Here is a 68,018-nt window from a genome sequence, read left to right as displayed (position 1 = left end):
AATGGCAGCGGGTGGCAAGGGAGGAGGGCAGACCCCAGCATAATGATTCTGTGGCCGAATAAAATTGCACTATGACTCAGTAATGGGCCTACACCCTGGGCCTGGGAATTGGGGGGGTGCACATGGGACATGGGGGCTCCAAGGGCAGTGAGGGCCTGTTGCTGGGTCTGCATATCTCTTGGTTCTATTCCCAGATGAATATCCAAGAATAGAGATACACTGCCCACAGCTTGCCCACAGCACACCACACGGCCAGGCTGTGTGTCTGCCACTCTGCTCCTCTCTCCTCCTGCCCCCACCCGAGCCTGCTCTGTCTTTCTAGATGATGAAGGCACCCCACCCGACAACCCCACTGGGCCTGCAGCAGCCTCAGGATACTTCCCTAACGGAGTTCTGTGGCTTGTGGGGGGAGATCCCAGTGCCACCCAGTCCCTTATATCTAGGTCTGCTGACCCCAGTGCCTCGAAATATGGGTTTGGGAGCTCCAGTCAGGTTCCAGATGGCTCTGCCATATTTAGGGCTCCCTAGCTCTGCAGCCAGGACTCGACCACTTCTCTCTGGTTCCACAACTTGAGCCCACCAGCCTGACATCCGCCACCCCCCACCCCGTGGCTCCCACCCACTCCCTCATTGTCCCTCACTCCCTGGGACTCAGGTGCCCCATAGCACTAGAATCTGAGTGCCTGGGGGAAGACTCCATTGGGAAAGGCCTCGAGACCTCTGTGAACAGGAGAAAGTTGATAATGAGGAAAATAATCCACCTGTGCCAGTGAAACCCCCTCATGTGAAGCGTATCCTCTTTCATAGAGCTCTAGCCCAAGGGCATCCATCTGGATCTCCCTCCTGTTTTTGCTAGCTGTACAATGCGAACCAGTTACCTCTCTGTGTGCCTCAGTTTCCCCATCTGCACCATAGAAAGAGGCAGCATTAGTACCCACCTCACAGTGTTGTTGTATTCATAGACAAACATGGCCTGGCACATGGTAAGATGACCAGTCATTATTATTCCATTTTGCTAGAACTGAAAGGACCTTAGGATCTCATCTAAACTTCTCACTTTGCAGGTGAGGAAACTGAGGCCTTGGGTGGGGAGGGTGTGGTGGTGGGGTGCTTAGCCAGAGTCACACAATTGCTTAGAGGCAGCGCCAAAAATAGCTCCAAAAAAATCACGGATCTCCGGAGGTGCTGGAGGAGACCTCAAGAGATCGTCTGGTGGGCTTTGGCCTCAGACGAGCAAGATAGTGAGAGCCACATCTTACAGATAAAGCGGCTGAGGGCCAGAGGGGATAAGAGACATTCTCCTGACACTCTCTCTGTCCCTTTGCTGTGTCAGCACAGGGCATCTTCTCTAGGCCATGCTCACGCCCTCCCCACAGAGGCACACGGCACGGGGCGGGCCTGCCAGTCCCATTCAGCAAGTAACCAAGGACTGTCGAGACACAAGACACAGTGCGGGCCAGAGTATCTCCCAGACCACCAATGTTATGTAGGCCCCTGCTGAGAAAGCCTGAGTTGGAGGTCAAGGAATAACTTTCTGAGAGGGGAAAGGCAGGATCCTCTCAGTCTCTTCTCTCTCTCCCACCCTTCCCCTTATTTCCACACCCCTAGCGGCAGAGACTTCCTATGTGTTGGGCACCTGTGTGCACCATGCCTGCCTCACCTAGGACTCAGCCCCTCTCCTGTCTTTGCCTCTGTGTCCGTCAGGCCCTCTCTCCTTCACCTGTCCCTGGAGCCTACTATCCCAAATCTGGTCTGGGTAGATAAATTCGAACTCGCTGGATGGTTTATTCCCTCACCAGTGGGCGTCCTGAAGTCATTAGGGGGAGGTTTCCGTCTCCACGGATGCCCAGGAGAATCCTGTACCTCGCTTCTAGCCCAGGGGGATGGGGTTGCATAAGGGGGGTTTGTACAGAACAGGGTAAGTGACTCAACCTCCGGATTTCCTCCTCTCAGCTCAAGACCACTGCCCCTTGACTTATTTTCAAGGTTTTGGATGATGGGATCTTCGGTTGCTTCAGCATCAGCCCGGAGCTGCTTTCCCACCATTCGGAACTGGGTCTCCTCCCAGCCCCCCACCACCCTGCGGCTCCTTGAGGCGGGAGCCTGGCACCAGGGCTGCAGAAGAGTAACGGCCCCAGCTTCAGAAAAGAGCACACCTGGTCCGTGCATGAGCACAGTGGCGAGCATGGCCCCAAATCTCTGGCAGATCACGTCCCAGGGAGGTGACAGGTAGTCACACTTTCTGAATCAGGCTTTTCACCTGGCCTCGACTGGTGTGGGCCAGAGTAGACTTATTCAACAAGTATTTGTTGAACATCTTTCCTCTTGTGGGCCCTTGTCGGGTGTCAAGAACACTGTGGTGACCGAGACAGACCCAGGTCTTAGCCGAATGGGCGGGAAGAAAAAGGCACCACGCTAGTGCACACTAGGTGTCTTCCTTTGCCCTTCTAGATCCCCTCCACCCCTGGTCATCCTGCTGTGCTCCAGGTGGGACAGGATGGTGCACGGAGAATAAAGTTGAGTGCTTATTCCCTAGCTCTCTCTTGTCGGGGACGGGCACCTTCCATTGTCCCCTCTCACAGATGCCACCCTTATGGCCTTGGGGGCAGTAACGGAGCCTGCGGCAGCTAGTCAGTGTCTTCATCTTTCCTTGCAGCTCTCCCTCAGTCCTGTTCCTTCACACCTCTACAAAGCACTTTTAGTAAATTCATTAATTACTCCACTCGGGAAAACCAAATACACAAGCAGGAAGGGAGGTTATTTCTGCTGGGGTGGTCAAGGACAGCTTCTCTGAGGAGGTGACATTGAAGTTGAAACCTAAAAAATTTCTGGGAGGAGGCAGACGTGCCAAATTGGCGGGGAGGCCTAAGACATCCGATGATCAAGAAAAAGAAAGGAAGCCAAGGAGCCTGGCTGAATGGAAAGGAGGAGGAAAGGGAAGAGCAAGAAAATGCCTTCCTCCATCTGGAATGGAATTGCCAAGAACTTTCTTTCCATTCCCTCTGCAGGAGAGCTCAGTCTCTAAGAAGCCCATATGGGCCAGAGAGCAAGATTCCAGTACCCAAGCCCTTTCTCCCAAGTTGCTGTAGGGAAAGAAGAGGCAGAAAGGAGCCCCAAGGCACTAGTCCTTGGGACACGGTGACTTTAAGAAACCAGCAAATCAAGATCCAAACAGCATACACATGCATTCCCATTGCTTTAGACTCTAGAGTGGGCTCAGGCCCAGTTTTCCCTCATGAGCTGAGCCTGGAACCCAGATGAGAATGCTGAGTTGAAAGTCAGGATCTCAGGCCTGGGGGAAACAGCGGAGGAGAAGGAAGGCTGTTTGGTGATACTGGGAAGAGAGAGGAAGCTGCCCAAGGTGAGCCAGCCAAGGTCAGTCCTGCAGTGGCTGCTTGTGAAAGCCGCTCCCCTGCTCGGTGCACACCTCCCACCCCACCCCCACGGATTGCCACATGCCTGGGCCCCCAGGGCCCCCATCCCAGTGTTGCAAGATCCCGGTTGGGGTTGTGGGGGTGGAAAGGGGCCTCTTCGCCTCCACCCCTACCCTGCGCCAGCGAGAGAGGGGGCTATGGGATGCAGGGGGCTGTATAGGAGATGCTGAAGCAGCGATAGCCAGGGCTGGCTGAGGGCCTGTGTGCCTCCTCTTCGACAGGCCAGTCACTTCCTGTCACCCTCGCCAGCCCCCAGCAAGCACACCTCCCCTTTCAGCCTGTGCTACTCCTAAGTGGGAATGGTCTAGCTCAGGCAGGACTTCTGACTGGCCCCTGTCAGTGCAACTTTAAGCAGGCCTGGTCCTGGAAAACCTTCAAAGGCACAGGAGGCCACCCCGCTGGAGATGTGGTTGGTGTTCTTAGAGGAAAATGGCTGCCACTGGCCACCAATTCTGACTTCCGGAAGAGCAGAGGGGTCCTAGGACTTGGGAACTGGCAGGCTTCCTAACAGGGAGAGCCCCACCTACAGAGTGGCGACCTTCCCTTTGGTTTTAGAAACAGAGATCTGAGGTAGGTAGAGGCAAGCCACATACAGAATGGCTCCCACAAGCCAGACTTGCTCCGAGGCCCCCAACTTGTCCAAGCCTATGTCGCCCCCTACACCTAGCACTGCTGGCCCTGGCCAGGTCATCCCACCCTGCTGCAATCGGGACGGTTTGCAAAACGTCTGCTCACTCCCGCTTTGTCACCATCTGAGGTTAGGGCTGTGCTTGGGAGATAAGCCCAGGCCCCACCCGCCATCCAGAGCGAGCCGGCTGGCCTGCTGCAATCGGGACGGTTTGCAAAACCCCAGCTCGCTCCCGCTCTGTCACCATCTGAGGTTAGGGCTGCACCCCAAGATAAAGTCTAACCCCGCCTACGGGCTGGGCCTCCAAACCTCTCAAGCAGCATGGCCAGGGGACAAGAGCTCCTGGGAAGCCACTCAGGGTCTGGAAGCCTCACGCAGGCCCACAGAGAGATGCCTCTGCCTGGTCTTCCTCTCCCCGCTTTTCCCCTCCATCCCTAACCTCACCTCTGCATGCCACCCATCCTCATTACCATCCTGTCCCCACACTGCCCATCTCCTCTCCTCACCTTCTACCTTATATCCCCACCTGCCCTCCCCACTCACATCCCTCCTGTCTGCTCACCATGCCCATTCGTGTATTCATTTGCTCAGAAAATAATTATAGGGGCGCCTGTGTGGCTCAGTTGATTAAGCGACTGCCTTCAGCTCAGGTTATGATCCTGGAGTCCTGGGATTGAGCCCTGCATTGGGCTCCTTGCTCAGCGGGGAGTCTGCTTCTCCCTTCAACCCTCCCCACCTTGTGCTCTCTCTTTCTCTCAAATAAATAAATAATCTTTAAAAAATACTTACAACACCTACTTCAGGCTGGACACTTTGCTTGTTATAGAAGCTACAGGATAAAGGTGGAGAGCAGTTCTTGCCCCAGTTACAGATCCATGAAGGGGACAGACACACACACCACCACAAATAAATTGATTATTCTAAATGGGCAGGGGTATGTGGCAAAAGCAAAGGGTGACTGGGATGGATGTTAACAAGGGCACCTGACTGAAAGGTGAAGGTCAGACAAGGCGTCTTTGAGGAAGTAACACACAGACATCTGCAAGGTGAGGAGTCAGACAGGCAAAGGGCAGGGGTTCCCAGCAGACAGAGAAATGCATGCCAAGGCCCCAGGCAAGCCCTTCCTGGTCACTGATGGACTGGGGAAGAGACCGAGTCAGAGAGGGGCTGAAGCCACATCTCCCACTGAAGGAATCCAGAGCGTGGGAGGGATGAACGACCTCCCAAAGGATGAGGATATTTCCTGTCCTCTGAGGAGAAAGAAGGGACAGCAGCAGCGATAGACACCAGTGCAGGGAGGATGAAAAAGGCGCGCCTTCGCCTGTTCTGTCCAGTGGCTCTGTCTTTACCAGGACGGAGGAGCCCAGTGCTAGGGACCGAGCAGAGGCTCGGAGGAGCAAGACCCCAGGTGCCGTGAGGGAAGAGGACTGAGATCTCTGACTTGAGGGTGCCCCGCTGAAGTCAATGATGCCAATGGCATGACCACAGGCTGTCCTCTGGGGTGATTGCCCTCAGTGGTCCTTAGCTGCTGGGGGCCAGTGTAGAGAAGACAAACATTCGGGGGCAGGAGGCACAGGACAGACGGTGAAGGAAATCCCTTTCAAAGGAGGGATTTGGTGATGAGCCTGGAGGTGAAGATGAAAAGACAGGAAGGGCCAGCGGTTCTTCCATGAGCCCCTAGAAGAGCGGCAGTAAGCCCACTTGAGCAAACCAACGGTAAGGAAAGGAGATCATATCAGAGCGGGTGATGTTTGATTCAGTTATTTCATAGGTGCTACAGTTTCTGGTGATGATAAGGCTCCCGGGAGTGGCTGGCTGAAGTGGAACAGAGAATGCTGGAGATGGGCCAGCGAAGGAACTGAGAAGTCAGTATGCCAGATGGAACATCCACACGGACCATGAGGTCACCGAGACATGCTCTGCTCGTCCCCATCCTCTCCCACTCCCCTCCTCATCCTAGCTGGCCTCTACCTCCTCCCCTTTCTCCTTAACGCCTTCCCTCCCTTCCCTGATTTCCTCCTCTAACCTTGTCCCTTCCTGTCCTCTTCACCTTCTGCTCTGTGGTCTGCCCACCCTCTGCCACAACTCATCCTCTCCTTACCCTTCTTCCCTCCTGTCTCCACCCGTTCTCCCTGCTCCCCCTCTTTCTCAAGCTGCTTCTCTGATTGATCAATCTTACTTTTAGTCTCCATGCTGTGCACTTGAGAACATGATAGCATGGTGGCTTAAACCCCACATTTACCACTGACCCACACTGCCTAATTTTGCTGTGCCTCGGTTGTAAAACTGGGGTAATTATAATCATTCCTACCCTGGAAGGTTGCCAAAAAGAATACATGATTCTAAAGCACTTGCAAGACATCTGGGCACAAAGGGTGTGCTCACATAACTGTTATTCTCACCCTCTCTCCTTACCTCCTCTTTATTCCCAGCCACCTTCCTACCTCCGTTATCCCTCTGTGCCTACTTAACACCTCTTCAAAGAGGCTCAGGCGAATCAGACTCAGCCCCTGCCCACAGTCTAGCAGGCAAATAAGCACAAAAATAAATGTCAGGAGAATGTAATAGCGCTACTTGAAAGACGTGTGAGAACTGGTATTGGAGGACAGTGAAGAGGCAAACCACCTCCACCCCCCCCCCCAGGTGGGGGTGGGTAAAGAAAAAAAACTCAGCAGGTGGAGACCCTCTCAGCTGGCTCCGGAAAGACTAGGACGAATTTGCCTGGCAGAAGCAGGAAAGAGGTATTGCAGCAGAAGAAGCACGAGCTGTTTCTAGTGCCGTTGCTGCTGGAAGGTAGAAGTTCTGCAGGCATGTGTGAAGTTCAGCTGAACTCCGGCCCGGCCGGGGCGCACCCTCCTCGATGCAGCCACAAGGGGGCAGCAAAGTACTAGGAGTGACAGCAGCAGGGTGGGGGCTGCGTGGGGGTACCTGAGGAGAGCCCCCACAGACTTTGACCCCCTTGGGCAAATCTGCCCGCCTAGCCAGGAAAAGGAGGGCATGTGATATTTGGAGGAAAAGGTTTGCCTTAGAAAAAGAACAGGAATCCTATAAAGATTGATACACGTGTCAAGAAGAACAGAGCTATTCTCCACTGAGTTGGAAGTGTAGAATATGAACCGTTGATGTGACTTGGTATTGAACATGAGCTGCAGGCTGTTCTCAGCACCCTACAAATCCTTTTTTGTTTTTTTTTTAAAGTAGGCTCCATGCCCAGCGTGTAGCCCCATGTGGGTCTTGAACTCATGACCCTGACACTTAACCTACTCAGCCACCCAGATGCCCCTGAAGAAGTCTTTGCTTCCTCCTCAAAGCAACCTTACCAGGGACATGCAGTCATCCCCCTTTTGCAAATGGAAGGCTGGAGGCATTGGACCAAAGTCACCTAGGTGGAAAGCGACTGAGTTGGTTTGTCTCCAGCATCTGACTGCTTCCCTTGTAACTGGTCGTTCCAGCCATGGGTTTGGTAATGTCCAAGTATAAAATCCAGCCTCCCTGGTAAATCAGCAGCTTTTCTGTAAACTCTTGTCCTGTCTGTAACTAATTAGCTGTGTTGCTTTACGTCATTTCACCCCTGACCTGTTTCTTCAAAAGTTAAGCAATGGGGTTAGGTTCTGTTCCTTCATCCACAAACTGAAGACTGGGCCCTGGGGACAGTGCTGAGCACTGCAGCTACCAAGTCAGCCAGGAAGCAGGCTTACCTGGAAGGAGTGAGGGACCGGAAGGATGGGAAAGCCACTAAGCCAGTGATCATTGCAAGAGAGGGGAGGAGATGCCCCTCCTGTGAAGTGGGCTCCCTTCCCCCTCCAAGTGTGGAATTTGGGCAGAAGGTGTTAAGCACAAAAGGCTTCCCAGCGTAATTATAGGGAAGGTAGGAATTGGCCAGGTGGGCAGGGAAGGAGGAGTGTATCCAGACAGGGGAAGCAGGATGTGAAAACACAGCATGAACAGAGAAAACAGGGAGTTCCAAGAGCTGGGTGAGAACATCCTTGAGCACATTCTATTAACGTCCATTTTAAGAGGTGACTTTCCCTTCCAGCATGACCATATGTGGCTCTGTGAAGCTTCATGGAGCTAACACAACAGCTTTTCCTAGGAGGGGTCAGTCAGCCAAAGTGTATTTCCTGAGCACCTACTAAGTGCCCTGAGTAGGTAGGAGAGGTGCATGAAAGCCTTGCAGTTTAGTTAGAGTCCACCCAGCTCTGAGAGCAGGGCCAGGGATGTGCAGAAGCCTCGTTTGCCCATCTCCAATAAGATAAGTAAGCATCTATGAAGCACAGAGTGTCCCCATGAACACCGTTACATTAACACTGATTTTGTAGTTCTGGGATGGTTCCAAGGTTATCTACTCAGAAGGAGGGCAACTAGGATGAGAGATTCCTGAATGAGGCAGGCTCCTCCCTGGAAAGATCAGCTGAGGCCTTAAGTAATAACACTGCCTTCCCCACCCCTGACATCTCTCTCTCTCGCTCGCTCTCTCTCTCTCTCTTTCTCTCTCTCTCTCTCACACACACACACACACACACACACACACACACACACACACACGGCTCCCCACCTCAAGCACCCCCTGGGGGTGGCAGCTTTGGCCCTTCTTCACATCCAACCTCCTGGTGGGAACTGTGGATGTGGATTTTGTCAACAACACACTCAAATCTTGAAAAGCTAAGTGAGAGAGGTGTGGAGGGGTATGGAGAGAGAGTAGAGAGGGGGAAGCGGGAAGTCAGTGAGGCAGGGAAGAGAGGAGCAGAAGACAGGATCCTGGCCAGGTAAAGAAGAAACACTTGCAAAATGTTCCTGCTGCTGCTGGTGGTGGGGACGGCTGTGAGCAGATGCCTACATGATGAGACGCAGAAGTCTGTGACACTTCTCAGGCCCCATCTCTCCCAACCTGCACCCAGCTTCCGCTTTTCCACCCTCACCCTGTCTGGCTTCCGTGAGCCTCAGCCCCTACGAATTCGAACCTACTCTATCAGAGACCCTGTATCAGATGGAGCCTGGGAGCCGGAGGGAGCCAGAATGAGAGGAGGACCACAAGCTCTGGCCCTGGCCGCAGCCAGACAGGCTGCTCAGCAACTCCAGGGGATGCTCACAGGTGAGTGGGGAGGCAACAGGGAGGGCTGAGGAGCAGAGGGTAAGGGAGGAAGATGACTAGAGGAAAGGAACTCTAAGATGTTGAGGTGAAACTGTCCACTCTTTTTAAGTCCCTCCAGTGCAAGGCCCTCTGCTTCTGAGTCGAGACCCCGCACAGTACTGCCACGCTGTTTGGGGGGACCCAGATGCCCCAAACTACCACAGGTGAGTTCGTGGTGTCGAGAATGTATATACGACCTCTTCAGGGTACCCAAAGATGGCTCCAGCTCATCTACAGATACTCACGCTTGGCAGGTGCAGCCTCTTGAACCCAGGGTACCAAGGAGAGAGTTGCCTGGAGGCAAAGGTGAGAGCAATTTCTCAGATTTGGGAATCCAAAGATCTCTAGCCTGCCTAGACTTCTCCAAGACTGTTAACATCAAAATTACTTAATGTGCTTCCTAACAAAAGTAACTTCCTGAGCCCCTTCTCCTGGCAGTTTATCAAATCAGAGACCTGGGGGTTGGAGGGATGGCAGGAGTCCCTATTCTGATAAAGACTGCCTGCTCCTCACTCCCAGTTTCCTGCTGTCCTCATCTGCTAAGCTAGATGCAACATTTCACTTCTGGACAGATCCCAGATGCCCATCTCCGTGGTTACGCATTGTGGCCCGAGCACGGTCCCCCACAACTGGTCCAGCCAGATGGACCCGGGGTCCAAGACACGGATTTTCTCCTGTATGTGTGGGTGGCCCACACTTCCAAGTGCCGTGGAGAGGTGAGACTCAAATCAAATCCTTTTACTTGTTCTGCCTCTCTTAATTTTAAATATCATGGGAAGGGGGAGAGAGCACAAAGGCAGCTTTTATTAACTTGTGATTATTGGAGGTGACTTGGTCATGTTGATGAAGTTTGGGTGGGAGCTAAGCCCCTTCAAAGCCTTCCCCTGGAGCTATCCCTGCTGGGTTCCCTGGGTGTCCGTTTTCAGGAAGAGTGCTTCTGTGTTCCCCCACTTCCCTGCTTTCCACCTCTGACCTTGTCCTGGCCCATCCACAGCCCTCTGTCATAGCCTACGCTGCCTGCTGCCAGCTGGACTCGGAAGACAGACCCCTTGCTGGTACCATCATCTACTGTGCCCAGCATCTCTCCAGCCCCAGCCTCAGCCATAGTGACATTGTCACGGTGACTGCTGCATGATAAGTAGGAAGGCGCAAACAGGTTGGGGAGAGGGGGCACGTCATTCAGCTTCCCACGAATGAAAGAATCTATTAAGGATGGAGGAGAAGGTGCCTCAACTCTAGGAAGAGCTGACTGGGCAGAGGAACTATCCAGTGGCAGGTCAACCTGCTCCACCCCCGGTCTCCCTCATCCTGCGGTCATTTGTCCTCAGGTCACTCTCCATGAATTGCTCCATGCTCTGGGCTTCTCAGGACAGCTCTTCAAGAAGTGGCGGGATTGTCCCTCAGGACCCAGTGGTAAATGGGAGGAATGAGGGCAAGCTTTCCCATGATGTCAACAAGAGGGGATCACTAGCCCCCCACCCATGCCTTCCTTCCAGTTCTGCTCCCCTCTTCCTAAGCATTCCTCACCTCATATTGCCTTCTTCCCCTTCTGTGCTCAGTTAGAGAGAACTGTTCTACAAGGCAACAAGTGACAAGGAGAGATGAGTGGGGACAACTGCTTCTTACCACCCCAGCTGTTAGCCACAGCCTGGCCAGACACTTGGGAGTGCCAGGGACTTCACCAGGGGTTCCCTTGGAAGAAGAGGTGGGAACAGGACGCCTGGTGGTGCTGGAAGGAAGAGGGAATGGTCTGGTGGCAACCAGCTCCCTCCTTCCTAGGGCCCTCTGTCTTCACACTGGGAGGCCCGACTGCTCCAGGGTTCTATCATGACTGCTACCTTTGATGGTGCCCGGCGCACTCGACTGGATCCCATCACTCTTGCTGCCTTCGAAGACTCCGGCTGGTACCGAGTCAATCACAGTGTGGCAGAGGAGCTGCCGTGGGGCCAGGGTGAGAACAGGGGAGACTGGCAGAGCACCGTGGGGGCAGTGAGAGTTTGAGGGGGGGGGATTTTCTGCCACTGAGGTGTCACTGAAGCCATGAGCACAGCTCAAGCTGAGGGACACTTGGGGCTTCTTTTGTTTGGAGGGCTCTTTCTCTTCCTTTCTCTCCAGCAGGATCTGGCCTGGAATTTGGCCTGGTGACTACGTGTGGGGCTGGCTCCTCAGACTTCTTCTGCACTGGCAGGTAGGTGTGCTGTGTGGTTGGGGGGTGATACAGCTGTTGGGGATCCTAGTGGTCAGCTGCCCTCTCTTCCACGCAGCGGGCTGGGCTGCCACTATCTGCATCTGGATAAGGGAAGCTGCTCCTCCGACCCCATGCTGGAAGGCTGCCGCATGTACAAGCCCTTGGCCAATGGGGTGAGATGACTAGAGAATAGAAAGGAAAGGAATGGAACTGGCCCAGAGCAGAGTCAATTCCTAAGGCATTTCGGCAAACACTTTTCTGCCTCCTGTCCCGCCCCTCAGAGCGAATGCTGGAAGAAGGAAAACGGGTTCCCACCTGGGGCAGAGAACCCCCACGGGGAAATTTACCATTCCCAGAGTCGTTGCTTCCTCGCCAACCTCACTTCACACTTGCTCCATGAGGATGAGACCAGGCATCCGTCTGAGATCCCACATCCGATGGAAGCAGAGCTCACAGGCCGCTGCTACTTACACCAATGCACAGAGAGAGGAGCGTATGAGGTGCGGGCTGAGGGGACAGCCTGGGTCCAATGCCTTCCCGGAAAGGCTATTCAGGTGGGTATCATAAGCAAAAAGCCACATAGTGCATTGGCAAAAGGAAGTCTAAAAGTGCGCATATAGCAAGCAGTACTATCCAACCTCTTCCAATGTTCTTTCATTTTTTACTAAGTGCCCACTGAGTCCATGACCCCGATCTAGATCGTACTTTTTCCTTAGAAGGGGGGCTTGAGCAAGCAACTGAGGTCCTAAATACATCCTGCCATGTATTTCGTTACAGATACCTGGGTACTCTGGTCTTCTCTTCTGTCCCCGGGGTCGGCTTTGTCAAACTTTCAAAGGTACGGGTGCTGTTACTTCCCCACCTGTGAGTCTTCCGCCTCAAGACCTGTTATTCCAGCTGTCTTTACAATTAGCTGGGCCCCCAGGCCCCTCGGTGGGGAAGGAAGAGCTGGACGGGCTGACCGAAGCAGTACTTCAGGCTCTGGTGAGCAGAGGCAACACCAGCAGGTAAAGGGACAGTTCAGGCTGAGGATTTATACAGTGGGCCACAGGAACGGCTTAAGTGGGTTACTTCACAACATTCCTCTGAACACTTTGTCCCACTCCTAAGCCTGCACCTGCTTCAGGAGATATACTCTTCCAGGGATTCCTCCTCCCTTAAAAAGATCCAAATGTCCCTATAGGTGCTATTTCCACAGCCCCTCCATTACCACTAGTCTGGTGTTCACGGTGTACATGAGCAAGTCCCCTGGCTGCCAAGGGCCTTCGGTTGGTATGCTGCACAGACACCTGACCCTCACTCTCCAGCAGAAGCCCCTAGAAGTACATTATGGAGGAGCCAGCTTTACCACAAGACACATCAAGTAAGAGAATATCCCAAGTAGTTTTCTTTCAAATTTCTGGAGTCCAGATGTTGGAAATTGCATTAAGCTCTCACTCATATGTAGTCTTAGGGTTATTTCGGAAGACAATTAATATGATCACCTCAGGTCTGTCACTATGGGACACCTTTCCCTCCATAATCATTGGACTTCTCCAAGTCTAGGACATAGGGATCCTAGTCCTCTTCCTCCCTTAAGTACTACTGGGGCACCATGTCCAGTCACCCAAACACCATAGTCTAACTCTTCCCTTAAACTTCCCCTCACTGCCAAGTTAGATCTCCTTCCAATAACTTAAGTTGCTGGGAGGCTCAGACCTTGGTTTTTTTCCTACTTTCAGGTTCTATATTCCTGACTTCCTTTGTAGCTTACTGATTGGAAGAGGCAGGCTTTCATGATCTCTGCGTATTAGGATAAAGGTGAAGTCCTTCACCCGTAAGCCTAGGCATTATTCCAAGACAAACGTTACTTCTGTGTTCCTAGGTTGCTGGTTACCTTGGACCATAAACCCTCTGTGACCCATCTAGCACTGTCCACAGGACTCTGCCTAACACTGCTTATCCTGGTGGGTGCACTGGGAACCATGGCCTATCAGAAACGAGCTACTCTTCTGGTGGCACCATCTGGCCCTTACGGTTCACCAGAGCTCCAAGATACAAGGGGCCCAGTTACAGGAATGAGGGAGGTGTGATGTTACCCAGAGAATAACAGGATAGATATGGAAGATTATTTCTTGGAAGACAACTGGATGGCAAGTCTACACTTCAGTTCTACTTTTCTCAAAATGCCTCTTTCTTTAGGTATCACCTCTGTACTAGCCTTGTAATGAAAAAAAAAAAAAAAAAGCAAGAGACATGGTTCTGAAGATTCATTCTTTATTCTGATACAAAAAATAAACCCTTCAACCTATGAAGAGTGTCACTTGTTTTTGTTTCACAAGCAAACTTACAGAATAGGAAATCTGTTATCAGCTCCAAGAATATCACATATGCTTTAGGAAAAGTCATTGCTATTTAGATTCAAATAAACATCAGTGTGGGAAAGGAGTAACGATTTTTCCATAATCTTACAAAATTATTACTAGGAAAGCTAATAGTTGGGATGTCAACATAATTATGCCAGAATCTGATAAGGGCAGTGAAACCAGCCATGTGAATCCAGTTAATCTACAAAAACATGACCTTTTTTTAATAGTCCTTCTCTCTGTTTCTGGAATAGGAAGGCTCTACTTTATAGCCCCATGGGCCAGCAATAGACTTGGGTTACAATGTGTAGGTTCCTTCTGGTTATACTTGCAAAAGAAGCCATGGAATTCTTGAGGGTGTGACATGTAGAAAGGAACAAGCTAGGAGGCAGACTGCTGATCTGGATTGACTTAGATGGAAAACATTCATATGAACAGTTCAGCTGATAGGCTGTTAACGTTGAATAAGCAAGCCTTGGGGCGCCTGGGTGACTCAGTCCCTTAAACGTCCAACTCTTGATTTGGGCTCAGGTCATGATCTCAGGGCTGTGAGATCAAGCCTCGTGTTGGGCTCCGTGCTGGGCCTGGAGCCTGCTTAAGATTCTCTCTCTCCCATTCCCTCTGCCCCTTCATCCTCCAAACAAATAATCAAGCTTGTACTGGTCAGAAAGTTCAGTCAGCGGATCAGGATACCATTCCTAGGCCTTTAAGTGACACATCTGAAGATCTCGCAGTGAAGTTGCAGTTCTATCAGCTGTGATTATCTTCTTGACTTTAATGCCCATCAGTCTTTACCAGCCGTAGCAGCCACTGCCTGGTAAAACTTCGCCACGAAGTCTGGCTCACTGACCTCTAGCTGCCTGACAAATTCATTGCGCTCCTGCTCAGCCCAACCTCGAAACCACTGATCCCAAAGTCGTAGCTGGCACTCAAAGATACAAGGTGGTCGGTTTGCTCCAGACACACTAAGCTGCTCCAGCCCTTCCAGCAGTGGCTGTAATTTTCCTGGCAGTGCCTTAGCTACCAGGTCCTGTAGGAAACGTTCACGCTGTGGACCTGACCAACTGGCAAACCAGTGAAGAATACACTTCATCTCCTGGGAAGTGATGTAAGACATTGGGGGAGGGGAAGAGTTAGTAATACCATCTGGTACTGGGGGTAGGGGAGAAGGGAGGGATAATGGTACTGAAGAGGAAGATGATTCCAGTGGCATCCTGAAACATAAAAGCACTGTTATATACTCTCTAGAGTAACCAAAATACAACTTCCCAACAAGAAATCTTATCAAAACCAGCATCTACAGATAAAATTACTTTTCAACAATTCAGCTTACAGGAAAACAAAAGGGTAATTCATATAGATTATTATCCGATTACCTCAGAGAAGTCACTCCAGAATAACTTCATTTCATACTTGCCAACCTCCCTCTTTTTCAGACCCATCACCTTCCCTAACCCCTTCTTCTCTCCATTATTCTTATAAGAAACCTAAAAATAACCAACATATTTCTTGCTCATTCTCCCTGGCCTACTTCTGTATTCCAGGGTGACCGAAGAAAAAACGATTAATGTTAGTGCATCTCACCTTCCTTAAAATGAAAAAAGGTACACATTTTAAAATCTAGTACATGCAGATGGTCTGGGCATAGATGCTAATCATCCAGAGCTATCAATGGTGAGAAAAGAAAAAAAAAATCACGTATGATGAAAAAGCCTTCTTTGTAATGTGTATATAGCCTCTGAATTATGCCCAGAACTTCCTAACATCCATTTCTTCCTTATATTTCCAATAAAGCACCACGAAAAATTAAGAGCAGAGTGAGGGTGCCTCATCCCAAAGAAGATAACACAGTAAAAAAAAACAGAAGCCACATGTTTATTCAAGACTGAAGTCTAGTCGGTTTGGTGGCTTAGGAGTCTAATAAGTGTTACACTGCAGTAGATGTGTAACAACTGATGTCTTTGCACATTTTCAAGGTTTAATGCAAAATACCCAGTGGTACCCTGCCATTGATTTGCATCAGTAATGCAAACAGAAGGTCAGTTAACTTGAATAGGTTTCGAGTTCCACAGTTTGAATTTCTAACAATGAAAACCTTAAACTACTTATCAATAACCTATTCTGTCTGCGTTTCCTCTGCTGAAAGTTGGGAGTATTTGTAGTAACAAAGAAAAGAACCCCTAAGCAATCAACATCAGTCCAGTACCCAAACAGTCCAGGAGATCGCCTTTTTCACAGCAATTCCTCCTAAGGAACTTTATTCTTACTCGGGTAAGAAAAAACTTCCGTCGGGTCTTGCGACACGGCCTCCACAGCAAACTCAAGTTCAAAGAATATGAATCAGTTCACAGTTTGGGCCCCAAAACACGGTGCTGCCACTTGCCCACTTTGGAGGCCACAGAGCCTGGCATTCCAAGGACCCAAAGAGCAACGTAGTCTTAGATGGGAGTGGCGGGGACTCAGCGATTGGGAGGCGGCAGGGGGATCGGTAGCAGAGCGGGCAGTGTGCCCTTCTAGCGTAACCCGCAAACACCGAGTCTGACCCAGCCTAGACAGAGACTTCTACCCCGCTTACCTCCCCTTTCCTCTCACAGGGCACCCGAAGACCGTCACAAAAGTGCTTAAACTCCAACTGTCGCCCCTGCTTCCATGTTTCCTGAAAACCCTAAACACGGCCAGCCCGGCAGCCCACGCACTTCCGGTCCCGGACCAGCCCCAAACACCCAAGCTCCTCAGCGTCTCAGCCTTAGGCTCGGAGATGGCCGAGTAACTCCGATTTTGGTTATGCCAGAGTCGACGGCTTCCGAGTACATTCGATTCACAGCCTCGGTAAGACGAAAATAACCGAGCTCTGCAAGCAGAGGGAGGGAGGGGGAAGTGGCTGGGAGGAGGGAAAGAACTGATTGGTGCCGATGTAGAGACGGAAATACCCGAGCAGTTCCGGAGGAACCCGGGGAGTTCTGAGTGGTAATCGAGGGGTTGACTATGGCAGTGGGCGGGGTCAGCTCGGTACGTTCGAAGGGCGTTGGCGGAAATTACCGAAGATGCCCGAAGCCGTCGGGACGGACCCGAGTACCTCACGCAAGATGGCGGAGCTGGAGGAGGTGACTCTGGACGGGAAGCCTCTTCAGGCGCTGCGGGTGACCGACCTGAAGGCCGCACTGGAGCAGCGAGGCCTAGCGAAGAGCGGGCAGAAGAGTGCCCTGGTCAAGCGGCTCAAAGGGGTGAGAAGTCGGCGCTGCCGGAGTGTCGGAGGGAAGCGGACCCGGTAGAGACGAGTCTCTGCCGCGGCGCAGGCGCAGTGTCCGGGCTCCGCGCGAGCGAGCTCAGGCCGCCAGCGCGAGCCTCCGGATCCGCGCGCACGGTGGTTGGTGAGGCTCGCGCTGGAATAGAGATAGCGCCGGTTCCCGCCTTAACGGCAGCGGCGCGAGCCCAAAATGGGAGGGTGCGCGCTACTCTCCCGGAGTGTCTTAAGCTCCTTCCTCCTTCCCCCACCCCCTCCTTGTTTGTGTCTGTGGTTTCGGCGCATGCGCTGCAGAAGGAGTTAAATCCCACTACTACCACCGGCGTTGCTGGCCTGAGGGGGGCGAATTGGGCTGGGTCGGAGTTAGGGGTATAGTTGGGCGGAGGAGTTAATGGGGTTGGTGTCGGTGTTGGTGTCCGGAAGAATAGGATTGGGATAGAGTAAAATGTCTACCTGATTAGATTAGTAGGTGAGATGAAGAGAAACCTTAATTTGAAGGGACTCGGTTATAGAGGGGTGTATAATTTATAGGGCATCCAGAAGCAATTTGGGCGGATAAGAGTTTGGTGAATATTGGTGAGAGAGGTGGGGCAGGTTGGTATATGTTGGGGGTTTTGAATCGATTTGAGTAGTTTAGAGTGGGATCGTCATGAAGTAGGTGGATTTGTATGTATAGATTCGGTGTAAACGGAGGGAAGATGAAAATGTCTTGGTTTTAATTGGGGTTAATTAGGATACATGGCCTGTAGTGTAGATTAGGTTTGGGTTGGCTCAAGGGTTAAATTGACAGACCGTTGTCTCTACAGAAGCTGACAGTTTTGTGTGTGGATTGGGTCAGCCATAGTTTAGAGTCTGTGGTGGTTTTGTTCTGTAGCCTCCTTTTTGAAATTTTTATATAGTTGAAAAATCTAGGTGCCACTCTGTTGGAAGCAATACAAGTTCATTCAAGTACATTTAGTCCTGGGTAACTGACCAAGTAACTCAATCAGACCACAACCAGTAGCCCCATGTTGGTTTCCTGTATTTGAAGCTGACTTGAGTATTTGAAGTCATTTTACCTGAATGGCCAGATTTAGAAGGGGCATTAGTAAGAAGTACAGAAGATAATAAAGAGTGTAGTACGGGTTCTGTCATTGTCACTGATTTTATTACATAGCCAAGTCAATGATTTTCTCTATGTGCCTGCATTTTACATTTGTACTTTTGGCAGCAGTAACCATGGCTACTTTTAAGGGTCTTCTGAAGATGAAAGAGAATTAGTAAAGGGCTTTTAGGTCCCTGGAAAAGGAGTACAGGTTAAGTGTGTGTGGTTAGCCATTGCATTCAATGAAGAGATTGGGGAGGGCTGGGGTTTATTCCCTTAGATTCTGACTTTTGCCCTTCTCTGTACCAGGCTCTAATGCTAGAAAATTTACAGAAACACTCAACACCCCATGCTGCATTCCAGCCAAATTCCCAGGTAAGAAAAAAGGTTTATTAGATAAGGTGGGCTTTTTTGGATGCACAGACATATAGAAGGACATAATGATGTATACTTGGTGCTTACATCCGCACCAGTATTTTCCTAAGTTCCTGGGTTGAAAATTTCCTCATACCAGGACAGCTGAATTCTAATAAAGAATTCAAGAACTGAATTAGGAAAGCTATTAGTTAATTTCTGATGCTTGCAGTGGTATGTGCAGAAAGATGTGGTTCCAACTGATGAAGTATAGTACAAGAATCTGAAGTCATTTATTTGCCGTTGATTTGGGAAGAATAGTTGGATGTCTTCTAATGTAGAAATAAAGTAGATAGTAGGGCAGTGGAAGAAAATACTTGTAAGAAGAATTCTTGTGTTGACATAGATTTTTGAAGAATTCAGTCTTTTGGAAATTAAACACCATCTCTAGTGCTAATACTGACTATGCTTTTCCTCCTAAATATCATTAATTCCTCTGTTACTTAGGGCAAGAAACTTAACCTTTAGAGGCCCTGGATTCCTAAGTTCCTATGTACAATATGAGAAAAGTTTGGACTAAATCCAGGTTTTATAATTGCTTGACTTTGGTTTTGTAGAGCTGCTTTTGGGGGCTTCCTGGGGAAGATAACTTTCTTCCCAAGTGAGCAGGGGTTCACACTCCCCTTTTAATTAAATTAGATCTACTTTTATCTGTTTTTATATATTGAGTTTCAGCATAAGATTTCTTTAGAAGTCGTCATTCCACAGTTTTTTTTTTTTTTTTTTAAGATTTTATTTATTTGACAGACAGAGATCACAGTTAGGCAGAGAGGCAGGCAGAGAGAGAGGAGGAAGCAGGCTCCCCGCAGAGCAGAGAGCCCAATGCGGGGCTCGATCCCAGAATGCTGGGATCATGACCTGAGCCGAAGGCAGAGGCTTTAACCCACTGAGCCACCCAGGCGCCCCCACAGTTTAAAAAAATAAGATTTTTAGACATTTTGATCTCATAAGATGTTTTTCAGCTCTTAAAATCCCCTCATTATAGTATGTTACATACATAAAGGAAAACATCCAGGTCTTCGTTAGTGCTGTGTTGTGCAGCTCTGGTACTAGATGAAGTCCCAAGATACTGTGGAAAAACAAGAGAGCCTTCCTACTCCCTGGTTACCACTTCATTAAGCTATATCATAGTCTAGTCAGTTTACAAATGTTTAGTTAAGTATAAGCTTAAGAAACTACGTAAGTTAATCAGTTTGTGATTATATTCCTTTTATTCATTGCATTTTAGTCTTTGAAGCTTTGCTTTCATTAATCTAGGATTTTTTCTAGCAAATGCATATGCTTTCTAATACATGCAACTCATACTTCATGTGTCCATTGAATACCAAGAGGAGACTCATCTCTATTTTAGGTGAAGATAAGCATTTACCATGCTTAGGAAAGATAACTAAAACCATAAATAGTATTTACTCAGATATTTTTCCTTTTTTTTGGAGTTCTACTAGGACTTGCTAGGCAAGAAGGTTCTGGGAGGAGGGCTTGCAAAGAGAAAACTGAAGGACGGAAGAGTGCTGTGGAAGTCTGCGTTGCAGGAAGAAATGGGAAAAGAGATTAAACTCCTGGAGTTTAAGTATAATATTACCATTTCTTCCCACCCAAAGAAAACGGAGTTAAAACTCTGTCTAAATGTTGAACAGACATCCCTTTTCTTAATCTTTCGGTTTCATACTCTAAGTACTGTATTTGAATTTTGGAGATATTTGACAAAATGATTCCTGGAAAGGAACAACAAAAAAATGACCTAGTATGAACTAGTATTTTTTCAGTTCTTGTTACTAAGGGAAGAAAAATTTAGATAATATTTTAGATTAAATTTTTAGATTAAAAGGCATAATTTTATGGGAATTTTGATTTTAAGTTACTTGGGCATTGCTGGTTGGGATCAGAATATTTAGAATAAGAAATTATGTGCAGTTCCTCTTTTTGTCATCTTTTATGAATCATGAGATTTTTTATTTTGGTCCTCAACAAGAGTAGCTTAGAAGAGGACCTTCCAACATTTTGATTATCTTTCTTGGGCTCAAATATAAGGAGGAAGCTTTTGTTCCAAGGAATTTTCTTCCTTCCGTTTCCCTGGTTTGCTTTCCTCAACTTTTCTTTTTTCCATGTCTTCTACACAGATTGGCGAGGAAATGAGCCAGAACAGTTTCATAAAGCAGTATCTGGAAAAGCAGCAGGAGCTACTTAGGCAGCGTCTGGAACGTGAAGCCCGAGAAGCTGCAGAACTTGAAGGTAAGCCCAGAGTGTCACAAGGAGTTTTTCATTGTTACTCCTGTCACTGTGTAGATAGGCCTGTTTAACTAGGCAATTTCAGGAATAAGGCTGAAACTGCTACTTACTTGCTTTGGTAGTTAGGCCAAGTGAGTTGTTTATTTACCTCTTGTCAGGGAAGAAAACAACTTAACTCTCTGTTAGAAGAGGATTCCTGCCAGCAGCAAGAGTTCTAAGTAAATTAAGCTACCCTTTAAATGAGGTAGATCTTAATCCCAGGGAGTTTTTCTCTATGTACAGTGCTCTTTTTAGTATATACTTTGTGTCCCGTGACTTTGCCTGATCTCCTTCATTCCTCTACATATTCCCACATGCTTAGCCCTTCACTCCCTCCCTGCCCCGACCCAATCTGTACTTTGCAGAAGCTTCAGCTGAGTCGGAGGACGAGATGATCCATCCTGAGGGAGTGGCTTCCCTGCTGCCTCCTGACTTTCAGAGCAGCCTGGAGAGACCAGAGCTGGAGCTCAGCAGACATTCGCCCAGTACGTATCTCCCTCCCCACTGCGCTGTTTTGTCAATCCTGCGTAGTTGGTGGGGGGAGGTAGTTAGGCCTCCTTTCATCCTAAGCCTCCATTAAGAGTCCCAGGGAAATTCTGTGACACTGATACTTCATATCTATTTGTCATGGGAATTATGTCCTTTTGGAAGTCTGCTTTCACCTCTATGTTGCATTAACCCCTCAGAGTGTTTTTCCTGAGGCCGTATGATGTTTCTTCTCATCTATATCTCTTCAGTGTCCTCTATCTCTGCATTGAGCAGTAGTCAAAACCCTTTGTCATCCCTTCACCAGTTGTATAGATGACATATTGCACATCCAGTAATCCTTCCCCCCCCAAAATGGGTATCTGCCATAGTTCATTAATACATATAACAAATTTTTGTTTAGTGCCTATTGTATGCTAGGCACATGCTAGGCACCAGGAAAATAGGAGAGAAAATACAAGTCTTTGCCCTAAGGAAAGTATAGCCTAGAGAAGAGTTAGACATTAATCAAACTGTTATACAGTAGTTACTGTTGTTCTGTGTGCTCTGAGAAGCAGTGCGGCGCATCATGTGAGCATATTACAAGGATCTCTAACTCGGTGTATGGAGTCAGTTTAGGCAAGATTAGTTTTTTCATATAAAAATTAAGCACTCATTTTGTATAATATTTCAAGCAAAAATCCAGAAATGCAGCATTTATCTTCTAAACTACCTAAGATGGTATACTTTTAGGAAAACATGTATATAAGACACATGGGCAATAGATAGATATGTTAAACCCATGTGTACATTTAAAGTATTTTGAATCATAATTAATGTTAAAGGTCATATGGGAGGTGATCATTCCATATTTAATATTTTTAGAGCATGTCAAAGTTACTAACCCTTCTGATAATAGAGAATTCCTTTTTTTTTTTTTTTTTTTTTTAAGATTTTATTTATTTATTTGAGAGAGCAGTGACAAGCATGAGCAGAGGGAGAAGCAGACTCCCTGCGGAGCAGGGAGCCCAGCGTGGAGCTCCATCCTGGGACTTGAGATCATGACCTGAGCCGAAGGCAGACGCTTAACTGACTGAGCTACCCAGGCACCCCTAGAATTCCTTTCTGAACATAGATTTTTAGAAGATATTTAGTGATAGAAGAAAAATAAGTTATTTTAAAGATCTCTTTTCTCCTTAAATCCAAAAGTAGCAGAGCCTCAATTGATCCATTTTGCTCTTAGCACTCTTTTCCCTGATTGTAAAGCCAGGAGGAAGGGGAACACTCTTCTAAATTAGTGTTTCTTCTCAAATAAAAGTCAAGAAAATATTTATTAAATTTCTGCTATATACGTATCTCCATGGTCCATATGGGGAGTTAGCACTTCGTAAAATGTTTTCAGGAGAGAAGGTAATTGCATATAAAAGCAACAACAGAAGATGGTGTGTTTTAAAGTGCCACATAAATAATGTAAACACACAGATCATAAAAATATAGAGCAAAAGTTCTCTGAGGACTGGTGTGATTAGAGAGCTTCATGAAGAAGGTGTGGTATTTGAGCTGAGCCCTAGAAATAAGTAGGATTTGAATTGGTTCAGAGGAAACTCTCAAGAGTATTTTTAGGAAGGAATGAAAGCATAAAGCTAGGGATAAATGTGATATTTTTAAAGGAGAGGTAATAAATGAATCTAGCTAGAGTAAAGCGTTCTTTTCATATTCAAGAATAGTCAGAGGAACAATTAAAAAGGTACATTAGGATAATATGGCCAAGGGCTTTGAATATCAAAAGCCAATGAATATGAGAGTTTTTTATTCTAAAGTAATGGTGAAAACCATTGAAAATTCATGATAGGAACATGATTTGATGAGGAACTCTCTTTAAAAAAAGAGTCTCAGTTCTAAATGTAATTTGAAATGAAAATGAAAAATGGATTCTTTTTTTTTTTTTTTTTTTTTTTAATATTTTATTTATTTATTTGAGAGAGAGACAGTGAGAGAGAGCATGAGTGAGGAGAAGGTCAGAGAGAGAAGCAGATTCCCCATGGAGCTGGGAGCCCAATGCGGGACTCGATCCCGGGACTCCAGGATCATGACCTGAGCCGAAGGCAGTCGTCCAACCAACTGAGCCACCCAGGCGTCCCTGAAAAATGGATTCTTAAACAGAAATAAGGTTTCAAAAGCTAATAAAGATTTAGAATAAAGGTTAACCAGTCTCTTCAGTGCTTTTTGTCATCAGCCGGACTTTGCCTATGGTGGTAATTGATCAAGGCGGGCAAGAACAGGGAAAAGAAGAGGAAAGATAGAGGTAAAAAATAAATTAGAAGAGTTGAATGTAGTAAATTGTAGAGTAGCTAACAATTGCCATTTGTGCTCTTCAGTGTACTCTCTGCCATAAACTTTCTTTTTAAAGATGTTATTTATTTATTTGTCAGAGAGAGAGAGAGGGAGAACACAAGTAGGCAGAGCGGCAGGCAGAGGCAGGGAGAGAAGCAAGCTCCCCACTGAGCAAGGAGCCCGATGTGGGTCTCGATTCCAGGACCCTGGGATCATGACCTGAGCCGAAGGTAGCGGCTTAACCAACTGAGCACCCAGGCGTCCCTCTGCCATAAACTTTCTTACCTCTGATCTTGTCTAGAATATGAATCTCTTAGACACAGAATTTGGTCAGGGTCCTAAATGGAGTGGTAGTTGGGAGTTCTAGTGATGTTTAGTTGCATCAGTGGTAATGCCTGGAGTTTACCCAGAAGATCAGATTCTTTCAAGATGTGCAATGTTAGTCTGCCATAGGCCAGTAAACTCTTGGGGTGCCCACTTATTTGGATGTTTTGAGGGTTTTCTCTTTAATAAGATTTTCATTAAAGGAAGGTTTTTAGTAACAGTTTGCTAATCAGTAATGGCATCTGAGGCTTTTTTTTTTTTTTTTTTTAAATATTAAACTGTTTTTAAGAATATGGCTTCCTCGGCCCTACCCCTGTTAATCTACTCAACTGGTGAATGACTAACAGAATAGTTTTTTAGTATTTTAATTAACCAGGATCTTTGGCTTATATTCCAGCAACCTCCTGTTTAGGTGCTGTAGACCAAATCCCAGATAGGAAGAATTGATGTATAACATCCTTCCTGGCTCTCCTTCTTGACTTTTCTCTCTACCACTTTCTTCAGATTTTTCTAACATGTTGAGAGACAGTATCCATTCTCTGTAGTGAGAAGTTGTCTAGAATCACCTCTAGATCATGGTTGCGTGATCAAAATCTTTATTGCCACTAGTTAATTATTTCAAGAAGAGTCCAGTCTAGGAAAATTAGTAGAAAAAAAACGTTTTGGGGTGCCTGTGTGGCTCAGTGAATTAAAGCCTCTGCCGTCAGCTAGGTCATGATCCCAGGGTCCTGGGATTGAGCCCCACGGTGGACTCTCTGCTCAGCAGGGAGTCGGCTTCCTCCTCTCTTTCTGTGGGCCTCTCTGCCTACTTGTGATCTCTCTCTGTCAGATAAATAAATCTTAAAAAAAAAAAAAAAAAGTTAAAAAATGGTTATCCGTATACAGATTCTTTTTTTTTTTTTTTTTTTTAAGATTTTATTTATTTATTTGACAGAGAGAGATCACAAGTAGGCAGAGAGGCAGGCAGAGAGAGAGAGGAGGAAGCAGGCTCCCTGGTGAGCAGAGAGCCCGACGCGGGACTCGATCCCAGGACCCTGAGATCATGACCCGAGCCGAAGGCAGCGGCCTAACCCACTGAGCCACCCAGGCGCCCCCGTATACAGATTCTTTAACAAAGGTATAGCTCCAGGGGATCTTAACCAGCCTTTTGCTTATAGGGCATAAAGTCCTCATTCCTTTTTCTCATATTAAATCTGCAAGCTGAGATTGTGGAGAAATGCTAGTTAAGTTACTCAGCTAACATGAGTCTGATTCAGGTTTGGTGTCATTGCCCGGTCTCCCTCCATTCTCTTATAATTCCTGCTTCTTACTCATATCCAAGGATTTGTTTTCTAGAATGAAGACAGTATTTTCCTGTATGGCCCTTATAAACATTCTTCACTTCTCTATTGTCTAGCAGCCTGAAGGCTTCTGGCTTTGGAATCTTGGAAATCTTACATTTACCCTTGCTTTTCAACTCCTGAAATACATTTCTTAACTTGCATTGGCTCCACCCTTTGCTAAAAGTGCTCAGTTTCTACATATCACATATTATTAACACTTGGTTTAAGACACTTAATGTGGCCATGTGCCCATAATAGAAGATGTCACCTTTCCCAGAAGCTTGTCTGCATCAGTTCACTTCCTTACAGGGAGCTAGAATGTAATTCCTCATTTCTTCATTATCTTGTTTTTCTTCTTTATGTGCTGCTTATTGATTTCCCGTTTTATGTCTAAGGGTCCCCTCCAGTTGTCTTTTTTTTTTTTTTTCCAAAACAGTCATGACCAAAACTTTCTAAAGAGCCTACATCTCTTTGATGACTTATAACTTAAGTGCTTCCAGAGAAGCAGTCACTTAGACTCCTATCATTGCAGTTTTACAGCATCAAAACAACATTATGATCCAATAGAACAGCATTCAGCTTTCGATAGGTGGAGAAAGAGGCTATTTACTTGTACATACCTAATTTTAAAATCACAACTCTAGAACTCTTTGACACATTTATCTCTGACCAACTTCATAAAACATGTCTTTTTCTTACCCCTTAAAATCACATTTGTTTATATAGAGTGTATAAGTGCTTATGGAGAACTTGTTATTCACCACAAAGCATCTTTAGTATGGCTTTAAATATGTGCATATAACTCCTGTTTTTAAATTAATAAGAAAACAAAGAGAGGGGCACCTGGGTGACTCAGTGGGTTAAAGCCTCTGCCTTCCACTCAGGTCATGATCCCAGGGTCCTGGGATTGAGCCCCGCATCGGGCTCTCTGCTCAGCAGGGAGACTGCTTCCTCGTCTCTCTCTGCCTGCCTCTCTGCTGACTTGTGCTCTCTGTCTGTCAAATAAATAAATAAAATCTTAAAAAAAAAAAAAAAAAAGAAAGAAAGAAAACAAAGAGAATGTTTCTTAGATAGAACTTGGCAGTGATAGGGATGCCTGAGTGGCTCAGTTGGTTGCCTTCTTAAGCCCATCCCAGGGTCCTGGGATGGAACCCCACATTGGGCTCCCTGCTCAGCAGGAAACCTACTTCTCCCTCTCTTTCCATGTGCTACTTCCCCTGCTTACGCACACTTGCTCACTATCTCTCTATCTTTCTCAAATAAATAAAATAAAATAAAAAAGAATTGCAGTGATAAAAGCCAGTAGTTGGGTTGGCTAGGCCTATGAATTTTAGCTGTTCATAGGATTTGAAGGGTGTATTTTTTCTCCAGAGGATAGGATTTTATCCTTTTAAATAATATTTTATTATAAAAAGTAGTATGTATTAAAGAAAATTTGGAAAAACTAGAAGAAAAACCAAGTTTTTAAACAATTTATATAGTCTCACAAACTAAAAACAAAATCTCAGTTGAAACTTTGCTCTATAATCTTCCTCACCTTTCTTTGTCTTTGTAAAGCTTAAAATATCTACAATATTCAGATATTTATTGTCCCTCTGACCTAGTTAACTTTTTTTTTTTTTGAGAGAGAGAGAGATAGTATGCAAGGGGACAGGGAGGCGCGGATGGAGAGTGAGAGAAAGAATCTTAAGCAGGCTTCAAAAGGACTCGATCTCATGACCCTGAGATTATGATCTGAGCTGAAATCAAAAGTCAACACTAACCAGCCGAGCCACCCAAGCGCCCCTTCTTTTTTTATTTTTATTTATGTTTTTAAATTCTTAAGTATCTGGATGAATTTCAGACGTTTTAAAAAAATTTTTATAAAAATAATGTTCAACATGGAGTTTGAACTCATAACCCTGAGATTAAGAATCTCATGTTCTACCAACTGAGGCAGCCAGGCACCCCTCAGGACATTTTTTTAGATGGTTTTAGGTTCATGGCAAAATTGAGAGGAAGGTACAGAGATTTCCAGTATGCCTTCTACTCCCTCACATGCATAGTGTCTCCCATTAACAACATTCCTCCATCATTGTGGTACATGTCTTTTTCTTTCTTTTTTCTTTTTTTTTTTTTTTTTAAGATTTTATTTATTTGACAGACAGAGATCACAGGCAGGCAGAGAGAGGGGAGGGGAAGCAGGCTCCCTGCTGAGCAGAGAGCCCAATGCGGGGCTCCATCCCAGGACCCTGGGATCATGACCTGAGCCAAAGGTGGAGGCTTTAACCCACTGAGCCACCCAGGTGCCCCCATTGTGGTACATTTCTTAAAATTGAAGGACCTACATTGACAAGTCATAATCACCTGAGATCCACATTTTACCTTAATGGTTCACTTTTAAGTTGTACCTTTTATGGGTTTGGACAGATGTATATGACATATCCATCATTCCAGTATCATAGAGTATTTTCACCGTTGTAAGAATCCTCTCTGCTCTGCCTGTTCATCCTACCCCCTAGCCTCTACCTTATTTTTTCTTTTTTGTTAAACTATAAAAATTGGTTATTTTAAACTTGTAGAGGAGCTTTATCTAAAATTAATGGAAAACAGTTTTCTTTTCGGTTTTACTCATGTTGTAATTTAACCTATTCCAGGTTATTTAATTATTGGTTAATTTATTAATTAAATAATCCAGGTTATTTAATTTAATTATTAATTATTACAATCACCACATTATTAATTTCTTACAGATTATCCCTCAGTGTTTGCTAGAGAATCTGGCTTGTTACTGAATATCCTAACCATAGATCCTGTACAGACACCCATAATGCAAGTCTTTATTCACTAACCCAGATATGAAATGGTATATATTCAGAGATCCTGTGAGTAAAGTGATCATGGAGTAAAGTTTTACAGAATATGTGCAGTCTTTTAGTTCATTTTCTGTTTCTTCTTTTAATTACAGGAGCAAAGACTAATTCCTTTTAGATTGTCGGGATATAGAAACAAGACCTTGGGTTGGAACCATCTGATAATAGTATATATAATATATATGTGTATATATAATATAAGCCATCTAATAATAATATAATAATAAAAATAAAACACCACCTGTTTTAGTTGTACCAGTTTAGTCTAGGACATGGTTTCATGGTTTATTTAAGCCTTTTGTACTATATTAAAATTGAGCCCAATCTAACTATGTATCTGGAATATACTTATCTTAAAGCTGTTTTCTAAACTGGCTCCCATCAATATCTGCATTGCTATTTTGTGTAATTTTTTTTTTTAAAGATTTTATTTATTTATTTATTTGACAGAGAGATCACAAGTAGGCAGAGAGGCAGGCAGAGAGAGGAGGGGAAGCGGGCTCCCCTCTGAGCAGCGAGCCCTATAGAGCCTGGGGCTCTATCCCAGGACCCTGAGATCATGACCTGAGCCGAAGGCAGAGGCTTTAACCCACTGAGCCACGCAGGCACCCCATATTTTGTGTAATATTTTAATACTGGTAGTAATATTAGAAATCTTTCAGTTCATTTCTGCCCTTTTTTGGTCAAGACATTTAGACCACAGCCTGGTTGTTGGTCCTTTTTTTGTATTTTGTTTTAAGAATAAGAGCACTTGCAGGGGCGCCTGGGTGGCTCAGTGGGTTAAGCCGCTGCCTTCGGCTCAGGTCATGATCTCAGGGTCCTGGGATCGAGTCCCGCGTCAGGCTCTCTGCTCAGCAGGGAGCCTGCTTCCTCCTCTCTCTCTCTGCCTGCCTCTCTGCCTACTTGTGATCTCTCTGTCAAATAAATAAATAAATAAAATCTTAAAAAAAAAAGTAAGAGCACTTGCAGGAGAGTGAGGAGGGGCAAAGGAGGAGAGAGAGAATGTCAAGCAGGCTCCGTGCTCAGTGCGGAGCCCAATGCAGGGCTCAGTCTTATGACCCTGAGATCATGACCTGATCCAAAATCAAGAGTTGGACATTTAACCAACTAAGCCACCCAAGTGCCCCAAGATTAAATTGTTTAAGTGATTTATGCACAGTTACCTTCATTCATGGAATGTGAATGAAATTTTTTTTCCAGTTTTATATGGAGTTATTATTTGAAATGACCTAGATTGATGGTTTTCAAGCTTTCTTAAACTTATTTTTTCTTTCTTTTTTTCTTTTTTTTAAAGATTTTATTTATTTATTTGATAGGCAGAGAAGCAGGCAGAGAGAGAGGAGGAAGCAGGCTCCCTGCTGAGCAGAGAGCCTGATGCGGGGGCTCCATCCCAGAACCCTGGAATCATGACCTGAGCTGAAGGCAGAGGCTTTAACCCACTGAGCCACCCAGGCGCCCCTTATTTTTCCCTTCAAAAAGAAATCTCACTTTGAGCTTTTCATGTAAAGACGTAATTGAGAGGGCCCATTTCTGAAGCCCTGTCCAGTGTCTTGAAGTAATTTCTAGGAACTTTAGGACCTAAAAACAATTCATTTTATAAGTACTTTATTTCATAGGATTGTTGTTTCGCGAACTGTTAATCATCCTATTTTGTTCAAAACTAGTGGTTGCAATAGGCAATCCAGAAAAATGGTGACAAAACATTTTATAGAAATAAGTACACTTTGTACATCCCTGCAAGACAGTTTGAAGCCCCTGGTAGTTATGAAGCCACCAATGATTATTTTCCAGTTGTTTGTAATATGTGAATTGGCTTTGAGATACTGAAAATATTCCAGATGTGCACAGCAGGAATTATTAATAAGACCCTTAGAACTTAATTATTTTTTAAGATTTATTTCTTTATTTTTGGGAGCAAGCAAGTGAGTGCGCATATGTGAGGAGGGAGAGGGGCAGAGGGAGAGAGAAAATCCTGGAGCAGACTCCCCACTGAGTGTGGAGCCCAACACAGGGTTTGGTCCCAGGACCCTGCGATCATGACCCGAGCCAAAGCCAAGAGTCAGACACTTAACCAACTGAGCCACCTAGGCGCCCGCCCCACCCCCCACCTTAGAAGTTCATATAGTCCCTCACGTAGTTTAATTAATACAGATATGTATTGTCGAGTTCATATGCTGTGATTGAATTTTAGAAAGCATTCTTGAATGAATGTTTATGCCATGAATCTGACTTGATTTTCTTTCATTTGATAGGAAAAAGCTCCTCTGTTTCTGAAGAGAAAGGTGAATCTGATGATGATAAACCAAGAAAAGGAGAAAGACGATCATCCAGGGTCAGACAGGTAACTCAAATACCTCTTAAAGCATCTGTCACTTCTTTAAGTACTGCTTTGGGTATCTCCTGCTCCTCTTCCTTGGACTTTTTCAAAGTTTGTGTCTCTTTACATTTCTGTAGTACTCCTCTTTATCTCATTGTGGGTTTTTTCTTTGGCGGGGGGGGGGGTGCTTTTTGTTCATTTTTCTTTTTTTTTGTTTTTTTCCAAAAGTATTTGTTGGCATTTAATGAACCTTTTTCCAGATGGCTTCAAGCTACCAGGACACAGCACCCTCCAACCCCCTTCATCTTCTCCTCAGCTCTTCTACTCAGAAATTTGGCCTTCACGATGACAGGCTGTTTGGGGAGCTTTCTCTTTCCCAAAACTTCCTAGTAGCCTGAGTGCACCACATCAGGGATAGGAGCAGGTCTAGGCTTGTTTCTGGCAGCCTTTACCCGTGTCTTCTAACTGATGGAGGTCCACCATTTGTCAAGGTTGACAGATGGGCAGAAGCTCTGGTTCCTCTTTAAGTGCTCATGCCTCATACCAACGTTTCCAGAGTAACTTGGGTGATATTTGTTGAAATTGATCACGTGATGATGTGTGCCCCAGCATTACCCTGGCCTTCTCTGACTTCAGTGTTTGCTGATGTGGCTGTGACCCCAGTGGCCCCCAAAGTGTCCAGGTCTTCTCAGTCTGGGTGGTATATGGGCAGCCCAGACAAAAGAACTATTTTTTTGTTTTTCGATTAGGTCTACTCAGATTTCTAAGCAAATATATAAAAATCAAAACTAAATTATGAAAGTTAACAGGCTGGTCTGTATTATTAAAGTACATTATTAGAAAAGATACAGTTATTCAATTAGAACTTTAAAGCCATATGATACAGTGTTAAGTGGGCAGAACACAAAAGTGTATTGTGGTATGATTATGAGTATGGAAAAGAAACGATGGGGAAAAAAATTAAATATACTAAAATGATAAAAATAATTACATTAAGCAATGATAGGTTGGTTCCCCCACCCCCTTGCCACTTTCTAGATGTTCAGTTTGTGTTTATTTTTAAAGCTTGAAACTAAAAAATGAACTAGTAGCAGTTTCATTATTGTACTCTGTTTTGATCCCCATAAGAGTTTGATAGGTCGTGCTTGTTTACTGGCACACTTGTTTGTGTAGATGCAAGCCTGTATCATTGAGTTTTTCCTTCCTATGTGTATCTCCTGAAAGACCCTTTCCCCTCTGATAGTGAGCAAAGATACTTGGATCCATTGTATATCTTTTCTTTTAGGCAAGAGCAGCTAAACTCTCTGAGTGTAGCCAGGTGGCTGAGGAGGAAGAAGATCAAGAAACACCTTCCAGAAATCTGAGGGTCAGAGCAGATAGAAATTTGAAAACAGAGGAGGAAGAAGAGGAGGAGGAGGAAGAGGAAGAAGAGGAGGAAGAGGAAGAGGAGGATGAAGGACAAAAATCTAGGGATGCACCAGTCCTGAAACAGTTTGAGGAAGCAGAAGAGGGGGAAGAGTTGCCCAGAGTAAAACCAGAGGAGATGATAGATGAGAGACCCCAAACCGTAAGATCCCAGGAACAGGAGGGGTTAGAGAGAGGAGGAAGAGTCACAAGGTCCCAGGAAGAAGCCAGAAGAAGTCATATGGCCAGACATCAGCAGGAGAAAGAAATGAAAACAGTTTTTCCTTTTGAGAAAGAAGAAAAGGAAATAAAATCTTCAAAAGGCTTGGAGGAAAAATCAAAGTCTCCTTCCCCCCCTCGACTGACTGAAGATCTAGAAAAGGCCCCTCTTGTGCTACAACCAGAGCAAAATGCCAATGAGGAGGAAACTCCCCCACCTTTACTTACCAAGGAAGCATCTTCTCCACCACCTACTACACAGCTCCAGAGTGAAGAAGAAATAGAGCCCATGGAAGGCCCAGCTCCCCCTGTCCTCACTCAGCTCTCTCCTCCTAATACAGATGCTGAGGTCAGGGAGCTGTTAATATCTCAGCATACTGTCCAGCTGGTGGGAGGCCTATCTCCTTTGTCAAGTCCTGCAGACACCAAAGCAGAAACTCAAACAGAGCAAGTGCCAGAGGAGAGTGTCCTGCCTCTAGTTCAGAAAAGCACACTAGCTGAATGCTCAACCCAGAAGGGTCTTGAAACTGAGGCAGAAAAATCTGCTCAACCACTCCCTCTTAAAATCGAGGAATTAGCACCGGCCAAAGGGATCACTGAGGAATCTCTGAAACAGCTGTCTTTGGAACAGAAGGAAGGTAGAAGGGCTTCTCATACCCTTCTCCCAAGCCACAGATTGAAAGAGTCAGCTGACTCCTCCTCAAGCCGGTCCTCCTCTTCATCCTCCAGTTCTAGATCAAGATCTCGCTCTCCTGACAGCTCAGGCTCTCAGTCTCACTCATCTCCAAGATCCAAGCAGAGAGATGTATCTCGGGCACGTACTCACACCAACCCTCGTGGCAGATCCGAGATGGGCTCCCGATCAACATCAGAGTCCAGGTCACGTTCCCGTTCCCGTTCCCGTTCTCGTTCAGCTTCAAGCAACAGCAGAAAAGTAAGTGTGGGAGAATCCTGGGTGCGTTGGTGTTTTGTTTGTATTCCAGTGTTTTTCAACCCCAGGAGAACCTATTATGATTTCTGTCAGGAATGGGAAAAGCTTCCTTTACTCCCCAGGTCAGTGATTACTTTCCCATCTTTTCAGAATCTAATTTTTAATTCATCAATCCCTAAACAGAGTCCTTTTAATTTTTTTGAGTCCCTTGGATTCCAAAGCTGAATCCTTTATCTGTCTTCACTAGACTATAAACTTGAAGATATGTGCAGGCCTTTTTACATGTGTATCCTAGTATTCTAGCACATAGTTGGGACTTAATTTGCTGAATACTCTAGGAAGTCAAGGAGATCACGAATTCAAGGAGGAATAAACATAGGGAGGGAAGGGTCCAAAGTATTAAATTGAGTCAGCGGAAGTTGGAAGACTCAGTGATGTACTGAATATATACCATATAAAATAATTTGCCTTATGTGCTTCATTTCTTTAGTCTCTGAGCCCTGGAGTCTCCAGGGACAGCAGCACCAGCTACACTGAAACCAAAGATCCCTCTTCTGGTCAGGAGGTTGCAACTCCACCAGTGCCACAACTGCAGGTCCTTGAGCCAAAGGACAGGACTTCCACCTCATCCTCTATCCGAGCGAGGCGTTTGAGCCAACCTGAGCCAGCTGAAAAGCATGTGACCCAGAGGTTACAGCCTGAGCGGGTAGGCTATTATGCCCCTCCCTAGAAGGAAATGGAGGATTAGGCATGATTTTCCCTTTTGTCTTAGCTATAAAACTAGAAGGTCAGTCTGGATAAGGTTCAGTAGAAATATAGATGGTTGGGGATACCTGTATGATTCCAGTGACCTCCGTTCCAACCCCCTAGTTCATGAAAGCTCTATATGAGGCTAGGCAGCAAGGTCCTCCTCTCCAGGGCTCCCAGGGTCACTTCCACAGAGTGTCATCCTTTTTTCTGCCCCAGAGGAAGGCTTTTCTTAGTTCTCTCAAAGAAGAAGTCTAATAAAATGATTGCTGGCATAGAAATTCCTTAAGCAGCATTCCATTCCACTTTCTAAACAAAAATAACAAAGATCTATAGGGCTAAGTGTGGAGCTGCCACTATGGAAGTCCTGCTTTGCCTTTTACCAGCTCCAGCTTAAAAAAAAGGAACCAAGCAGATTTAAGTTTGTTGCTATGGGTGTTTTGCTATGTTTGTTCTGACAGGGGAGCCCAAAGAAATGTGAAGCTGAAGAGGCAGAGCCACCAGCTGCCACACAGCCCCAAACCTCAGAGACCCAGACCGCTCACCTACCAGAATCAGAAAGGATTCATCATATTGTGTAAGTAATCTCTCTCAGCTGGGGTATAACAGGAAACTGGCAGTGTGGAGTAGTTCTTTGCTCCCTGGGGTTCTTTGACTAAGCAGTCCTAGTTTCCTTTTAAAACGTAAAGGCAGAGCTTTATCTGGACAAAGGCTAGGCTTCAGTTACATTGAGAGGCACCACCGACTTTCTTAAGATACTCTGAAAAGTGGTGGTTAGAGAGCTTATCTGGGATCATCTGACCAAAATAGTTCCTTTAAGGAGCAAATAGCGGAGGCTTTGGTTTCCAAACTCAGGGCTGTGTAAGGGAGTTGACTCAGGGCATTTTAACTCAGTGTTTAACTCATATTTACCAGCTATATCTGAGCCTGGGAACACACTTTAATAAAGGATGTCAAGAGTCTACCAAGAAAGGCACAGAGAGGTGTTTTGAGTTTCTGTTGTTTTCCTTAGTTGCTAGCCATCTTTTTATTAAGCATAGTCTATCTTAGTTTTTATGGATACAGTACAGCAAAATATGAAGCATCTGTCAACCAGAAGTTTGTTTCTGGGACCTTTGGATTGATTTTTACCATTTACATAGTTAATGTGAGTTTTTATTCCTTATATTTAGTTCTAGAAAAGTACAAGTAAGAATAGCTATATCATTCATTATTCTGAGCTAGGTACTATACATACGTTAAGAAGCCATTGAACCCAAATTCCTGGCTTTAGAGTCCCAAAGGAAATGAAAAGCAAAACATTGTGGAAATAAGATTGCTTAGCTTTTTTTTTTTTTTTTAAGATTTTATTTATTTATTTGTCAGAGAGAGAGAGAGAGAGTGCACAGGCAGAGTGGCAGGCAGAGTCAGAGGGAGAGGCAGGCTCCCCGCGGGGCAAGGAGCCCAATACGGGACCCGATCCTAGGACGCGGGGATCATGACCTAAGCCGAAGGCAGCTGCTTAACCAACTGAGCCACCCAGGCGTCCCAAGATTGCTTAGCTTTTAGACATCAAGAATCCTGTGCTTCTTTAGTGAACATCCAGTTTAGACAGTTGGCTGCCTAAAGTTGTTCTCGGTTGGTTTTATGTCTTTTTAACACTAATACTACCAGTATGCTTTTTCCCTTTATGTAAAAGTCTAATAATTTACACTCTTCTGAGCGTTTCAGACTGATTTTGGAGGGTGGAGGGCAGGTGACATGATTTATTATCTTATTTCCTGATGACATTAATACTAGTTTTGTACTCCTTACTATCTGTATAGCTTTTGCCTTGGGATACACCTTCGCTAGTCTATTCTAATAGTCTTGTCTCTGCTGCCATCTTGTGGCCATTACTTTTTTCGTTGAAAGTCAAAAGTTCACTCTACTTCCTTTGAAAAGTTTTGTTTTTCCCTTTTGGGGAGGGTACATTATCCTTTGGAGAGGGTTTTTCTTCTAGGACCATAAAGTGAAAACCCCGCGGATTCTGGAAGGTGTTCAGGATTCCCCAGCTACACCATCGATGAGGAAATGGGGTGACACCTTCCCTTCCATATCGATCAACCAGAGATACCTTACCTTCCTTACCCCATCCCAAGGGGCTGCAGCATGTCCTTTGTATAATGGCAGTTTTGAAGTAGGTGTTGACAACCTACTAGTAATTGGGCCTGAGGAGCTGCCTCCTTTACACTTTGGGAAGCAAGTAATTTTCTAAGAAGGTTTTTGCTTGCCCTGAAATTTAGTGGGTGTATGAAATCCTGGCAACAAAATAGCACTTGATGCTGTTTTGAAGCATCTTTATTTCTGGACTTTAGCATGCAAGTCCAAGGCACTTAAAACTCGGAGTCCTGTACAGAGTTTTTCTCCCCACGTAAAGGTGCCTTTGATTTTCCACTTTATGACAGGTAATCTAGTCACATTAATTCCAACAAGGTGATAGGCAAGTGGCACCCTGGGGAAATACAGACTGTCCATTGTTGCCTAGGCAAGCTTCAGTGAAGCAGCTTATAGGTGAGAAATGCAGTCTGAGTTCAGGAGTAACTCACACACATCCCCTTTCCCTCTGCCTGTCTCCCAGATGGTCTATTCAGCAGCCTAATAAAAAGACATGCCCAAGGGCCTAAACTCATAGGCTATTCTGGCACTGGATTTGGTAAATGACTCTTGAAGAGTTTTACCTCCATTTCTGGAAGCCATACTGCATCTGATTCACACCAGTCGTCCTAGTCTTTCACTCCTCTAGAGTCCTAGTTTTCAGTCTGGTGACCTCTGGAGCCTCTGGCCAATTTTAAAAGTGGGATCAACAGTGCTAAATGGAAAAGACTACTTGTGGCTTCACCTTGGTTTTCCTATCTGTCTCAACAAGAGACGGAGCTGGGGCCTGTTGAATCAGTAAAATGTTAAAAAAAAAAAAAAAAAAAAAAAAGACTTCAAGGACCTGTCAGCACCTGGAAGAGCTTGCCTAACTTTTTCTGTGCTTTGTTAAATCCATTCTGATTCTGATTGTGCCCTGAGGAATTGTTAATTTATGAGGTAAGGTATCTTGTCATTGCTTGGAACAGGAATTTGTGGCCCTCAGTCCTATTTCAGTTGAGCCATGTTCCAAAATCCAGTCTTCTGCCTGCTATGGATATAACAAAAGTGTCTTCATACAGCAGAATATGATGCTACTCTGTTTTTACATTAAAAAAAAATAATAGGGGAGAAAAAAGAACTTAACATGTGAGCAACTGTATTATCCAGCAGTAGTTGATGCAAACCTGAATTTTTCTTAATACAACCTTCTGAGTACACAACCCTTGCAGGCAATAGTGGCTTTTGGCTTTTGGCTTATTATGTTTATTTGTCCTTTTGCCTAAGTACAAGGAAGAAAATAGTCCTTTAAGCCAATATGACAATGTAATGGTCACTCCAGGGAACCCACAGTACCAGTATGCCAGTAATGCATAATTTTTAAAAGTAGAATTTATTGGTGATCATCAATGGTATTTGCTTACTGAGAAATTGGAATCTAAGGACATACCCCCCAAATCATATCATCCTTGGTTATCTTGAAACTAGTATGCCCCTGCGGTATTCTGTATTTAAGACTCACTGCCTGAGAATAGTCGCATCCCACTATTTCATATCAGGTCCTCAGCTCCTCGTGAATTTTCTGCAGTAACTAAAATTCAAATATACACGCCTGTAGAAATTTCCTTCTCTTTTTTTCTGAATCTTAGATATGAACTATAATGTGATGTTGTTAATCTCCAAATAGTTCTGTCCTTTTCTTCTGGGCTGCAGATGCTTTTTGTGCTGTTCAATTATGGATAGAGGTTTCCTGTCCCTAAGCCCCCATGCAGTTTCACAGATTTTTCAAAGATACCAGAAATATTTGTGCAAGAACTTAAATGTGGGAAGGGAGATGTCTAGATGCCTTTTGTTTAAAAAGGGCTACAAAGAAAAGCTGCGTGGACCTCTGACAAGTAGCTGACAAGGCTTTGGGACTGGTCCTGCAACCAGTAGGTTTGAGTCTCTTTTGGGGGCAGTTTCAAGGATTCCCCTTTTTCTTATGAAAATAAAGTCTTTGGAATCCTGGATCCCACAGAATTGTTTCTGGGGAAATAGATGACACAAACTCACTGAGTCTAAAGAAGGCCAAGGATAATGTCATAAAATTCTCATTCTTGAAAAAACGAGAAAGAATTTCCAATGAAAGAAAAACTTTTCCTCCAGGGAAGCTACTTCTGGAGAGGCATATTGGCAGCTGAAACTATTTTAAGACAGTTGATTTGAGGATGTTGGAAGGTAACAATTTTTGTGAGGTAACATTCCTTGTGGGAATTCCATCTAAAGTGATGTTTAAGAAGAAAACTTTGGGGTGCTTTGTGGCTCTGTTGAGAGCATGTGACTCTTGATGTTGGGGTCATGAGTGCAAACCCCACATTGGGTGTAGAGCTTACTTTAAGAAGAAGAAAACTTAGATCAGCAGGCAGTCATTAAAGTGTCCACTTGGTACACACAATGACAGCCTAGTTCAGAAATATTTACTGACCATTTCTTTGTGTTAGGCCCTGGGCTAGGGTTGAGAAATGTAGTCCCTGACCCTGAGGAGTCCTACAAGGTGGAGGTGTGGGGCAAGTCATCCAGCGGTTATTATAAAGTGATGAGGTCCTTGCTGAAAACCTGTCAGACCAACTACTGAGTGCCTTCACATCAGAGAAAGTGCAGTCTACTCTTTGAGAAAACTCAGAAAAAGCTCCATAGGTGGTATCAAATGAGATAAATGGCATATTAAATGTACATGTTTTTAATGCATATCCTTACCTTGACCTAGAATGTTGTCCAAGCCAGACTTCTGAGGGCAAAGCCTTATCATACTGTTCCATGAGATAGGTATTTTGTGATCCCCACTTTACAGGATCAGAGACTAGCCCAGTGTCACAGAACTTGTGTGGGAACAGGTCAGGTCATGATTGGGCCCTAGCCAGTTTGACTGCAGAGCTCTCAGTCTTAATGAGCAGACAGGGATGACTAAGTGAAAGGGAACTTTTAGAGTAATGTGTAAACATGACCACTTTAGCATGTAGTCAGCATGTACAAGATTCTAAGCAGTGGGGAGGAAAATTTATTCCTGGCTGAAAGCTCTGATACTACAAATGAGACAATAAATACCAAGCTTTTGATTAAATACCTTACTGTTAAACCTCTGCTGCCGCTAGGATGCAAAAGGAGCATCTCTGTAGTCAAAAAAGGAGTCTTTGAGCATCTACTGAGTGTGGTTTTTTTTTTTTTTGAGTGGTTAGAGTCAGGTTATTTCACATTTAGTCTGGTGAAGATGCCCATGATTAATAATTTCCATTTAGTTCCCAAACACTTCAGGCCCAGCAGACAGCCCTCTACCTCCCCCCCCCACCACCACCAACCGCCCATGTAACAGCTCTCTCCGGCTTCCTATCTACTTCGGAGCCCCCACCTTGGAGCCCTTGCTCCAAGAAGTGGCCTTCATGCTTCAGCTACCCAAGGTTCCCTTGCCCTGTTTATCCTTTTCCTTTCTGGCTCCAGTGGACCCCAGGGCAGGGTGACCTGATTAAAGACTCTGTGAAACAAAGTTGTCTGTCATCTCTTCAGAGACATCTCTCCCCCTCTCTACTGGTAATTCAAAAAGGAGCTCTCTTCTATCCTCTCCTCCCGCCATCCCTGGAGAAAAGACAGGTTGGAGTAATAACACGTGGTCATTGCTTGGGGTGAGCAGCCAGCTAGCTCCTCCAGTGATTGGATAGAGCCAGTTCTCATCCCACCTCCCTGCATGAACAGCTGACTGGCTTCTAGGATGGAAGGAGGTGGGCACATGAAAACTTGCTCATGACCCTCCATTCTGTGTCTTTTTAAACTTTGACTTTGTTATCTTCCTTCTTTAGTCACTTTTAATTCCCAAACTCGGCTGTTCCCCTTTCTTCCTTTCTCTGGAATCTTCCAGGCAAGCAGCTGTAACTTTGTATGTCCTCTCCACCCAGCCCCCCTCCCCCGCCCCCTGGGAAGACAAGGAGAGTGCACCCTTTCCCTGTGGGGTTAGGCCTCGGTAGCTGTTGTAACCTGAGAAAAGAAGGAAAAAGGCCAGGCCTATTGAGCCAGCAGTGAGCTCCCTGTGGCCTGCCAGAGGATAAGAACCTTGCTCACTCAGCGCCCTCCCTCTTCTCTTTCCCCTCCCCTGCTGCAGCAGGGCCCTCCCCCATCCGCACACACGGGCTGCTGGGTAAGTGGCAAGATGGCTCCCCTGCATGTCTCCGGCTGATCGCCGCCGCTCCGCCAATACAATAGAGCCAGCCACTACCAGCAGCCTGGCCCTCTTCCTCCTCCTTCTCCAGAGAGACCAATCCAGCTGAACTCGGGGTTTGCCGTGAGGACTTAACGCTTATCTCTTAAAAGCCAGATCTATTTTAGCCTCCCCTCACCACCACCACCACCACCTCCCCTTCCATTTACCATTTTTTGGATCCCCAGTTGCTGCATCTCGATTTTCTCTCTCTGGATCGGGTGGCTGGGGAGGAGGTGGTGGGCTCTTGGGACAAGGAAGGTGTTGTGGGTTTTTTTTTTTAATTTTTAGGATCTTTTTTGTTTGGTTTTTGTTATTTCTTCCATTCCAGAAAGGGATAAACAGCACTTCCAGGGGGAGAAAAAAATCATGTTATCAGAAAGCAAAGAAGGGTGAGAGCTTCACGTTTCCATGTATCCCTTTTCCCCACCGCTCTAGCCTACCTCATCCTCCTCCTCTTCCCCATGGCTTTCATTCCGTCTTTTCGTTTTGGTTTGTTTTCAGTCATTCTGCTTTCCCCCTTTGTCCTTCCTGCCTGGTTTCTAATTGGCCCAACTTGCCCTCTCCGTATGGGAAATAGGTATTTTTTGTATAAGTCTTTTCTTTAGATTTAGGCAGTTGAATCGCGTGTTTCTGTGGGTGCCGGATAGCTGGGGGCACAGTTCCGATTTTCCCCTCCCCCTTCCCGTGCATCCCTCCCCGCCTGCTCTGGGGAGGCTGTTCTGACCTCTGAGTGTCAGTCAGCCTATGGGGAATGCTGAATTTTCTGGTGGTGGTTCTCAGTGTGGGGATGCTTCATTTCCCCTCTCCTGGGTCTTGGGTCCCTGATCATCTTAATTTGATTTTTTTTTTCCCCTTAATGTTTTGGGTGGTAGTGGGAGTGAGATTAGAGATAGAAGTTACGAATGAAGACAGAAAAAGGAGATGGGAAGATAGTTTATCTTAAGTGAATCTCTGGGATTCATTCCCTGAAGTGGGAGCTAACTTGTGTGATTCAGAGTGGGGGTGGGGGGATTCAGTATTTGTAGTGGGGAGGGGATCCAGGGTGTGGGGGAGGGTGTGTCCTGACTGGGAGGCCTGCTCTCTTTATCTCTTGGAAGTTGGAATGAGGGAGTGGGAGAAACTGGGCGAAAGCTGAATGTAAGAACAATTCCTACACCTCTGAGAAGGTAAAAGTGGCCTGATTCTTCTCTGAGCCTTCAAACTCCAGCATTTGTCATTTTTCCTTTTGGATGAGAGTGTCCTTACTGAAGTTTGAACCCTTACCAGCCCTGCTTTCCCTGCAACCACAGCCTCCCCCCCCCCCCAATTTCTCCATTCCTGTTTCCAGATCCTGTGGGTCGGTAGGCCTTATTAAGCAGTTGATTGTAAACACAAGCGTGGGATCACTTGCCACAGCCATTCTTTCTTGTCTTAAGCAGTCAGGCTTCCCTTAATTTCTCATGCAATTTTGTTAAAAGATGCCTGTGGCCAGGGGATAGGGAGGGTATAGGGTTGTGGGCAAATCGGTCACATTTGAGGGACTGTTCAGAGGGCAGTTTTCTTTACTTGTAAGAGTACTCTGTTGAATTGCCTAAAAACAGTTGGTAGTCCTGACCCCACATGTCACAGCTTTATCCCATCTGAGCAGTGGGTGGATGTGGTTGCTACGATCTGTGCTCTTCTCCCAAGGAAAACAGTTTTCCAGTTTTCCTGTGGGGGCAAAGTATCTAGTCTCATCTGAAAAGCAGCTCTCCCAACCCCACCCAAGTGATGAGGCATGGGGGTTTCCTGACCCCAAACCTAACATCTTGCTCTCTCTTCCCCTTGGTTCTTCCCTGCCCTTCCCTCCCTACCTCTGCCCATACTGTCAGTGAGGAGAAGGAGGAAGTGACCATGGACACAAGTGAAAACAGACCTGAAAATGAGGTTCCAGAACCCCCCGTGCCTATTGCAGACCAAGTCAGCAATGATGACCGCCCAGAGGGCAATGCTGAAGATGAGGAGAAGAAAGAGGTAAATTTCCAAGCCACCTGTTGGGGTGGGTGGACAGGAGCGGGCTGAGGAGAAAGAGTTAGAACACTTTGGTAATCACTCTTACACAGTGGGATAGCTTAAAGGAGGGGGTAGGCAGATTTGGATCAGGATAGGGCCAAGGGAGAATTCGCTGGTTTAGCAAGGGAGACCCCTTGTGATGGGGACAGGGTTCATTCTGAAATTCCTCTTTTTTTTGTTGGGGAAGTGCAGTCCAAACTGTTGGAAGTTTGTAACTAAAGGACAAGTCAGTTAATGGCCCTTTATCCAACACCCAGGCCCAGTTTTCCTGCTATCCTCTCAGGCTTCTCCCTGTGGTAACTGTTAGCTTTCCCTCCTTTTTAAAAGCCTGTGGGGGCTCACCGCCATCTAGTGGGCTCTGGTGGTTCTCAGCTGATGAACTGTGCTGAGGAATTTTTGTTCCTCCTCTGCCCTCTAGTGGTCATATCGGAGAGATATAGCTACTTAAGAAGCCCGCACTTGGGGTGATCCCAAAGGCCCCTTCTCCATATATCTCTGACTCCTCTGCTTCCTTTTTTAGCATATATGTTATCTCGTATCCTGCACCCAATTCATGGGGACTCCCCCCATCAGAGCCAGCGAAGTCTTCTTGTCTCTTAAAGTAATAGATAAAGAATTAGCTGGGTTTGGGAGCGGGGTAACAGGATGGGAGGGACTGTCGTGTGTGTAGCCTTTCTTTGGTGTGTGTTGCGGGGGTGGGGGCCGGTGAAAGTGATTTGATGTGCAGAATATTATTTATTACAAGGTCCTTCTTCCCCGTAAAACTTTGTCCAAGTACCTCATGTACGGTAATCCGCCCGTAAAATATAACCCTGCCCAACTGGCCAATCGCTGATGCCGCCTCTTCCTCTGGACCCACCCGCTGCTACTGAGCTGCCCAATCAGAGCCGAGTCTGCTATCCAGGTGTCTTGGCCAGAGGGGGGCATGTATATGGGATCCTGTGATGGGCCCCCTTTTGCCTCCCTGCCTTGCTTACATCAGGGGGCCAAGAAGAGCACTGTTCTGGAGAGACTTGTATTGAGAAAGCAAAAAGCATTTGGAAAGGGGTGGACTTGCATCATCTCCCTATTTGGGACACCCCAAGAAGAGCTTGTGTCAGTGCTGGGGCGCCTGTCCACATGCCCTTACCCTTTTGAGGACTGTGGGCTGCCTTGTTTGCTACAGACTGTTGGGATTCCCATCTAGGGCACCAAGATCTCCTAAAGAGTCAATGTCTGTGATCACAGTGCCATGCTGTAAAATACCGAGTGGAGGCTCTCGGCTTAAGCTGTGACGACTAGGAGCCCTGCAGAGAAGTCTAGGGTTTGAGCCCAGGGATTTAATGCTGATGACAGCCAGCCATGTATCACCACTTGCTCATCAGATGGACTTTCCTTTGGTCCCTGTTGTCCATGGTGAAGGGCAGCATGTTGGTTGCTCCAACTTCTCCTCCATCCCTGGAGGCAGGGGTTCATCCATCCACCTGACTGGAAGCACTGTCTCAGCTGGAGTCCCTGAGGAGATGCCACACACAACTCTCAGAAGAAAAGTATTCTGACCTTGCTGCTGAATGTGTGCCAGGTCCTGGGGCTCTCCACCTACTGCCCCCAGGCTGCCTTCATCAGAGGCTCCATGATCCCACTCGGTGAGAGGACCCCTTCCCCATTTACAGGCAGAGGAGAAGGGGACTCTGGAGTCATCACCTGGATTCCAAGTATTGGGTGGTGGTATTGCTGGATCTTGCCACTGGTGGACATAGGGTCCTGCCTGCCTCTCACGATAAAAGGCCAGGACCATTCCTGCTGCTCACAGGCCATCTCATCAGGGACTGCAAGATGATGCCCCTACAGGGCTGGGACTGATGTCTCTGCCCCTTTTCCCCCTGTACCCCTCGCTGAGCCTGGCCACCGCCAGTGAACTGTCTTGACATCATGGAAACTGGGCAGCGTCCCCCCACACGTTTTCCTCCCGCCCCCCCTGCGCCCCTGGGAGGACTCTGGCAGTGCCGTGCTGACCACCACGCCGTGCGCCCACCTTTTTTGCCAACCCAACCCCCCACCAATTGCACAGCGCCTAGCAGGGAGGGCTCATTCTGATTGGACCGGCGGTTGACTAGATACAGTACACAGTGAGGTGCGATTGGCTGAACTGAAGATCCCAGGTGTGAGATGGTACCTGGAACATTTGTCATATTCCTAGTTATTTTCTTCTTTATTTTCTTCTTTTTCTTTTTATTTAATCTTTTATTTGATTATTTTCTCTTTATTTTTCTGATTTCTTTATTGGATTTATTTATTTGGTTCATGTTTTTCCTGTTTTAATTAAGACCTTTTTTTTTCCTTCTTTCTTTACTTTTTTTTCTATTCTTTTTTTTCTTTTCTTTTCTTTTTTTTTTTTTTCCTCACTAACTTACCCATCGAGAGCGGCCCGGCTAGGGGTCAGGTTGGCCCTTAACGGAGACCAAGGAGACTTGGTTAGACGACACAAACGGGGCTGGGGGGTGGATGGGGAAAAGGGATTTCATCAAGAGGGTCCTGCCCTACCCTTTAGAAGGGTGGTAGGTCTTAGTTTTTCCAGAAATAAGCACTGAAATCTGAAAAATACTCTAATCCCCTTTTCTCCCTCTCCCTCTTTTTGCTCTATCCAGAGTCTTTGTCCCACTGAGTGTTGGGGGCAAAAACTTGCTCAAAGGCAGGTTTGGGAGTTTCTGATTCTTGGCAGAGCCCCTAAGGCTTAAGCCTTGGTTGGAGAGGAAACAGTAAGGCTCTGGTAGAGCTCTTTAGTATATGTGCTGCCGAAGCGAGCACTGGTAGAGCTCTTTATAGTGGGTTGAAAAGCCAAGAGGCTCCCTGGGGACAGTTTGACCCTCAAAAAAAAAAATAACCTTCCTTTACCAAAGGCACCTTTAGAGTCTTTATCCTGGCCCTTGGCTCAGGAGCATCCTCTTTGATGGGTCTAGTGCTGCTCTGCCCTGTAGGGGTATGGACAGCCTTAACAGTCTGCTGTCCCAGTAAATCAGAGCCACAGTCCTTGGATGTCAGGCTGGGCATTGAGAAGAAGAGGCTTACCTTGTTGTAGTGACCATCCCAAAGTTGGTTTTCCTTGCTTCCTCATGTTTTCTGAGAGTTTGCAAGAAGACCTAGGAGGACTAGATGACCCAATTCTGGGCGTATCTGCTTCGTTTTGTCCTCTTGACCCATAGAGACAGTGGAAGAGGACAAGACCTATGCCTTTAAAGGGCTGGGAGGCTCCTGAATTCCTCTTCCAGCTTATTTCTGGTTAAGCTAATACACAGGTGTGGTATGGACTAGATGACTTTCCCCTGCTGTGATGTTTGATTTTATTTTTTTCTCTAACTTGCATTGATTCTGCTTCGTTTTTGCCGTTTGCCGCTTCTGTTTTGGTCTCTGTCTGTCTCTGTGTCTCTCTCTCTCTGTGTCTTTGGAGCCTGTGCTAAGACTGCCCCATCTAACCTCCTTCCCCCCTCTCTGTGGGGTGTGTCTCTTTCTCTTTTTTTTTTTTTTTTCCCCTTTTCTTCTCTATACAGAGCTCGCTGCCCAAATCATTCAAGAGGAAGATCTCCGTTGTCTGTAAGTCTAGCCCCAAATCCCTGATAAAGGTCAGGAGTACCATAAAAATCAGTTCGTAGAGAAATAGGTTTCCACTCACTCTCAGTGGCATTCTTGGGTCACCCCTTCCCACCCCACTTCCTCCACCCAACGAATCTATGTCGTCTTGGCATATGTAGGGTTCCATTTTGAAATTCAAAACTTCAGATAATCCCTGTCATTTTCCCCAGGTCACATTTCTTTCTTAACTAATGACACTATAAGGTGTCTCACAGTTTCCTATCTAGCCCTACGTGCATTTTCTCTTTCGGATACCTGAACCCTCAGAACCAGCAGTGGGTTTGAGGGACTCCTCTATAATGTTCATCAGTTTATCCTTTATTCTGAGGGAGTGTCTGAGGAAAGGAGAGTGCTCACACCTCAAACAGTAACATTTTTAACATTTTCCCAATGAGGAACTCTAAATCGAATAAGTGTGATAGATCTTTGTAACTTAATGTGAAGTCATAGTGTGAAAATGAACCTAAAGCATGATCAGATCCCATCACAGTCTTAAATTTTACTTAGACATCAGTATTATATAGTCTTGTTTTTCTGCATTCCCTGTCCTCAGTCGGTCTTTCCCATGACTTTAGTTATTTCTGCCACTAAAAGTTTAAACTGCTCACCACCCTAGTTAACCATCCCTCTTTGCCTTCAGAGATACAGTAGTTTTTATTGGTCAGAAAGTGGCTCTAGTCCTTTTATTGTTCGCTCTGAAGCATGGTATCCCCAATCCCCAAATACAGTTTCCTTAAGTAACAAACCTTTTACTGAAATTCCAGTCGAAGGCTATCTTTAGGTGTTAATGGTGTGAACCAGCAGAGGACCCTAAGACCATCTAACTGTTCGGTCCTATTTCTTGGGGACAGCAGCTACCAAGGGGGTGCCAGCTGGAAACAGTGACACAGAGGGGGGCCAGCCTGGTCGGAAGCGGCGTTGGGGAGCCAGCACAGCCACCACACAGAAGAAACCCTCCATCAGTATCACCACTGAGTCACTCAAGGTGAGGTGGGAGGAGCCAGGGAGGGGAGGATGAGACACATTGAGGTGGGAGTAGACACGGGCCCAGTGTAACGGGGTGGGGGGTATCTGTGTCCCAGAGCCTCATCCCCGACATCAAACCCCTGGCGGGGCAGGAGGCTATTGTGGATCTTCATGCTGATGACTCCCGAATCTCTGAGGATGAGACAGAGCGTAATGGTGATGATGGAACCCATGACAAGGGGCTGAAGATCTGCCGGACTGTCACCCAGGTAAGGCTCTTGTACCCAGTGTCAGGGGAGCAGGCAGTGGACTGAGTAGGCTGCCAGGCTAGAGTCCTGGAAGGGAGATCTGCCATCTATGCAGAGGGTTGGGCTAATTGTGATTTTAGGGGTCAGCAGATTACCACATCCTATTTCTTGTCCATAATAAAGAAAATTTACTCTTATCTCTGGCTGCTTAAGTGCTGTAACGTTCTCCTTGAAGAGTTGCAACAGAGTGTATGACTCACAAGGCCTAAAAATATTTCTCATCTTGACCTATACAGAAAAAATTTGCCCACTCCTGCCTTTGTTTTCCTCATGGCAGAGCTGAGGCATTCATAATCCCCGGATCCAGTGGAGGAAAATGAAATCTTTCTCCTAGTGGAAGGAACATGCTAGGTTGACTGTCCCACCCTCTCAGGAAACCAGAGGTGGAGAAGAATGGGCCAGTTTGATGTTTAAGAGTTCCTCCATTATCTAATACCTTACAGGTAGTTCCTGCAGAGGGCCAGGAGAATGGGCAAAGGGAAGAAGAGGAAGAAGAGAAGGAGCCTGAAGCAGAACCCCCTATACCTCCCCAGGTTTCGGTAGAGGTGGCCTTGCCCCCTCCTGTGGAGCATGAAGTAAAGAAAGGTGGGTGAAGCCTGTAGCTCCCTGAATCCCCAGTGCACTTTATTTGGACCTCTCTTAAAGCCTTTAATGTTTCCTGCTTTTTATTCTAGTGTTTTGCATCTCTGTTACCTTCCTCTCCTAGTTAGTAAGCTGCCTGAAAGCTAGGTTTGAATCTTTGAATCTCCATAATGAGGAGCTTTGCCTAGATAGTTCCTTTGTGTGTTTTTTTTTTTTTTTAAGATTTTATTTATTTGACAGAGATAGGAGAGCACAAGTTGGCAGAGTGGCAGGGAGAGGGAGAAGCAGGCTTCCTGCCAAGCGGGGAGCCTCGAAACAGACTCGATGCCAGGACCCTGGGTCCATGACCTGAGCTGAAGGCAGACACTTAACTGACTGAGCCAGCCAGGCGCCCTGCCTAGACAGTACCTGGCACATTGTAAGCACTCAGCACAGTTGGGTGGAAGAGTGACTGCTTGGTAAGGAGTAAGAGAAAGGCATAGCGGAGGTAAGAGAGCTAGCGTTGCTCCCTGCTGAAATCTGTTCCTTTGCTCTTTTTGATAGTGACTTTAGGAGATACTTTAACTCGACGTTCCATTAGCCAGCAAAAGTCTGGCGTTTCCATTACAATTGATGACCCAGTCCGAACTGCTCAGGTGCCCTCCCCACCCCGGGGCAAGATCAGTAACATCGTCCACATCTCCAATTTGGTGAGTCCACATCTCCAATTTGGTGAGTCGGAGTCATTTCCCACAGAACAGCCTTGTTCAGTGGTTAAAAGTTTGAGCTTTGCATTCCTGTTACTTCCACTCCTAGATCTGCCAGTTACTCACTTATTGAGTGACTTAATCTTTCACAGCCAGTCTCCTCCTCTGAAAAATGGGGACCAAGTATGAGCCTACAGGGCTGTCTGGAGGATTTACAGAGGGCTTGGCACCTAGTGTCTCCCTTAGTGTTACTGCTCTTCGCTCCTCTCATACTCCCTGCTCTGCACCCACACTCTGAAGTTGTACTTCTGTGCCAGATACTTGGGGAAGCTGAAGACTAGTTACAGGAGTGTTCTTGCCTTCTTCAAGACCTGGAAACTCCATTTTCCTTGGCAGGTGCGCCCCTTCACTTTAGGCCAACTAAAGGAATTGTTGGGCCGGACGGGAACTCTAGTGGAAGAGGCCTTCTGGATTGACAAGATCAAATCTCACTGCTTTGTAACGGTGAGGGGAGGAAGCTGATTTTCTAGGTTGTGGCGCATATTTCCTTTTGTAACCAATGTGGGCAGGTTCAAGGGGGTTGTGGCAAGTGGGAGGGATTGAGGCCTGTTGTGACCCTCTGCCTTCTCCCTTCCTCCACCAGTACTCAACAGTAGAGGAAGCAGTTGCCACTCGCACAGCTCTACATGGGGTCAAATGGCCCCAGTCCAATCCCAAATTCCTTTGTGCAGACTACGCCGAGCAAGATGAGGTAAGAAACCTAGGGAAAGGAAGGAGGAGAGGGGCAGGGAAGGCCATTATCTGCTAGAATCCAGCTGAGATCCTGGCCAAACCTGCAGTCACTGAGATTCCTTTCCCTCTTCTCCCTACCCCTTGGTTCCTTTCGTTGGACCAAGGGGCTCCAAAATCTGTCTGCCCTGATACCTGGGCTCCTTCAGTGGGAGTGTTATCCTCTCCATCCTGACTGTCCTTGTCCCTCCTCTACCCACAGCTGGATTATCACCGGGGCCTCTTGGTGGACCGTCCCTCTGAAACTAAGACAGAGGAGCAGGGGGTACCACGGCCCCTGCACCCCCCGCCCCCACCCCCAGCCCAGCCACCACAGCACCCCCGGGCAGAGCAGCGGGAGCAGGAGCGGGCGGTGCGGGAACAGTGGGCAGAGCGGGAACGGGAAATGGAGCGGCGGGAGCGAACTCGATCAGAGCGTGAATGGGATCGGGACAAAGTTCGAGAAGGGCCCCGTTCCCGATCACGGTCCCGTGACCGCCGCCGCAAGGAACGTGCGAAGTCTAAAGAAAAGAAGAGTGAGAAGAAAGGTACTTAGCTGTGGGGACACACATACCTGCTAGTAGGTGGGAAAGGAACCCAAATGGGATGGGACACAGGGTCATAGGGCATAAGGTCTGACTCCCTTTCTTCCACCTCAGAGAAAGCTCAGGAGGAACCACCTGCCAAGCTGCTGGATGACCTTTTCCGTAAGACCAAGGCAGCTCCCTGCATCTACTGGCTCCCGCTGACTGACAGCCAGGTGAGTGCCCACTTCATGCTCCACTCCGAGTAGCAGCCAGGCCTCGCAGCGGTGCAGGGAGATGCACTTGACTACTGGCATGCTTAGGGCCCAGGTATCGGCATAGGATAATAAGGGAAGAAACGATGCATCAAGGTAAGGCAGTTTGAAGAACCAGAGGACTATGCCACAGAGAAGCCAAACCCCGAGAGTGTGAAGGTCAACATGAAAACAGGAACTGGGTTTGTGCATCTAGGAAGTTGACTGTGCCGACCATCCTTGGAAATTGCTTTTAGCTAGCTGAGAAACCATTTCTTTGTTTCTAGGATTTTTTGCCCTTTTTTTTCAATTTTTATTTATTTAGTATGTAATCTATACGGCAAATGTAGGGCTCAAGAACAAGAATTGCATGCCCTTCCAACTGAGCCAGCCAGGCAACCCTAGGATTTTTTGCTTTTTAAATTTAAGTTTCTTTGTAATGAGCCTTTTTGGGAATTTGAGGCTGGTGTACTCCACTGAAGGGAAAAGTAGTTTGTTCACATCTGAGTAGCTAAGGAAATATCAGAGGCGGGGCATGGGGCATGGATGGTGCCCGCTGCCTATCGTGGTTGTAAAAGGCGAACACTTGGAGGGATTAGGCCCAGAGACAAAGATGTGATTGCTGACAACCCCGTTTCTGCTTAACGGCAAAGCTGGCAATGATCCTGAGTTAGGTCAGGGTCAAGGGACATACAGACAAAGCAGGACTGGCGTGAGTGGGGCTGAGATCCCTCTTCTCTGCCTTTGCTGCCTGCTGCAGATTGTTCAGAAGGAGGCAGAGCGGGCTGAACGGGCCAAGGAACGCGAGAAACGGCGAAAGGAGCAAGAAGAGGAAGAGCAAAAGGAGCGGGAGAAGGAAGCAGAACGGGAACGCAACCGACAGCTGGAGCGGGAGAAGCGTCGAGAGCACAGCAGAGAGAGGGACAGGGAGCGAGAGAGGGAAAGGGAGCGTGACAGGGGTGATCGGGAGAGGGAGAGGGAGAGGGACCGGGAGCGAGGCAGGGAGAGGGACCGCAGAGATACCAAGCGCCACAGCAGGAGCCGGAGTCGGAGCACACCTGTGCGGGACCGGGGTGGGCGCCGCTAGCCAGGAACACACGAGGGAGAGCTGCAGGCATCAGCCACCCTGCCCTGGGGGGTTCGAGGCCACAGAGGGATAGGTACAATCTCCACCACCCTAGAACCAGGGGTCTTTCACACCATTTACCCAGTGCTCACGTATGGCTGCCACCTGTCCCCACATACCAAATGGAGCAGTGGCTGTCTTTCCCCCACAAAGCCGCACCCCCATAACCTATCTCTTGGGAGTTAGCCCTCTCCTCCCTCTCATTTCCCATTGTTGAGTCTGAGAGGGAAGAGCTAGGTTAGGGATGGAGGTGGTTGGCCCCCGAGGTGGGGAACAGCTAGGAGCCCCAGACCTCTCATTTTTCCTCCATCCTGCTCACCACCTCCTTTGGGTACTCACAACCCCCTCTTGGGAACAGCCGGGGCCAGGAGACTGGGTCACCTATGAGCTGAATCAGCATCTCCTCCTGAGTCCCAGGGCCCCTGCAGTTCCCAGTCTCTTCTGTCCTGCAGCCCTTGCCTCCTGCCCACCGGTTCCACTTTATATCCACCTTTTCCTTTTGTTCAATTTTTATTTTTATTTTTTTTATTATTAAATGATGTGGTCTATGGAAAAATAATAAAAATCTGACTTAGTTTTAACTAGTGTGTGTGACTGGCTTTCCTTGGGCAGGGCCTGGGGGATAGCCAAACTGAACTGAAAAGGACGGCTCAGCGCTGAGGCACCATTGCTTTCGCTCCATACCCTCGTTTAGGCAGGCTGCTGCTTCCTGGAGCAGGAAATTCCCACCCTCCATCTCTGTCTTGGTCTATCCGCATCACCACAGAGCGTCTTCCCACCAATCCCACCCCCAGGAGGCCAGAGGGGAAGGCCCCTGGGAAGAGGAAGGTCCCAGACCAGGTTCCCAGTCCCAGGTTAGAGGCGTTTAGTCACCTGCTCGCCACCTACAAGACGCCTCCCACAGCGGCCGCCAGGGGGCAGCAGCCACTCGCTCAGTGGGAGCCTGTAAATGAGCTTCCCAAAAAGGTTCCACTCCCCACCGCCGCCCCCTCCCACTGCTGCCGTGCCTCGGTCCCTGACCTGCTCCCAGGGCCCAGTCTGCGGACTCCCTGGACCCTTCTGCCGGCCTTAAGCGCTCCCCAGTCGGCCGGCTGTGGTGCCGCGCACCGGGTCCCCAAATGCCGCCTCCTTGCGACCGGGGTCCACAGCAGCCCCAGACGCTGCCCCAGGAGCTGGAGCCCGGCCTCTCTGCGGCCGGCGCCTATTCCCCGCCTCGCCGCGCGCTCGCCTTTCGACCCGCGGCGGGGACGTGCGGGGACGCTCGGCGCTCCCGGTTGCACCCTCCCCGCCAGCCCTTCGGAGACGGCCTGGCGCCGGGGCCTGGAAGTCCTCCCGCCCGAGTGCCCCGCCGGGCGCTGCGGGCACGGCCCGGGAGGGGCGCCGCATCTGTATGCTCCCGGCGGCCAGGGAGCGCCGCCCCCGCCCCTGCCGCGCGGGCCCGGGCTGGCCGGGGAGGGTCGGAGGCTGGGCTCTCTCCCGCGCGCCGCGGAGCCGCCTCGCTCCTCCGCAGGCGGAGCCTCCTTCCCCCGCCCCCTCCGTCTCGCTCCCTTGTTCTCGCCGGGGCCGCTCAGACCTGCAGCGGAGCCGCGGCGCCCGCTCGGATCGGCTCGGGGCTGCGCCCCTGGGACCCGGCGAAGGGGGCTGGCGGGGACGCTCCCCGCCGGCCTGGGACCCTCGGCACTGTCAGGTAAGGGCGCCTGTCCCGGAGCCCGGGGTCGGGAACCCGCGGAGGGGCAGCAGGGGGCCCGCAGCCTGCGGGTATCTTAAGAGCGGTGCGCTCCGCGGCTGGGAGCCCACTGCCCGTTCCCTTCTCCCGCGCTCTACCTCTTTCCCTTCTTCCCTCGCACCTCTCTCCCTCCTTTCCCCATTTTCCTCTTCCTGGGTCTCTCTTCACCCTCATTCTCTCGGCCTGTTTGCCTCCTCTGCCCCTTCCCTCTCATTCTTGCCCTGTCTTTTCTTCACACCCTCTTCCTCTTTGCCGTTTCCTTCTCCTACCTTTCCTTTCCTGTCTTTCTCTTTGCCTTTTCCCGCTCTCCTTTCCTTCCCCCGTCCCTTCCCCTCTCGCCTCCTCTTTCCTTGCCTCTACCCAGTTTCCCACTCCTCCAGCCCTTTCCTCGCCTCGTCCCGCCTCCCGCCTGGTCCCGGCTTCCCTCTTCCCCCGGGAGGCAAAGGACTGGCAGGTGTGTGTCTGCTCTGGGGGAGGAGGGGCAGCAGCCACAGCTACCTGAGGGGTCCCCCCAGGAGGAGAGGGAGGAGACAGCAGTGGGAAGGGTCCTCTCTCTGGCTCCATTCCTGAACCCCCTCCTGGCTGCCCCCTGTCTCAGATTGAAGTTCCAGAGGCCTGCTCTGATCCCCTGCTGCTGAGGGTTGCCCCCCACCTGCCCATCACTTGCAGAAAACCCCTCTGCCACCCACCCTCACCATTCCCAAACCTATTACCTATGACTCCTCTCTGCCTGTCAGACACTCAGGCTGCCTCCTTTGATCTCTCTCCTTGTGTCTCTTGCTGCCATTCTGTCTCAGTCTGTGCCGGACAGTGCCTGAGTCTGGGTCTCACCATCACTAACACTGAGTCTGTAGTCTCTGCTCTCCTCTCAGCCTCCTGGCCCTGCCCCCAGCTCTACACCCTCTTCTTTTGGATTTGCCCCCCCCCCCCCACTCCTCAGGAGCCCAGTCCCCCTTCAAGGACTTCAGCTGGCAGTGTGGGCTGGGGGCAGGTTCGGGAGAGGTAGGGTTCCCAGTGGAGGAGGGACTTTCACAGTCTCTCAACCCTAAGGCTGCACCCCTTCTCCTAGCTCAGCCTGACCCCAGACACCCTGAGACCACACCTCCATGAGTCCCAGCCCCTGGATTTTAAGCCCTTTCCCTGGTAGTCCCCAACGCCTCCAGCCCCCCGGGGTGCATGGCCAACCTGGAATAACAGGGGCCAGATCTGGGGTTCCAAACCTACCCTGCACCTCCCCTCCTGTTTTCTCCTCTCACTTCTCTACTCAGAGTTGACTGGTCAGAGATTTATCAGCTTGTAGGGCTGGAGGTGAATACAGGCAGAGCCTGGGTGGAGGGAAGGATCAGACTGTCTGCTCTGTCTCAGTCTGGGTTCTGGGCAGTGGGGTGTCTGGTTCCTTGGAGGTCTGATCTTCAGCCTCTAACTTTGGTTGGGAGACAGGGAAAGTTAAGGGTTTCCCTGACCCTGAACAGCTACCTGCCCTACAGGTGTGGATCCATGGGGTAGCCCCAACGCGTCTGCCCTTCTGGCCCAGCTGGCTCATGCCTCAGTACCCGGGGACAGCGACCAGAGCCCTAGCTGGAGCCCAAACATGTGGGGCCTGGTGAGGCTCCTGCTGGCCTGGCTAGGTGGCTGGGGCTGCATGGGGCGCCTGGCAGCCCCAGCCCGGGCCTGGGCAGGGTCCCGGGGGGCCCCAGGACCAGTGCTGCTGCGGAACCGAAGGAGCTGGGTGTGGAACCAGTTCTTTGTCATTGAAGAATATGCCGGTCCAGAGCCTGTCCTTATTGGTAAGGTAAGGACCAGCCCTCCCCAGGTCTGCCCTGACTCTCGAGGCCCTTAGGCCCAATCCTGCAACTTCATCACTTCTTCAATGACCTTGGTCCCTCAGGACTCCCAACACTCCACCCAGTCATAGACCTAGACTCTTTAACCTTTCTGTCCCCATGCTTGGAACCTGCTGCCGTTTTTCCCTGACCCCTACAGCTGCACTCGGATGTGGACAGGGGCGAGGGCCGCACCAAGTACCTGCTGACCGGGGAGGGGGCAGGCACTGTATTTGTGATTGATGAGGCCACAGGCAATATCCATGTCACCAAGAGCCTGGACCGGGAGGAGAAGGCACAGTACGTGTTGCTGGCCCAAGCTGTGGACCGAGCCTCCAACCGGCCTCTGGAGCCCCCGTCAGAGTTTATCATCAAGGTGCAAGACATTAATGACAACCCACCTATCTTTCCACTCGGGCCCTACCACGCCACGGTGCCTGAGATGTCCAATGTCGGTGAGTACCCCAACTCTGACCATCCCAGATGCCATCTCCTGGAGCACCCTCACCTCTCCTTCCCGCGTTGCTCTCGTGTCTGGGTCCCCCTCATTTGCTGTTCTTTCCCACCTGGCCCTGCCCCTGCTGAGTGGGGTGCCGGGATCCCCCACAGGGACATCAGTGATCCAGGTGACTGCTCATGATGCCGATGACCCCAGTTACGGGAACAGCGCCAAGCTTGTGTACACCGTGCTGGATGGACTGCCTTTCTTCTCTGTGGACCCCCAGACTGGTGAGGCTAGAGCTCAGAGCCTCGTAGGGCAGCCATGCGAACAGGCACCCACTGACCCGTCGTCTCTCCCTAGGAGTGATACGGACAGCCATCCCCAACATGGACCGGGAGACGCAGGAGGAGTTCTTGGTGGTGATTCAGGCCAAGGACATGGGCGGCCACATGGGGGGGCTGTCGGGCAGCACGACGGTGACGGTCACCCTCAGCGATGTCAACGACAACCCGCCCAAGTTCCCTCAGAGTAAGGGGCCAGTGCTGTTCCCAGAGCCGTCCTTTGCCTGCCCCCACCCCCTACAGCCTCCAGAGAAGCTTTCCCTCCCCACCCTCCCCCAGCCAGACCCCAAGAGAAGGAAGGAAGTACTGGGAGAAGGAGGAGGGCTGGGGACCTAAGATGTCTCCCCTCCGTCCCCACTCAAGGCCTATACCAGTTCTCTGTGGTGGAGACGGCTGGGCCAGGCACCCTGGTGGGCCGGTTGCGGGCCCAGGACCCAGATCTGGGGGACAACGCCCTCATGGCCTACAGCATCCTGGATGGAGAGGGGTCTGAAGCCTTCAGCATCAGCACTGACTCCCAGGGTCGAGACGGGCTCCTCACTGTCCGCAAGGTTAGTCTCCTGTCTGCTAACACTTACTCATACTGCCTCTTGCCCCATGAGGCTCCCTTCTAACTGGTCTGGAACAGACTTGGGACCACTGCATTGAAGCTTAGAGATCACGGTTATCTCATCCTCTTTCAGATGAGGGACTGGGGCGAACAAGTGGGAAAGCCTGACTCAGGACTATTCATGTAGCCCATCTATGATGGAGGTGGGGGCAGACCTAGCGTCCCAGGCTAAGTAATCTGCCTCACCATGGCTATTGCCCCTCGGTGCCTACATCTCCTCTCAGGAGGGCAGAGCACTGGATGCTGGGGAGGGGTCCTTTCAACTTCCAGGAGCTGGGGCCTGCCCTGGTCTCCATGTGCCTCAGTCACTCCACCTCCTCTCCCCATAGCCCCTGGACTTCGAGACCCGGCGCTCTTATTCCTTCCGCGTGGAGGCCACCAACACCCTCATTGACCCAGCCTACCTGAGGCGAGGGCCCTTCAAGGACGTGGCCTCTGTGCGCGTGGCTGTGCAGGACGCCCCAGAGCCGCCTGCCTTCACCCAGGCTGCCTATTACCTGGCAGTGTCTGAGAACAAAGCTCCCGGGACGCTGGTGGGCCAGGTCTCAGCAGCGGACCTGGATTCCCCAGCCAGCCCGATCAGGTGAGCTGGGGCGGGGCAGGGGAAGGGCTGAGCCTCAGGGGAGGAGCCCAGTGGCAGGCTATTCCCACCGAGGTTGGGCACCTCCTGGCAGAGGTCTCCCTCCCTGCAGGGCTGAGGGCCTGGGAAGGCCTGGAGGACGCGGCTAGCTCCGCCCCCCCAGCTCCACCCATCCCTCTGGGAGGATAGCAGTGGCGCCTCCCAGTGGCGGTGCAAGCAGATGCAAGCTCATCTGATGTGCGTTTTTGCTGAATGGCTGGCTACCACAACCGGTCACTCCCTTGGCGCTGTACACTTTACCCACTTGGGAACATTCAGTTCTCACAACGGGCCTGTGAAGTGAACACAGTCGTCCCCAGTCGTTTTAGAGGCCAGGCCCAGACAGCTTAAGTTCCTTGCCCAAGGTCACACAGTCAGGAAGCAGCAGAGCTGGGACTCCAATCCAGATTTGTCTGCCTTGAGAAGAGCCGCTCTTCCCACCTTTCAGCATCCCGGCCATGGCACTCCCATCTTGGTTGAGTAAACAGAGGTTAAACGATTCACCCAAGGTCACACAGCTGGTCTGAGGCAGAGGTGTCTCTGGATCTCTAGAATAGAGCCCAAAAGTCAGAAAGACAGGCTGTTTATCCCCTTCCACCTCTTTCAGTCTCTCCCCCACCAGGAAACCCAGTCCCCCTGAGTCTTAGGACCAGTGTTTAATGTCCATAACTTCCCCAAGCCATTTGTCTTTTAAGGGGACCCTAATGTGAATCATGGCTCTGGGTACCCTGGGCATGCTCAGCCCGGTGAGCTCGGGCCCTCTGCCCAGAAGAGCCAAGAGGCCAGCAAGACAAACAGAAGGGAGGGAGGCCTAGCTGCAAGCTCCAGTGCTGCCCACAGATCAGATCAGCCTCCAGCTCCACTCCATCTTCCCCAGATACTCCATCCTCCCCCACTCGGATCCAGAGCGCTGCTTCTCCATCGAGCCTGAAGACGGCACCATCCGCACGGTGGTGCCTCTGGACCGCGAGGCTCGCGTCTGGCACAACCTCACGGTCTTGGCCACAGAGCTCGGTGAGGAGTCCTGGACCTCCAGGAGACAGGGAAGGCAGCAGGCGCCTGGCAGAGGAGCTGTCCCTGAGTGGGGAAGGGGGAGGCAGTCACTGCCACCAGGCCTCACCAGCGTACAGGGCTGCCTTCCCAGCCTGGATCACCACCGCCAGGCAGGCTTCCTGGTCTCTGAGGCTGGGCTGGCCTGGGCACAGTGATCTGTCTGTGTATTGCCCTGACTTTAAATTCACTCCCATACCTGACTTTCCCCAACTGGGAAACCTCAAATTACTCCTGAGTCCTGGGAAACCCCAATCTGCACCCTGGCAGACCCTGCCATCCCTGCTGTCTGCTTCAGGCTGAAGCCAGGGTGGGGCTGGGCCCCTCCTCCGGAGGCTGACTGGAGGGGTTCTTCCAGCAGCCCCTCCCCGGGATGCCCTGCAGAGAGCCCCCAAAGCAGGGGAGAGGGCCAGCTCCTGCCCCTGTCAGCCACCAGTTGACAGCAGCATGCTTTGGCTGTCTATGGGCTGCCATGGCCTGTGGAAGCAAGGACACCTCCCTTCCCTGTGAGAACCTCCCCTTATCACTCCTGCTCACACCCCAGGGCCTCCTGCATTTGCCTTCTGTGTCCTGTCTCTGGGAACTGTCCTTGTGCGCATGAGATGTTTGTACAGGGCAGCGAAGAGCTCTATGTATGTGCACATGTGAGTGCAAACCTACATGTGTGTGTAATTCCATGTGTATAACAGTTCATATATACCCACACGTATTTGTGTGTGTAGTCGAGCAGATAGAATATTTGTGCGAATGTGTGATTAGAGGTATATAAGGATTGGTACAGGTGGCTGTTTGTAGATATCGTTTTGTGTATGTGAGTGTTCGTGGACAAAGAATTTATGACTTATTGTATACCAAGTACTGTTCTACTGTGTATACATTAGTACCAAATGTGGATAGCTTAATGTAATCACCGTCACAGCTTTAGGAGGGAGGTACAATTACTTCCCCACTCGAAAATAAGGAGACTCGGACAAAGATAAGTTAAGTAGCTTCCCAAGGTCATGCTGCTGTGAAGGGGCAGAACCCAAGACCCTATGAGGCTATGGAGTCAGAGCACTTATCCCTGCCACCATGTTACCTCTTATGTGTAGAAGATCATGTTTATGGCCCCGTCGCTGTGTGTTACGTGGCGTTGCATGCATATCTGTCATGTGAATGTCTCTGTGTGTATGCAGTGTTTAGAGTTGCCTGTGTATACATTGCTAGCCGTGTGTGTGTGTGTGTGTGTGTGTGTGTGTTTCCCTCTCTGTCTTCTCACCCTCCCACCAAATCCTGCTCTCCAGAAAACCCTAAGATCAACTAGCAGGCCTAAGACCCTTATTGCAGAGAAGGGATGGAGCCCTGAACCCTTAGCCAGAGAGCCCACGCAAGCCTCCCTTGCACAGGCTGGGACCTTGGCCCTCTCCCTGGGGCCAGCCAGCTCTCTCCCGACCTGGGAGAGGACTAAAGAGTCTGGGAGGCTCAGCCAGGAGAAGTGAGCACCAGCCTGGGCAGGGATACCCATCTTCCATTCTTCCTTGGATGGCATTGGCAGTGAGGGGCAAGTCGGTGATGACAGGGAACAACCTGATGAAGGGTTGCATGAAGAAGGGGGCCTGTGTCTGGCTGTGGCCCAGGCTGGCCTGGCTCCCCAAGGCCAAGTCTAAGTGCTACTCACGGCTATACCGTAGCCTTCCTACTGCTGATGGGGCATGTGTGTTTGTGTGTGTGTGTCTGTCTGTCTGTCTCGTGGGTGCTATGTATGAAAATGCATACTCTCGACCCTGGGTGGGGGGTGACAATGAATGCACGGTGTGTATCCAACACCCACTCCGTGTATGTTGTATTTGTTGTAAATGTTGAGTGTACATCGAATATGTGGTATGAATGCGTTTATTTCATGACTGGCCTGCATGCATCCTGTATGCACCTTCTGTCTGCCTTTCATTTATGGCACATGTATGCCTGTCCCGGGTGCTCCGTGCCCCCATGGAATGTACCTTCTGCACTGCACTTATCTTGGCTCCCACCTGAATGTTGTCGTATACTCTTGGTGTTGTTCCCTTCGTCTCACACCATTTGCCCCATGTGTGTCCACGTGACGCGTGTGTATGCTGGGCGCTACACGGGGCATCCGTGCCCACACACCGTGCATGTTGTGTGTCAACTACTGTGTGTGTCATGTTCTGGCCTCAGACAGCTCCGCACAGGCCTCCCGTGTGCAAGTAGCCATCCAGATCTTGGATGAGAACGACAACGCCCCCCAGCTGGCTGAGCCCTATGACACCTTTGTGTGTGATTCAGCAGTCCCCGGCCAGGTGAGCTGCTGCGGCAGAGGGCTCGGGACTTTAAGACCTCCCAGTGCCCACTCCATACAAGGCCTATCTTCTTTTTCCCAGTTGATTCAGGTCATCCGGGCCCTGGACAGAGATGAGGTGGGCAACAGTAGCCGTGTCTCCCTTCAAGGTCCTCTGGGCCCTGATGCCAACTTCACTGTCCGTGACAACCGAGGTGGGTGGCCTCCCTGCTCTCCTGCTCCCCTACCACCCTCTAGCCTGGTCTGCCTCACTGCCGCCCCCACATCTGGGCCCTCCACCTGATAGAAGGTAGATGTGGATGTGCACACATTTGCTCTTTGCCAATCCTCCCCATGGGCAGCTGTCTCCCTGGGCCGCGCCCACCCTACTGGGACCATGTCTCAGGAAGGGGCCCCACACCTTCCCTCTCCCACAGATGGCTCCGCCAGCCTGCTGCTGCCCTCTCGCCCTGCTCCGCCCCGCCAGGCACCCTATCTGGTTCCCATAGAACTGTGGGACTGGGGGCAGCCAGCCTTGAGCAGCACCACCACAGTGACTGTCAGCGTGTGCCGCTGCCGGCCCGATGGCTCGGTGGCTTCCTGCCGGCCCGAGGCTCAGCTCTCACCGGCCGGGCTCAGCACTGGGGCCCTGCTTGCCATCGTCACCTGTGTGGGCACCCTGCTTGGTGAGTCGGGCCACCTCGGAACATCAACGTGGGGTCTGAGCCTGCAGGGGGTTGAGAGAGGGGCCAAGTCCCTGGATCTGGGGAAGTCCCCCCCTTGGTATTGAAGGAAGCCCCATGCCCAGATTTTCCCACTCCCTTGTGTGTCCAAGAGAAGAGCTCTGGTCTCACGTCCCTGACATTACCAACCCACAATGCGAGCCAGAAGCCTTAAAAAACATTTACTGAAGCCTGACTGGGCGGCATGTGGTGCCTGGCACATCACTTGTGCTAGTTCGGATTCATCCTTTCAACAGCTCTAAGGGGGGAATTCATTTTCCCTGTTATCTACACAAGCCCTCTAAGGGTCAAAGAGGTTCAGAGAAGTGAAGCAACTTCCCATAGTCACCCGTCGAATGCAGGGTGAAGTCAGACTCCAGATGAGGCTTGCCAGGTGTCAAACCCAGGTCTTACCACCCCGGGCCACACTGTCTCCTCTGTCTCCCAACCTGCGCATGGTCCAGAAAGGAAGCAGGCCACCGTGCTCCCGGGGACCCCGCAGACTCAGCGGGCCTGTGTGCGCCTCTCTCCCAGCCCTGGTGGTGCTCTTCGTGGCCCTGCGGCGGCAGAAGCAGGAAGCACTGATGGTGCTGGAGGAGGAGGACGTCCGTGAGAACATCATCACCTATGACGACGAGGGTGGCGGCGAAGAGGACACGGAGGCCTTCGACATCAGCGCCCTGCAGAACCCCGACGGGGCAGTCCCGCCGAACCCCGGGCCACCAGCGCGCCGCGACGTCCTGCCCCGGGCCCGGGCACCCCGCCAGCCCCGGCCCCCTGGGCCCGCCGACGTGGCGCAGCTCCTGGCGCTGCGGCTCCGCGAGGCGGACGACGACCCCAGTGTGCCGCCCTACGACTCGGTGCAGGTCTACGGCTACGAGGGCCGTGGCTCCTCCTGCGGCTCGCTCAGCTCCCTGGGCTCCGGCAGCGAGGCGGGGGGCGCCCTCGGCCCCGCCGAGCCGCAGGACGACTGGGGTCCCCTCTTCCGCACCCTGGCTGAGCTGTACGGGGCCAAGGAGCCCCCGACCCCCTGAGAGCGGGCCCCAGCCCTGCCCGCTGCGGTGGGGCACCCCTCACAGGCTCTCTGAGTGAGCCCCCACGCCCTGGGCTCCAGGCAAGCGGCAGCAGCCTGGGGGCGAGCCCCCCAGGCCTCCTCTCCTCCCGGTGTCCCTCTTCCCAGCTTCCCCAGGGCAACCTCCTTCTTACCTCCCTTCTCCCAAGTCGTTAGTTTGTCTCCCTCCAGGGATCTCTGTCTCTTTCTGTAACACTCTCCTGTCTGGGTCTGGATTGTGTGGTTCCACTCTCAATCTGTTCCTTCACTGTGATTCCACTCTCTCCGTGACTCTGTTTTTGTCTGCCCGATTCTAAATCTCTCCCACACCCTCTCTCTGTCTCCCTTGCCCACACACATGCTCTGTGTCTGTCTCCTGCCCACATCTGCCTGCATTCTCTCCGGTCCCTGTGACTGGCTTTTCAGTTATTTCTGTTGTCCATCCCAAAAAAACAAGAGAAACTTCCAGCCACTGCTGCCCACCCTCCTGCAGGGGGATCTTTGGCCCCAGGTCAGTGCCCCTAATTAAGGGGGAGGAGGGAGCAGAGGGATGGCCTGAAGCCCTCCTCCACTCACTGCCTAGAACCCCTGGCTCTCCTGTCTTTACAGACCTGCCCGCATGGTTCCATCCATCACTCATGGCCTCATCCTGGCTCCACTGGCCTCCAGCAGAGAGAGGGTGCCAGCCCACCTCCCAGGGCAAGAGCTCCAGCCCCCCACACGGCCGCCTCCCTGGAGCTCTGCGCAGCTGTTGGCCTGCCCTGGGCATCCCAGCTCTGGGCATTGTCTTGTGTGCTTCCCAGCCCCAGGGGGAGGGGAGGGGAAGGAAAGGAAAGAGGGAGGCAGCTGGGGAAGGGGAAAAGGGGAGGAAGGGGAGGGGCCTCCATCTCTAATTTCATAATAAACAAACACTTTATTTTCTAAAGCTGGAGCCCTGTTTCCAGTTCTGCATGTGGGTTTCTTTGCAGAGTTTCTCTATGCCAAAGGGTGGAAGGAGAGGCCTGACCTAACCCTGCTGGTTCCTTTCTTCTTTGTGGGGCAGTTCACTGCTTTATTTTTGGGGAGGGCAGTCCACTCAAGTCCCTCTAGTCTGAGGAGGGAGTAAGTACCCCCCACTGTGACTCTCCTGTTCCTTGCTGGTCTCAAAATGTCCAAGGGAATTAAGGGGATTGGCCAGAGGGGAGGGTGGCAAGGAGAGGTTGGAGTGAGAGCTCCTGAGAAGAGAGGGGGAGAGATAAAAGACTAAGAGAGGAAGCTGGCTTTTAGATTAGGAAAGCCTGTCTGTGCCAGGTGGGAGAGGGTGGGCCGGGCTGAGATGGCATAGTCACTCTGATTCTGGGCCCAGTGACCCCACCTTTAATTCTCTCCAGTCCTGGTCTTACTCTCCATGGAACACATAGGGAGAGGGAGAGGGTCCAGGAGTGAGCTATCAGGGGGCCCAGGAGTCGAATCAAAGTCAACTGGGATGCGAGCTGAGCAGAGGCCATCGTTTCTCAGTGTGCGCTCCCTAAGCAGAGAAGGGAGGTCCTAATTCCAGGCAGGGCTCCTGGAGGTGCGCAGTGATGATGGGTCCAGGCAGAGCCTCCTGGCCCTTCCCTCCAAGTGTGGGGTGCTGGCCATGGGGGGAACTGCTCCAATGGGAAGATGCCTTCTCTCACACTTCCATGCCTGCTTGATTAGAGTAACCAGGTGCCAGGAGAACAGGACCCTTGCCTCCGGGCTGGACTTGTCCTTTACTCTGTGAAGGGAACTGGAACTGGAGGCCCAACTGGCCAAAGGCCCGAGCAAGAGCAGGCTGGCTGTCTCCCAAAGGAGATGATTAGGAGCCAACACCCGAAGTGTGGTGTCAGGGACAGGGTTTTCTGTTTGGGGGCAGGATGGGCAAGCTCTCTGCCCCTTTGCTCTCACCGCAGCATCTGCAACCAGCCTTCAGGAATAAGTGAAGAGCAATGAGGGACTGACCCATGGCCCATTCCTAGGTGGGATGCGGCCTTTCTCTACTCTCCCAGCCCTCCCTACCTGCATCCTGAGGTCAGGCCCCAACTCTGGCTTGGTAAACTTGGAGGGAAACACAGGACATAGGGAAACAGGCCTGTCAGCAAGACCCCTGGTCTTATCTCTGGTCTCAAATACCTCATCATCCTGAAAGAACCCATCAAAGGGAATGAAGAGGGGCAGGACTGTGGAAAGAAAGGAGAAGGGAGAGAAGGGGCTAGGTGACAGGAGAAGGAGGGTCTCCCTTCCTATTTTCCCCTGTATGTGTGTTCAGTCCTCCTTCCCCTGTTTGTGGGGAGGGAAAGACTACAGAGCATCCCAGGGAGTGAGCTGCAGGCAGTTTCTGAGCCTAAGACCATGATCAGGCAACACTCCTGGGCTGCAAGCTCCCCACCACACACACACATACCCACTGTTTCTCCTTCCTGGGGCTTCAGGATAGGGGTGTGACAATGCAGATGTGGGGAACTAATACGATGAGCTCTGCCCCCACTTCCTCTCAGGGTTGGACCATTTTTCCAAAATAAGTGACAAGGCCTGGCTTTCTCTCCCAAGAGGGGCTGCACTCCTTATCCAGGTGTTAACTCTTTCTCTTCCAATCTCTTCTCTGTCTCTGTACTCAGGAACTGCCACACATCCTCTAGCACACTCATGCACACATCTCAACTGGGCCCCTCACTTATAACAGGACACAGATCCACGTACGTCTCTGCACTTGGAGATGCACCCTCTTATGCCGGAGTCCATCACGTCCTTGAACCCTGGGCAAAAGCTTTCCTCCTGTTCTCCTCCAGGACTAGGCTGGCCCTGGGTGGGGGGTTGGGGGGTCCCTGAGCTCTGCCTATCATTCCCAGAGCTCTGCACCTTCTCCCCAGAGACTGGAGAATGGACAGGGGGGTGAAGGGTTGTTGTTGAAGCCACCGATGAGATTCCTGGACCCTGACTCTCAAATGCTAGCTCTTCTGTAGGAAGCACTTTTCTGCTGCTCCTCCTCCCCCACCACAATTTCCTCCCTCAGCCTCCACTGCCTCCCGGCTTTCCTTCCTAAGACTCCCTGGCCTTTCCTTCCTCCTCCCTAATCATGCCCCAAAGGCCAGAACCTGGGGGTCTCTTAGTCAGGTCAGCTCCAGCCTGGAGGAATTCTAAGCAGGAAGTCCAGTGTTGGGGCCTAGGGCTCAGAGCTGGGCGGCAGGCTGAGAGGAGGAGAGAGGAAAGGGGGCTTTGAATCTCTCGCCTGGAAGCTCTGCAGGAGCGGGATGAGAGAAAGGTTCACCAACATTCCCTCCATTCAGTCCTGTCTCTTGGTTGACTGTGCTTCCCGCCCATCCCCCTTCAAGTTTGCCTGGGGAGAAGCCGGGGCGGGGAAGGTGGCCCCCCTGGAACTGGCAGCCAGCCTTGCCAAGTCAGGGCTTATAGGGGAGCTGGAGGCGGGGCAGGAAGGGCAGGAGAGGATGTGCTAGCCCAACAGTTCCCACTGGCACAGCCATCTCCGTCTTTTCTTCCTTCCCCAGAGGAAGTGACAGGAAGGAAAGGCTGGAAAGAAGGCAAAGGGAAGAAAGCAGGAAGGGGAAAGAGGGAAAGAAGTCTGGCCTCAGTAGTGACAGGGTCTGAAGACCAGAGCTCCGGGTAGGTGATGACCATGGCTCCAGGTCTTGGGGCGGGGTGGGGGGGGTTGGCCACCCTCCAGGCCCTCAGGCTCCTCTGCCCACCGGGCAGGGGTTTGGCCCAGCTCCTCCCCCGCTCCCCACTCCCAGATGCCTGAAGGGCCTAGGGCAGAAAGACAGGGCAAGAAAGAGGACCTGGGAAGACAGAACTGTGTTGAAAGAGCAGAACTCTGGAGCGTAGGCCCGGAAGGCGGGGTCCCACCCTCATCTCTGCCACTTACTGTGTGACCCCAGCAAGTCACATAACCCTTTGAAGCTGTTTCCTCTTCCGCAAAGTGAGGATAATTTTTACCTCAGAGTTATCATGAGAAGGGCATTCAGAATGAATAGTGATTGTTGTCCTTAGAGTCCCTCCAGGGCAGGGGGAGAAGCCTTACGGTCTGTGCTGCCCTGCCCCCCCCCCTCTGGGTGCTCTGGGCCACTCACCCCACCTTACTCCACCCCCAGTTACTCCCTCACCAAGGTGACACAGTGACAAATACTTTGAAGCTGAGATACAGAAATGGGAGGCAAAGAGAGCAGGGATCAGGTGGGGAAAAGCGGCAAAGAAGTTGGTGAGAAAGAGGGTCTGGCACCTAGCCCTGCGTCTGGCGTGCAGCAGGCACACAGAGATTATTCGTGGAGAACTTGGGGGTGGAAAGGAGGCTGGACCAATCCACTGGGCATCCAGAGGAACATGTTGGACAGAGCCACAGCGCTGGGAGACAGAAAGGGAAGGAGATCTAGAACAAATGGAGCTGGGGACCCCTGTGGGCTGGAGCCAGATGCTGTGAGTCTCCTCTCCCGACCCCCACCCCCATGCCTATCCTCCCACCCACTCCCTTGGCCAAGGTCCCCTCAAGTCCTGCTGCTTCTCACAGCATCTCAGTCTCTGCGGCCAGCCTGGAGTCTCTGTGCAGGGTGGCAGGCTCAGCCTGGTCCTGGCGGACCTCCTCCTCCTCCTCCTCCTTCTCTGGCTCCGGAAGCTTCTGCAGTTCCCAGTACAGCACACAGGCATCGCTGCGCGACACATACTCCCATCCGCTTTCCCGCACATGGAAAAGGTCTACAGAGCCCCCTGAGTAGGCATCGCGGTGGGTGGCGTGGGTCACGGCGCGGCGAGCCAGGGCATAGGCTTCCTGGGGGCTCATGTCGTAGCGGTAGCCGCGGTCGAGCACGCCATAGGCGTAAGGAGATCCAGAGCCCACCGAGAAGATGTTCCCCTGCAGGCGGGTGCCGTCACTGTCCACATAGAAGAGGGCAGGGCCCGAGCGGTCCCAGCCACACAGCGCGGTGGCCACGCATAGATCCAACCCTCGGTAGCAGGACATCAGGGCCGACAGGAGTCTGGCGGACCCGGCCACGCTGGGCAGCCGCCCCTCCCTCAGGGCGCGCAGCCGCAGTTCCCGCCGCAACACGCGGTACCACGTGGCACAGTCTGCAGACGTGCCGGATGTGGTGCCCAGCAGGTGACGGTGCACCGGGAGGATCTTGCGCGAGGCCGGGCACTGCACGTAGCTACCACAGGACGCCCGGGTGTCCGCAGCGGCGATGACTCCGTGCCGGAAGCGGAAGGCCAAGGTGGTGGTGCCGTGGGCCAGCCTGGGGCCATGCGTCCGCAGGAAGGTTTGAGGGTCACAACCTGGGGGCACGGCCCAGCCGCTGGCCTGAGGCAGGTGAGGCAACAGTCCCCAGGTGTCCGGGGCCTGCCACTTACACACATCCTGCAGAGCCATCCCTGGGGCTGAGTGATGGCTGGAAGGAGCAAGGCAGGGATTTGTGGGCTGGAGTTGGGGAGGGGAGGGACGCTGTGGAGACGCTGGGCTGTAGCCAGAAGGGCACAGAGGGGCAGGTGATCTATGGCTTCACTTCTCCCTACCCCCAAGTCAGGCTCTGGGACTGTCCTGAGCAGCGGTCTCCTATTGCTCAGAGGATGGCTGAGGAGAGACAGGAGGAGGCCAGGGAAGTCTGCACTGATGGGAAGACGCCACTGGTGACACACCTGAGCGTCACCCAAGGAGTCTCCCATCTATCATCCTCCCAGCACCTGAAGTGGGGCGGGCAGTGGGTTGACTTCAGAGGAAAGGAGGCATGAGTGGAAGGAGCACTGCTGGGTCCCTCTTGTTTCTCCTGTGGGGAGCACTGGACATGCAAAGACAGATGAGGCTCTGTCACAGCCCCTGCAACAGCTCCCAGCTGTTGAGAGAGGGACACCTGGGTAACTCAGTCGTCAGTTGAATGTCCAGCTCTTGATTTCGGTTCAGGTCATGATCTCAGGGTGATGAGATCAAACCCCACGTCAGGCTCTGCGCTTTGCATGGAGTCCCATTGGATTCTCTCTCCCTCTCCCTCTGCCTCCTCCCCCGGCTCATGCTCTCTAAATAAATAAATAAGTTTAGATAAATAAATAACATCTTAAAAAAGAAAGAAAAGGGGTGCCTGGGTGGCTCAATGGGTTAAGCCTCTGCCTTCGGCTCAGGTCATGATCTCAGGGTCCTGGGATCAAGCCCCACACGCATGGTCTCTCTGCTCAGTGGGGAGCCTGCTTCCTCCTCTCTCTCTCTCTCTGCCTGTGTCTCTGCCTACTTGTGATCTCGGTCAAATAAATAAATAAAATCTTAAAAAAAAAAAAAAAAAGAAGAAGAAAAGAAGAAGAGTGTTGTGAACCCACCAAGTCAGGAGTCGTTTTTTGTTTTTGTTTTTTTTTTTTAAGATTTTATTTCTTTGAGAGAGAGAAAAAGCACAAGTAGGGGGAGCAGCAGAGGTAGAGGGAGAAGCAGGCTCTCCGCTAAGCAGGGAGCTTGATACAGGACTCGATCTCAGGACCCTGAGATCCTGACCTGAGCCAAAGGCAGACACTTAACAAACTGAGCCATCCAAGCACCCAAGGCAGG

The 68,018-nt window shown here is 49.7% G+C and overlaps 6 protein-coding genes across 10 annotated transcripts in view; 4 read left to right on the top strand and 2 right to left on the bottom strand.

The window, feature by feature from the left end:
- CEBPE (CCAAT enhancer binding protein epsilon) overlaps positions 1-74 on the top strand; it is a 2,236-nt gene extending 2,162 nt beyond the window's left edge. Inside the window, exon 2 of the mRNA XM_059372940.1 lies at positions 1-74. This exon is cut by the window's left edge and continues 478 nt beyond it. The gene's annotated coding sequence lies outside the window, so the exon portion shown is untranslated.
- Positions 75-8,850: 8,776 nt separating this feature from the next.
- On the top strand, positions 8,851-13,459 carry CIROP (ciliated left-right organizer metallopeptidase). Its single transcript, XM_059372136.1, has 14 exons — positions 8,851-9,154; positions 9,264-9,357; positions 9,448-9,499; positions 9,766-9,909; positions 10,188-10,313; positions 10,522-10,606; positions 10,753-10,898; positions 10,973-11,144; positions 11,312-11,381; positions 11,458-11,554; positions 11,663-11,935; positions 12,159-12,388; positions 12,565-12,744; positions 13,246-13,459. The coding sequence occupies exons 1-14, from the start codon at positions 8,851-8,853 to the stop codon at positions 13,451-13,453; spliced, it is 2,181 nt and encodes a 726-aa protein (XP_059228119.1). The 3' UTR covers positions 13,454-13,459.
- Positions 13,460-13,620: 161 nt separating this feature from the next.
- Positions 13,621-16,843, bottom strand: C13H14orf119 (chromosome 13 C14orf119 homolog). Of its 2 annotated transcripts, none has more exons than XM_059372908.1 (2): positions 16,766-16,843; positions 13,621-14,940 (listed from the first exon to the last, which is right to left on the bottom strand). In XM_059372908.1, exon 2 carries the CDS (start codon positions 14,937-14,939, stop codon positions 14,511-14,513), a length of 429 nt encoding a protein of 142 aa, XP_059228891.1. In that variant the 5' UTR covers position 14,940; positions 16,766-16,843; the 3' UTR covers positions 13,621-14,510. The 2 variants fall into 2 exon arrangements, with proteins under 2 accessions (XP_059228891.1, XP_059228890.1); XM_059372907.1 differs by lacking the exon at positions 16,766-16,843 and adding an exon at positions 16,302-16,557.
- ACIN1 (apoptotic chromatin condensation inducer 1) lies at positions 16,639-51,408 on the top strand. The gene is given in 19 exon segments (XM_059372905.1): positions 16,639-16,950; positions 18,364-18,429; positions 20,589-20,700; positions 21,102-21,221; positions 30,286-30,374; positions 31,636-32,907; positions 33,395-33,610; positions 34,113-34,228; positions 41,824-41,965; positions 45,532-45,574; positions 46,465-46,598; positions 46,696-46,848; positions 47,331-47,472; positions 48,013-48,158; positions 48,552-48,659; positions 48,799-48,906; positions 49,147-49,471; positions 49,583-49,683; positions 50,462-51,408. Coding segments are annotated over 19 exon segments (4,032 nt in total). The 3' UTR covers positions 50,789-51,408.
- Positions 51,409-51,950: 542 nt separating this feature from the next.
- On the top strand, positions 51,951-62,338 carry CDH24 (cadherin 24). 4 transcript variants are annotated; one of them, XR_009399106.1, is made up of 13 exons: positions 52,221-52,514; positions 54,041-54,345; positions 54,537-54,831; positions 54,986-55,105; positions 55,179-55,346; positions 55,523-55,710; positions 56,099-56,352; positions 57,266-57,402; positions 59,614-59,735; positions 59,817-59,928; positions 60,151-60,399; positions 60,970-61,997; positions 62,096-62,338. XR_009399106.1 is itself a non-coding variant. In XM_059372904.1 (12 exons), the coding sequence occupies exons 2-12, from the start codon at positions 54,145-54,147 to the stop codon at positions 61,046-61,048; spliced, it is 1,995 nt and encodes a 664-aa protein (XP_059228887.1). In that variant the 5' UTR covers positions 51,951-52,514; positions 54,041-54,144; the 3' UTR covers positions 61,049-61,133. The 4 variants fall into 4 exon arrangements, 3 of the variants coding, with proteins under 3 accessions (XP_059228887.1, XP_059228886.1, XP_059228885.1); XM_059372904.1 differs by lacking the exon at positions 62,096-62,338 and having other exon boundaries at positions 51,951-52,514; positions 60,900-61,133; XM_059372903.1 differs by having other exon boundaries at positions 54,651-54,831; positions 60,970-62,338.
- Positions 62,339-65,999: 3,661 nt separating this feature from the next.
- On the bottom strand, positions 66,000-66,860 carry PSMB11 (proteasome subunit beta 11). Its single transcript, XM_059372135.1, has one exon. The coding sequence runs from the start codon at positions 66,858-66,860 to the stop codon at positions 66,000-66,002; it is 861 nt and encodes a 286-aa protein (XP_059228118.1).
- Between the last annotated feature and the right edge of the window lie 1,158 nt (positions 66,861-68,018).

The sequence above is a fragment of the Mustela nigripes genome, chromosome 13 (genome assembly GCF_022355385.1).
Source record: "Mustela nigripes isolate SB6536 chromosome 13, MUSNIG.SB6536, whole genome shotgun sequence".
NCBI classification, from domain to species: domain Eukaryota; kingdom Metazoa; phylum Chordata; class Mammalia; order Carnivora; family Mustelidae; genus Mustela; species Mustela nigripes.
Note: the sequence above shows the minus strand (reverse complement) of the source record. Positions and strands in the feature narration are given on the sequence as shown.

Excerpts from the sequence above, each read along its gene's own strand:
- C13H14orf119 (XM_059372908.1), bottom strand. The coding sequence starts at position 14,939 with ATGCCACTGGAATCATCTTCCTCTTCAGTACCATTATCCCTCCCTTCT.
- PSMB11 (XM_059372135.1), bottom strand. The coding sequence starts at position 66,860 with ATGGCTCTGCAGGATGTGTGTAAGTGGCAGGCCCCGGACACCTGGGGA.
- CIROP (XM_059372136.1), top strand. The coding sequence starts at position 8,851 with ATGTTCCTGCTGCTGCTGGTGGTGGGGACGGCTGTGAGCAGATGCCTA. Across the intron at positions 11,145-11,311 it reads GGAGCTGCCGTGGGGCCAGG|GATCTGGCCTGGAATTTGGC; the intron begins GTGAGAACAGGG and ends TCTCTCCAGCAG. Across the intron at positions 12,389-12,564 it reads AGCAGAGGCAACACCAGCAG|GTGCTATTTCCACAGCCCCT; the intron begins GTAAAGGGACAG and ends ATGTCCCTATAG.
- CDH24 (XM_059372902.1), top strand. The coding sequence starts at position 54,145 with ATGTGGGGCCTGGTGAGGCTCCTGCTGGCCTGGCTAGGTGGCTGGGGC. Across the intron at positions 56,353-57,265 it reads TCCCCAGCCAGCCCGATCAG|ATACTCCATCCTCCCCCACT; the intron begins GTGAGCTGGGGC and ends CATCTTCCCCAG. Across the intron at positions 60,400-60,969 it reads CTGTGTGGGCACCCTGCTTG|CCCTGGTGGTGCTCTTCGTG; the intron begins GTGAGTCGGGCC and ends CCTCTCTCCCAG.